The 60,663-nt window shown below is 35.3% G+C and overlaps 4 protein-coding genes across 25 annotated transcripts; 2 read left to right on the top strand and 2 right to left on the bottom strand.

Annotated features, from left to right (window-relative positions):
• Positions 1-4,028: 4,028 nt before the first annotated feature.
• On the bottom strand, positions 4,029-17,985 carry LOC147567396 (uncharacterized). Of its 21 annotated transcripts, none has more exons than XR_015230753.1 (5): positions 16,365-16,381; positions 13,200-13,385; positions 11,937-12,007; positions 6,638-6,713; positions 4,029-4,337 (listed from the first exon to the last, which is right to left on the bottom strand). XR_015230753.1 is itself a non-coding variant. In XM_086654049.1 (5 exons), the coding sequence occupies exons 3-5, from the start codon at positions 13,374-13,376 to the stop codon at positions 8,441-8,443; spliced, it is 273 nt and encodes a 90-aa protein (XP_086510175.1). In that variant the 5' UTR covers positions 13,377-13,429; positions 16,672-16,759; positions 17,826-17,985; the 3' UTR covers positions 8,106-8,440. The 21 variants fall into 21 exon arrangements, 17 of the variants coding, with proteins under 17 accessions (XP_086510181.1, XP_086510175.1, XP_086510167.1 ...); XR_015230754.1 differs by lacking the exons at positions 4,029-4,337; positions 6,638-6,713 and adding exons at positions 8,106-8,465; positions 12,664-12,718; XR_015230755.1 differs by lacking the exons at positions 4,029-4,337; positions 6,638-6,713 and adding exons at positions 8,106-8,452; positions 12,664-12,718.
• A 1,825-nt stretch (positions 17,986-19,810) lies between these two features.
• Positions 19,811-23,453, bottom strand: LOC147567395 (squamosa promoter-binding-like protein 13A). Of its 2 annotated transcripts, XM_086654034.1 has the most exons (4): positions 21,894-23,453; positions 21,420-21,556; positions 20,471-20,571; positions 19,811-20,365 (listed from the first exon to the last, which is right to left on the bottom strand). In XM_086654034.1, the coding sequence occupies exons 1-4, from the start codon at positions 22,304-22,306 to the stop codon at positions 19,928-19,930; spliced, it is 1,089 nt and encodes a 362-aa protein (XP_086510160.1). In that variant the 5' UTR covers positions 22,307-23,453; the 3' UTR covers positions 19,811-19,927. The 2 variants fall into 2 exon arrangements, with proteins under 2 accessions (XP_086510160.1, XP_086510159.1); XM_086654033.1 differs by having other exon boundaries at positions 19,811-20,571.
• A 23,209-nt stretch (positions 23,454-46,662) lies between these two features.
• On the top strand, positions 46,663-50,164 carry LOC147567394 (SUMO-activating enzyme subunit 1B-1-like). Its single transcript, XM_086654032.1, has 11 exons — positions 46,663-46,887; positions 47,064-47,159; positions 47,389-47,440; positions 47,547-47,742; positions 47,843-47,922; positions 48,036-48,152; positions 48,899-48,949; positions 49,061-49,127; positions 49,442-49,545; positions 49,628-49,732; positions 49,857-50,164. Exons 2-11 carry the CDS (start codon positions 47,077-47,079, stop codon positions 49,968-49,970), a joined length of 969 nt encoding a protein of 322 aa, XP_086510158.1. The 5' UTR covers positions 46,663-46,887; positions 47,064-47,076; the 3' UTR covers positions 49,971-50,164.
• A 7,522-nt stretch (positions 50,165-57,686) lies between these two features.
• Positions 57,687-59,324, top strand: LOC147567393 (HVA22-like protein e). Its single transcript, XM_086654031.1, has 4 exons — positions 57,687-58,174; positions 58,303-58,329; positions 58,465-58,587; positions 58,856-59,324. The coding sequence occupies exons 1-4, from the start codon at positions 58,128-58,130 to the stop codon at positions 59,064-59,066; spliced, it is 408 nt and encodes a 135-aa protein (XP_086510157.1). The 5' UTR covers positions 57,687-58,127; the 3' UTR covers positions 59,067-59,324.
• Positions 59,325-60,663: the final 1,339 nt, after the last annotated feature.

Raw genomic sequence — 60,663 nt, 5'->3', positions numbered from 1 at the left:
TTTAGTACATAATTACGTATTAGGATTGAAACTTGTACATGAAATATCAACCATTAAAGAATTATCGGAATATGAATCATTAATCATTATTATTGTATGTGACAAATGATCATTGAAGTATTTTGATGATTTAGAAAGTTTTAATTTGAAGTATTTTGATAAACGAGCTTAAAACAATGCGAGCTCGAGTTCGAGCTCGAGCTCTTTCAAACTTATACGAACCGAGCTTGAACAAATGGACAATTACTCGAACGAGCTCGAGCTCGAGCTCGACAGTCAAATACACGAACCGAGCTTGAACATCTTACTATTCGGCTCGGCTCGACTCGAGTACACCCCTACTCCCACCAGAGTTGTCTACATGCCCTATATTTTTAATTAGGAAATGCAGTCAAGATATGACAAACATACCCAAACTACCTGCAAAAAAAGCCTCACCTTTCTGGCGATGCAAAAGCAGAGGATTTGCAGCACTCCTTGTCAGATATTAGATTGAACTCTTCGATTTTATTAAATTTCCATCTACAAAAGCTAAAACAAAATGATTCTAGTACTGGTATCTTTGCAGCCTTGTCAATTCTTTTGAACTTTTCAAGTGCAAACTAAATTGCTTACTCCTGTTTAAGCCATCAACCGATTAATAACTAAAAATACATGTCAGGTTTCTAGTTACAGTCTATATTATTAGTACTACGGAAAGGCCAATCAAAAACAATAAAATTATGCTCATGTTGTAACGTAAATCGAACAATCTGGTCAAATTAACTATCCGTTTTTCTCCCACGTTGTTTTTCGTCAACATCAAGAGAGAAGTTCTAAAACTATTTCCGGAGCGATGCTTCTCTAGTCACCAAAACAAAAATTTATTTGGTTACCTATTATAGAAATCAATTTACATTTTTAGATCTAAACCTATTTTCGAAGCCATGATCTTACTCTAAAAACAGACAATTATTTGGTAATCCGTTAAACCTTTTATAGTCCAATACATTCTATATACTGGAGGAGAAAACTGATTTGTTTTACACCAATAAGTTGAATTACCAGCCTTTAAGAATGTTGATTTAGCGCCTCCCAAAAGACATAATCAGCTCTTCCTTCGATTTTATTAATATCAGCCAGCGAAACTCATGTCTAAAGAATCAAGTACTACAATGCAGCATACTTTCTTCAAAGGAAGAGCTGACATTATTGACTTCGCTACAAACAAGAAAGTCCATTAGGATGATGAATGACCAACATCCCCAAGAATTATACATTTCTAGAATATCTGATTGGCTAAGAACCCATTGACCAACCTACATGGCATGGTCTCTTTCCATCGGCTATTGATGAAAATGTATGGTACACCACATTAAAATTTCATTTCTTAAGCATCACAACCACAATTATATAATCCTTCCCCCGACTTTGATGGAATAATATACCACGTTAGAGTTATGTTTTTTAGGCATCACTACACAGGTATGTAAAATCTTTCCCTCGATTATTGATGGAAATATATGGTAAACCACATTAAAGTTCAATTTCTTAATCATCACAACTGACAAATGTATATTCTTTCCTAAAACTATTGATGAAACAATGTGGTATATCATATTAAAGTTCCATTCCTTACATCACAACTAACAAATGTATAAGCCTTCCCGAAAAATATTGATGGAGCAATGTGGTATTCCACATTAAAGTTTCATTTGTTAGGCTCACAACCGACAAATATATGACCCTTCCCTCGATTACTGACAGATATATATATATAGTATACCACATTAAAGTTCCTTTTTTCAAGCATCACAACCGACAAATGTATAATCATTTCCTCGAATATTGAAGGAAATATATAGTATACCACATTAAAGTTCCATTTCAAGCATCAAAACCAACAAATGTATAATCCTTCCTGAAAGTATTGATTGAACAATGTGGTAGACTACATTAAAGTTCCATTTCTTAGGCATCACAATCGACAAATGTATAATCCTTTACTAAATTATTTATGAAAACATATGGTATACTACATTGAAGTTCCATTCTTAACCAACATAACTGACAAATGCATAGTCCTTCCCTCGATTATCGATAGAACAAAGTGGTATACAAAATTAGAGTTCAATATCTTAGGCATCACAACCGACAAATGTATAAGCATTCCCGGAAAATATTGATGGAGCAATGTGGTATTCCACATTAAAGTTTCATTTGTTAGGCTCACAACCAACAAATATATGACCCTTCCCTCGATTACCGACTGAATATATATATATAGTATACCACATTAAAGTTCCTTTTCTCAAGCATCACAACCGACAAATGTATAATCATTTCCTCAAATATTGAAGGAAATATATAGTATACCAAATTAAAGTTCCATTTGAAGCATCAAAACCAACAAATGTATAATCCTTCCTGAAAGTATTGATTGAACAATGTGGTAGACTACATTAAAGTTCCATTTCCTAGGCATCACAATCGACAAATGTATAATCCTTCACGAAATTATTTATGAAAACATATGGTATACTACATTGAAGTTCCATTCTTAACCAACATAACTGACACATGGATAGTCCTTCCCTCAAATATCAATAGAACAAAGTGGTATACAAAATTAGAGTTCAATATCTTCGGCATCACACAAAATTTATAAGTCATAACCTTTCTCAAGAATATTGATGGAACAATGGGGTATGCGTATGCCATGTTAAAGTTTTATTTCTTACGTATCACAACCAACAAAAGTATAATTCTTCCCGAAAATATTGATGGAACAATGTGGTATATACCACATTAAATTTCCCTTTCTTAGGCATCACAACAGATAAATGTATATTCCTTTCCACAAAATATTGATGACATAATGTGGTATACCACATAAAAGTTCCATTTCCTACGCATCACAACAGATAAATGTATAAGCCTTCTGTAATTTTAATGGAACAATGCGGTATACCACATTAAAGTTCCATTTCCTAGGCACCACAACTGACATATTAATAATTCTTCTCGAGAATATACCGACAAATGTATAATTCTTCCTGTGAATATTATGGAACAATGTAGTATACCACATTAAAGTTCCATTTCAAACGTATCAAAACAGACAAATGTATAATCCATCCCCGAAATATTGATGGAAAAATGTGGTAAACCCCATTATACTTCCATTTCTTAGGCATCACAACCGACAAATATTTATTTCTTCTCAAAAATACACATCGAACATTGTTGTATACCACATTAAAGTTCGATTTCTTAGGCATCACAACCAACAAACGTGTAATCCTTCTCGAAATTATTCATGGAACAATGTGGTATACCACATTAAAGTTCAATATTTAGGCATCACAACCGACAAATGTGTAATCCTTCTCGGAAATATTGATTGAACAATGTGATATACCGCATTTAAGATCCGTTTCTTAGACATCACAACCGACAAATGCGTAAACCTTCTCGAAAATATTGATCGAACAATGTGGTAAACCACATTAAAATTCCATTTCTTAGGTATCAAAGCGGACAAATGTATATTTCCTCCCGAAAATATTGAAGGAACAATGTGGTTTACCACATTAAAGTTCCATTTCTTAGGCATCACAACCGACAAATATAAAATATTTCCCGAAAATATCGATGGAACAATGTGGTATACCACATTAAAGTTCTATTTCTTAAGCACCACAATTGACAAATGTATAATCCTTCCCGAAAATATCGATGGAACAATGTAGTATACCACATTAAGGTTGCATTTCTCAAACATCACAACAGACAAATGTAGTATACCCAAAAATACCTGCACATGAAGCCTCACCTTTCTGGGAATGCAAAAGTAGAGCATGAACTCTTTGATTTATTAAAATTTTAATTAAAATTTATTAAAATGCGAGATGAACTCTTTGATTTATTAAAATTTATTAAAATTTTAATTTAGGAAAGTTGAAAACAGATTGTTCTAGTGTTGGCATCTCTGCCGCCTTGTAAATTCTCTTTAACTTTTCAAGTGCAGACTAAATTGCTTACTCATATTTAAGCCATCAACCGATTAATAACTAAAAATACACTATCCAGTTTCGAGTCACAGTTTATATTAATAGTATTAAGACAAGTCGATCAAAAACCCTAAAAGTATGCTCAAGTTGTAGGGTAAATCATACAATCTGGCCAAATTAACTAACCTTTTTTTCTCCTGAGATGTCTTTGTCAACATCAAGAGTGAAGATAAGCACAAGGTCAGAATGCCTCATTTTCTCTTGTTAACTAAAATATCAGCCACCGATGCTCCTGTATGAAGAATCAGGTACCACAATGCAGCATACTTTCTTCATAAAGAAGAGCTGCTTTACAAAACAATTACAAATTCAGTTTATTCTTTTTTTGAAAACCGACTTAAGCAACAAAAAATAAAATCCATTAGGATGATGAAGGACCAACATCCCCGGATTATATATTTTCTAAAATGTCTGATGGGCTAAGAACGGGTGACCAACCTCCATGGCATGGTCTCCTTGATACAACATACATAATATGAGCCTTAACGATCTCTTTTGTTCCTACAGAAGTTTTCTATCAATTGTTACCATCCTATGATAACTTCTTTTTCTAATGACTATATCCATAAGTCTGAATATGATCTTTCCTCATCCTCCTAGGCGTTACTGTTAAGTCATTCGTAAGATGACATATTGCAAATGAATATGCAACTGATAACAAACATTACAAGAACCAAGTTATACAGAAAAGACTACCTTTCAACCCCTGACTAGCTGCCACCAAGCTCAATTAATACATTATAATGGAAGATGCAGCATCTCAACCAAATGGGTCAATAGGCGAAAAAATGTTTTGATTTTCTCGCTTGTTTTGGCATTTGGTAACACAAGGAACAAATCCAGATGCTTTTGTACAAATTGCGATTGTACCTAATGTTTATGTTGTTTGTTGTCCAGAAAAAAAAAATAGAGCTTAAATAAATATTTGAAGTGCATAGTCTCTGCCTCTACCACCACTACACACAAACACACACACACACACACACATACATATATATATATATATATATATATATATATATATATATATATATATATATATATATATCGACCTCCTCAGAATAGTAGTTCCGTCTTTGCCTCCACCACCACCACTACATTGCCACCACCACACACGCCCACCATTTTCACCACACACAGTCACACCACCAACCCGGGACATGAGTAGGATTTTTGTTAATGGAGGTCGATAGACTTTGAGTAACAAAAATAAATTTTACTACCGCAAAATATGAAAATAATTGCACCCCCGCCCTACTTCTATAATTTATTCATTAATTTAATGATAGCTTAAAAAATACTTCCAAGGTTGCTAAATCCTAATGAGACAGCGAGTCTGAAGTGCATCCATTATGCATAGGAAAAATGATTGTGTGCCTTACTGTCAGTTCAATTTTGTGCCGACGGTCAACCAGACTATCATGTACGGTTCCTAAATTTTCCTAAAATGCGTTTTCACTTTGACAGGTCGTTTGCATCTTTCATACTAATGTCTCGACACATTAATATGAACAAATGTGTAATCCCAATGGTTGTTCAGTAACGTATCTCTTAATCTCTGTATCCTGTCGTAAACTATCGTTCATGTTCGTGTGCATCAACAAACCAAAAAAGCATAAATCAAGAAACAAAAACTGAAAACTATTATATTATAACTATATTATAATATAGTTGAATTCAGTAGGCAAAATCGTGCACCACTTAAATCACCACTATATTTGTTAGTGTATCAATGATCAAACTCAACAAGTTCTATTTCTTAAGGATCACTACCCAAAGATGTACTATCCTTCCCTCAGTTATTAAAATTCCATTCAGTAAGCATCACAATCGACAAATTTTTAATCCTTCCCTCGGTTAATGTAAGAACAATATTGTATACCACATCGAAGTTTCATTCTTAAGCATACGACCCACAGATGTATAATCTTCACTCGGTTATTAATACTTTATTTCTTAAGCATCACTATCCACATATGTATAATATTTCTCACGCTTATTAAAGTTTTGTTTCTTAAGAATTGAAGATATGGATTGAAAGATATGGAATCTACATTGAAGTTACATTTCTTAAGCATCACTATACGCAGATTTATAATCATTCCCCTGATTATTGAAGAAACAATATGGCATACCACATTAAAACCATTGCTTAACCATCAATGCCGACAAATGTAGAATACTTCCCTCGATTATTGATGGAACAATATGGTGTGCCACATTTGAGTCCATCTCTCAAGCAACACTATGCACATTTGTATAATCCTCTCATCGATTATTGATGAAAGTATATGGTATACCACATTAAAATTCCATTTCTTAAGCATCACAACTGACAATTGTATAATCCTTGCCTCGATTTTTGATGGAATAATATGGTATACCATGTTAAAGTTTTGTTTCTTCAGCATCACTACACACATATGTATAATCCTTCCCTCGATTACTGATGGGAATATATTGTATTGCTATACCACATTAAAGTTCCCTCGATTTTTAGACACTATGTAACTAATAGTGATAAGCGATGAGAGAGAAACTGCAGATACTATACGACTGATATGTTTAACCAGAAAGAGAATTACCTGCACATTTTTAAACGAAGCTCGCCTTTTTGACCATCCAATTTCTTCCCTCCTTCACCTCAATAATCATGTTATCCTGCAATTCAATATCAGAAAAGCATCATATTTTGTCAGATGTTATATGAACTCTTTACTTTTTCTTTAGAAATAACTAATCTATTACGTCATAAGGAGTCCAACTATAAAATTGAAAAAACTAACAAAAAGGAGTAGTCAAAACTCAAGAAGAAAAATCTATAAAGATGCTTTGTCAATTCCACTCAATCTTTCAAGAGCAAACTGAGATCGGATATTCTTGTTCAAGCGGTTAAGATGAACAACTGCAGGCAGGTCTCTAGTCAATATTTCAAGTTATTAGTGTTGACTACAACTTGGATGAACTTTTACACCCGAGCGCCATTGATTTTATTTGCCGACCTGTGCAGGTACAGTCTAGATAAGGCTTCCGGTGACCGCGACTGTGAAGGATTAGGCACAATCTGGTTCAGGCTGAAACCCCCACCCCCTCTAACTATAATTCTATTTGAAACCATAAAGTCGAGTTAACAAATTTCTAGAAAACACAAAAGAGCAAATAACAAAAATGGAATTTTGGATAATTATCAGTAAAAGTAGAATTTCGCAAGAAGAATCCAGCTTCATCAATTATTGTGAATGCATCTACCTGGATAAGCTACGTGACTTGTAACCAAAGAGACATTAGGCGATAAGCTTGTGCTATGGAAGGGTCACAGCAAATGATTGAAGCATGTCGTTCACAGTAAAAAAACAAATATTTGGTTAGGTTAGTCCCAGTATGAGGAGCCAGCTACCATAATGTAACATAGTATTGTTGAGCAGCTTGAGGCTGAGAGTTGATATAATTGGAATATTCACGACCTCAATAGACCACTACCCGTCTCTAGCAATTTATTCTTCTATTTAGAAATCAGAAAGGCTTGGTAACGAAATAAATTTCAGTTCCAACTTCCAAACTAATGAGCAAACCTCGTAGTGGAGTTCCGCAGTGGAAAACTTATGGGCCACACTATTTTACGAGTGATGGATACCATTAATATTAGCTTACTAGGTAATATGATTCAACTAGACAGAGAACTCACCTTTCTAGCCTTCCTCTCTCCCTCTTTCACCTCAATAATCATCTTCAACATCTTGGAAACAAATCAGAAAATTAATCTTTGTAGTTCTAGTTGGCAAATGCGAGATGAACAAACTGATTCCAGTGTACGCATCTTTGCAACCTTCACATTTCTCTACCAATTTTCCAGTGCAAACTATTAATAACTGCAAATAGACTACCAGATTTCTAGTCCCAATTTTCTAATTAATGGTATTGAGTAAAAGTTAATCAAAAATTATAAAAGTACTTCTAAATTGTAATGTAAATCAAGAAATCTGGAGGAATTGACTAGCCTTATTTCTCCTTCACTGTCTTTTTCTTCGAAATCGAAAAAGAAAGCAAACACTTGGCTGGCATGATTTTCTCTAGCCATAAAAAAACAGATTTGATTACCTCTAAGAGAAATCAATTTACATTTCATGGTCGAAATCTGATTCCGATGTCATTATCTTACTGTCAAACATGAGATAACACTACAAATTGAAATAGACAATATAGCAGTTATTCATGAAAACTTTTGTAGTCACAATCTAATTTCAGGCCTGAGATAACTTGATTCAGTGAAACCTTCTCGAAGACGAAATATGGCGCTGGCTCTCCATTATAAAAGTGATATTAGGAGCTAAGCTTTGACTTGTCTGGAATGATCGTCATAAATAATGATCGAAGCATGTCTTGACGAGCTAGTAGAGTTCCTGTATAAGAATCCTGGAATTGTAACGCAAGATAAGAACATTCTTTAACACTAAAAGCTACAATAATAGAATCACAAATTCAATTATTCTATTTACGATTCAGATTGGCTCGGCGACAAACTAATCTCCAGTTCTAATTCCAAACTTAAGATGCACACCCCTTACAGCTGGGTGGTTATAGGATGATTGAAGATACTACTTTGAGATAATGAATAACAAACAAAATATGAGATATGTATATATGGGATATATATATATATATATAGTTTCATTTCTTAAGCATCACTATCGGCAAAGGTATAATCCTTCATCTATTATTGATGGTTAAATATGGTATACCATATTATAGTTCCATTTCTTAAGCATCGCTACCGACACACGTATAATCTTTCCCTCGATTATTCATGGAACACTATGGTATATACCACTCTCGTATCTTAAGCATCACTACCCTCAAGTGTGTAATCCTTCCCACGGTTCTTGATTGAAATATATGGTATAACACATTAAAGTTCCATTTATTAAGCATTATAGCCAACGAATGTATAATCCTTCCCGTAAACATTGATGGGACAATGTGGTATACCACATTAAGTTTCATTTCTTAGGCATCACAACCGACAAACAGATAATTCTGTCCTCCACTGTTGATAGAAATATATGGTATACTACATTAAAATTCCATTTCTCAAGCATCACAACCGACAAATGTTTAAACCTTTCCTCGAATGTTGATGGAAATCTACCACATTAATGTTCCATTTTTCAAGCATTACAACCAACAAATGTATAATCCTTCCCTTGAATATTGATGGAACAATGTGTTATACCACATTGAAGTTCCATTCCTAAGGCATCACAACCGACTAATGTAAAATCTTTCTTGAAAAATTTTGATGCAATAATGTGGTATACCACATTAAAGTTCCATTTCTTGGGCAAATGTATAATCCTTCACAAAAATATTGATGGAACAATGTGGTATACCAAATTAAAGTTCCATTTCTTAGGCATTACAACCGACAAATGTATAATCCTTCTCGCAAATAATGGAAACAATGTGGTATCCCACATTAAAGTTCTATTTCTTAGGCATTACAACCGACAAATGTATAATCCTTCCCAAAAATATTGTGGAACAATGTGGTATACCACATTAAAGTTCCATTTCTTAGGCATCACAGACGACAAATGTATAATCTTTCCCGAAAATATTGATTGGAACAATGTGGTATGCACATTAAAGTCCCAGTTCTTAGGCATCACAACCGACAAAGGTATAATCCTTCCCGAAAATATTGATTGAACAATGTGGTATACCACCTTAAAGTTCCATTTTTTCGGCATCACAACTAACAAATATGTAGTCCTTCCCTCGATTATTGATGGAAATATATGGTATGTCATATTAAAGTTTTATTTCTTATTGCATCACAACCAACAAATGTGTAATCTTTCCCTCGAATATTGATGAAACAATGTGATATACCACATTAAAGTTTCTGTTATTAAGCATCACAACGGACAAATGTATAATTTTTCCTCGAATATTGATGGAACAATATACTATATACCAATTTAAAGTTTCTTTTCTTAAGCATCACTATCGATAAACGTATAATCCTTCCCACTAGCAGGTGTAATAGTTTAAATAAGAAAAAATATCAATTATTGGATCAAACATGACATACACTGCTAATGTCAAACCCCAATAGTTTAAATAAGAAAAAAATTATCAATTAATGGATTAAACGTGACACATACACTGCTGATGTCAAAACATATAATGTGGATGGAGTTGGGAATTCTATGGAGCCTCACCGATTATTAAAGGAGCATACAAGTGATAGAAGACCGCATATAGTTTGAAAAACCCAAATAAGAAATTTCTTGGGTTTTGGAGATTGGCGAAGTATGAAAGTGACGTAACCTACTCAAGTTTGGGCTACTGGAACTTCATTCTAAAGCTTTAGAACACAATTTTAACAGAAGAATTCATTCATGGGCTGTCCACTACTCCACTGTTAATCCGATGGCTTGAACTGGATTTTATTCAGGAACTCTGTGCATTGAACTACGTTCAACTCTGACATTTTTGTTTGATCCTCCTCGTCTTGATATTGCTAATCTTTCTCTTGATGGATTTCAGTTTAGATTAATTTGACTCATTAATTTTGGATTTGAATCTAATGAAACCTTGATTGTTCTTCTAGATTAGAAACTAATAATAATGAGGACTAAGATGCGTATATTGAAGAAGATGATGAATTTAAATTTGTAGGGACATTACTGAGTTGAAGAGTAACTAACTTTCCATCAGAGTAACATCACTTGGAAGCATTTTAACTGGATCTTTTGTCAACCTAAACTCAAATCAACCAAATCCTTTCCAGAAACTTGATCAACTTGATCATTTTCATTCTACCCCTCCTGTTTTTCTGTAATATTTAGGGTTTTTTTGTTAACAACAGATGAAGAAAGAGGAGGATTTGACGAGGAAGAAGATGTTCTTCATCTGCAAAATCACGACTAAATGAAATCTTGTGCTAAACCTACCGTAAAAGGACAAGATGATGTACAAGATAACTAAATAATATATTTTAAATCTTCATATATAGTGGTAGGTTGATATTTGAGATCTTCGGATCTCGATCCTTGTAGTCTAATAATCTTAAAAGCTTATACTTTATAGAGATAGTATGTGATTGCAATTATTGCGATTATATCTAATATTTATGTTGTTGTTTGTATTCCAGAAAAAAATGAGTTTAAATAGAGCTTAAAAAAATACTTATGTAAACAGTCTTGAATGTATATATATATATATATATATATATATATCAGCCTCCTCGGAATCATAGTTCCGTCGCTACCTCCACCACTTCATCGCCAAACCACCAAACACACGCCCACCATTTTCACCACACATACAGTCACACACTACCAAGCAGGGATATAAGTAGGATTTTTGTTTGATGGAGGCCGATAGACTCCGAGTCATAAAAATAAATTTTGCTACCGAAAAATATGAAGATAATTTCACCTCCGCGCTACTTCTATAATTTATTAACTAATATAATGATAGCTTAAAAAATACTTCCACGGTTACTAAATCAGCAAGTCTGTATTGCATCCATTGTGCATAGGAAAAATGATTGTGTGCCTTAGTGTCAGTTCAATTTTGTGCCGACAGTCTGCTAGACTATTATGTACGGTTCCTCAATTTTCCTAAAAGGTGTTTTAGCTTTTGACAGGTCGTTTGCATCTTTCATACTAATGTCTTGGCACATTAATATGTTTATGACGGTCTCAGACAATACCATGAAATAGAAAACAAAATAACCACCAAAGTTTCAATATACTCGGGCAGAGTTTTTTATGTGTCATTGATGACTATAGACATTATGTAACTAATAGTGATAAGTGATGAGAGAGCAACTGCAGATACTATACGACTGACATGTTTAACTAGAAAGAGAACTACCTGCAATTTTTAAACGAAGCTCGCCTTTTTAACCATCCAATTCCCTCCTTCACCTCAATAATCATGTTATCCTGCAATTCAATATTAGAAAAGTATCATATTTTGTCAAATGTTATATGAACTCTTCACTTTTTCTTTAGAAATAACTAATCCATTACGTCATAAGATATCCAACTATAAAACTGAAAAACTAATAACTAAGAGTAGAGTTAATAAATTGGATGCTCTGCCAATTCCACGAAGATGCTCTATCAATTTCACTCAATCTTTCAAAAGCAAACTGAGATCGGGCATTCTTGTTCAAGCGGTTAATTGATGAATAACTGCAAGTAGGCATTAGATGTCTGGTCAATATTTCAAGTTATTTGTGTTGACTACAACTTGGGTGAATTTTTACACCCAAGCCTCACTGAGTTTATTTGCCGATCTATGCAGATACAGTCTCGATAAGGCTTCCCGGTGACCGCGACTGCGAAGGATTCGGACAAACAACCTGGTTAAGGCTGAAACCCTGCCCTCTCACTATAAGTCTAGTTGAAACAATAAAGTAGGGTTAATAAATATTGAGAAACACAAAACAGCAAATAATCAAAATGGATTTTGCAATAATTATCTAAAAGTAGAATTTAAAAAGAAGCAGACTTCATCAACTAATGTGATTGCTTACACCTGGATAAGCTTTGTGACATGTAATTAAAGAGAGCTTGTGCTTGTTTGGAAGGATTACCGCAAGTGATTGAAGCATGTCGGTTACAGAAAAGAACAAAGGGAATCCAAAGCGACTACAGAAAAAATATTTAGTTAGGGTAGTCTCAGTATAAGGGGCCAGCTATCGCAATGTAACATATTATTGTTAAGCAGCTAGAGGCTTAGAGCTAGTATAATTCTTATATTCACGATCTAAATAGATCATTACCCGTCTCGAGCAATTAGTTCTTCTATTTAGAAATCAGAATGGCTTAGTGACGAAATAAATTTCAATTCAAACTTCCAAACTTACAAGCAAACCTCGTAGTGGAGTTTCCTGAGGAGAAACTTATAGGCCAGACCATTTATTTTATGAGTGATGAATTACCAATATCCCAAGGCATGTATCCTAACCTCAAGCAATTGAAAAAAAAAACTGGAAAACATTATTTCTTCGATACAACATGCACTATCGATATTATTTAACTAGTAGTGACGTGAGAAACAAGCTGCAGATACTATACCATTAATATGAGCTTATTTAGGTAATATGATTCAAGTAGAAAGAGAACTCACCTTTCTAGCCTTCCTCTCTCCCTCTTTCACCTCAATAATCATCTTCAACATCTTGGCAATCAAATAAGAAAAATAATCTTCGAAGTTCTCGTTGACAAAATGCAAGCTGAACTCGCTGGTTTTCTTGAAAATTCCAGCTATGAAAACTGAAAAACAAACTGATTCCAGTATTTGCATCTTTGCAGCCTGGACAATTCTCTACAAATTTTCAAGTGCAACTGCCAAATAGACTATTGAGGAAAAGTGAATCAAAAACTAAAAGTACTTCTAAATTGTAATGTAATCAAGCAATCTGGAGGAAATTGACTAGCCTTCTTTCTCCTTCACTGTTTTTTTGTTCGAAATAGAAAAAGAAAGTAAACACTAGGCCGACATGATTTTCGCCATTAGGAAAAACAGATTTTTGCTTGATTACCTTAAGAGAAATCAATTTTACATCTCAAGTCAAAATCTGATTTCGATGTCAAATCTCAATGTTGAAACATGAGACAACAATAAAGTTGAAATCAATAAATCTGGAGTTTATTCATGAAGCCTTTTATACTACAGTCTAATTTATTCTCTAATCTAAGAGAGATTAATTGCTCCGTGAATACCAAAATCTAATTTCCCAGGCCTGAGAGAACTTAATTCAGTGAATCCTTCTTGAAGGCTAATACAAAAAAAAACATGTATAAGCTCACTGACTCTCCATTATAGAAGAGATATTAGAAGCTAAGCTTGTTCTTGTCTGGAATGATGATTGTAAATGATCGAAGCATTAATTGTGTTTACGAATCAGATTGCCTTAGCAACGAACCAATCTCCAGTTCTAATTCCGAACTTAAGATGCAAACCCCTCACAGATGCTCTTGTAAAACTATTGTACAAACTGATTCTTTTCAGATTTCACAAATGTTTTTTAACTGAAGATGACAAATGTGTAATCTTTACGGCTATTAGGCATTCCACAATTATTGATGGTAGGGTATTGTCCATGATCATAATAGTAAGCATCATTCGAACCACCACAGCATTGTTAGTACCAACTAAAAAACTTGTAGATGATCATAATAGTAAGCATCAATACCCACTGGTAGAACTATTTGAATTACAGGATAAAATATAGTATTACACTAGTGTTCTCAGCTGCAAATCTGATTGAGCTATGCAGATATCAAAATAGCATTTGGGTTCTCATAAAAAGTAACTAATCAATCACGATACAAAACATTCCAACTATAAAACTTGAAAACACAGATCCGAATTTTGAAACTTTGCAGCAAAGGTCGAGAAGAAAATCTACAAAGATGTCATGAGATTTCTCCTAAATCTTTCAAGTGCAAACTAAATTGCCAATTCCGATTGAAGCAGTTAACCAATGAATAACTGCGACAGATGCTACAACTTAGGGTTACTTTTACACCTGAGTCCTCGTAAAGCTTTCGGTGTCCGAGACCCACAAATGGACCGGAACAAACGGATCGTGACCCCTTAAATTCAACTCCTAACAAACGGATCGTGACCCCTTAAATTCAGACAAAACCGACAAATGTATAATCCATCCCAAGAATATTGATGGAAAAATATGGTGACCCACATTGTACTTCCATTTCTTAGGCATCACAACCGACAAATATTTATTTCTTCCCAAAAATACACATGGAACAATGTGGTATACCTCATTGAAGTTCCATTTCTTAGGCATCACAACCGACAAATGTATAATCCTTCTCGAAATTATTCATGGAACAATGTGGTATACCACATTAAAGTTCCATTATTTAGGCATCACAACCGGCAAATCTGTAATCCTTCTCGAAAATACTGATAGAACAATGTGATATACCACATTTAAGATCTGTATCTTAGGCATCACGACCGACAAATGTATAATCCTTCTCGAAAATATTGATTGAACAATGTGGTATACCACATTAAAGTTCCATTTCTTAGGCATCACAGCGGACAAATGTATATTCCTTCCCGAAAATATTGATGGAACAATGTGGCTTACCACATTAATTTTCCATTTCTTAAGCATCACAGCCAACAAATGTAAATCCATCCCGAAAATACCGATGGAACAATGTGGTATACCACATTAAAGTTCCATTTCTTAGGCATCACAACCGACAAATATATAATCCTTCGCGAAAATATCGATGGAACAATGTGGTATACCACATTAAGGTTCCATTTCTCAACCATCACAACCAGCAAATGTAAAATCTTTCTCTCGAATATCGACAAAACAAGTGGTATAATATATAATCCTTCGCGAAAATATCGATGGAACAATGTGGTATACCACATTAAGGTTCCATTTCTCAACCATCACAACCAGCAAATGTAAAATCTTTCTCTCGAATATCGACGAAACAATGTGGGATACCACATTGAGGTTCCATTTCTCAAGCATCACAACCGGCAAATGTATAATCTTTCTGTCGAATGTTGATGGAACAATGTGGTATACCACATTAAAGTTTCAATTCTTAAGCATCACAATGGACAAATGTATAATTCTCCCTCGAATATTGATGGAGCAATGTACTACATAGCACATTGAAGGTTCTTACGCATCACTATTATGAAGCAGGTGCAGTAGTGTAAATAAGAAAAAATCAATTATTGGGTACCATGTCTTAAGCATCAATCCCCAGGATTGTGGAATCCTTCCCTTAATTATTGGTGGACAAATAGAATAAGTACTTGCATAAGGTAATATCGAAACTTCTTTAATATAATGATATAACAAGTAAGTGATAGGACAAGAAAGCAACATGTCTTCTAGTAATGATAGCTACGCTTAATTAGTTGCAAGAAAGGAAGACAACAACAGCTTTATATGGAAAAAGTGATAGTCAAAAGCCAAGAGTCAAGACTTTATCGGTACTATCAAGAAAATCAATTAGAAGATCTTGTTCTTCCAAGTAAAAGAAACTATGATGGTCAATGTTTAGGTTTTTATGCAATTTAGTAAAACAAATCAAAGGAAAAACCTGAGATTTAAGAATTGAACAGGTTATTCCAGAAATGATTCGGTTATGATCCTTGAAAAAAAAACAGAAGAGAAACAAAGCGATTGATTCAAGAAAGGCACGTTTCAGTGTTCATATATTCAATAATCTTTGCCCAAATTTCATAAACAGCCCTGTGTAGAAGTTAAAAATCAGAGCATACCATTTTTCAATCAAAACATATCGGAGTTTACTTGAAGATTATGGTGATTGAAGAGAAACAATTTCTCGCTCAACTTCACAAGTTCACATAGTCCATCTACTTTCTGCTGATAAGAGTCCTCTATAATAAATCTCAAATCGAAACTTAACTTTAAACTGATTTTGATCTACTTTGACATAATCATGTCTATCTTGATATTCGAGCAAAGCCTAGGAGAGCACTAGAGCAGTCGGTGCATCGTCTTATAAAGGAGCATGTTAATGGGTATAATAGTGGTAATGAATTCATAAAGAAAAGCTCACTAGACCTTAGAATCAAACGATTTTAGTTGGCCTCCTTCGCTGTAACCTAGCCAATGTTAGATGAAAAGCAGGAGTCAATTAAAACTCCAGAACCTGTAATTTGATAATTGCTTCAGAGCCCAATTTTGAATTTCGTAGAGTAAGTTAAACGATTTAAAATCAAAAGTGCAGAGTATGCTATTTTCCCCATTTCTAAATTCGAATTTAGAAATGGGGAACAATTCAGAAATGGGGCCACTGCAAAGGTAAGGCAGGATACAAAAGATAATACAACTACCGCAATGGAAAAGATAATACAAACAACACAATTCATAAAGGATAATATAGAAAAAAAGTGTAGTTGATATTCGAATTTCGCATATCATTCTCAAGTGATTATAAATCAATAAACTATTATTTACTACTAAAACCCTAAACTCTAGAAAATCCCTAATATGTACAAACAGAATTGTAATCAAGAAAGTAAACTTAGAAGATGTAATATGAAGATCGATTAAGGATTAAACCAGCAAAAAAGGTCGAAGAACACTAACCTCGGGCTTCATCTCGCGTTTTTAAAGGTTTATACGTCGGCAACTTCCTCTCTCTCTCTTCGATCTCTCGTTTTTTTCGAAGTAGGGCGAAAGGTTGAAAGCTCACGGGAAAAAACATAAGGGTCTCTAGTACAGGGTTTCATTTAAGTATCTTATATGACTTTGGTGCCCTAAAACTACATATTAACATTGTAAATGAAGCATCAATTTACTCATTCAATGGAGTTCAATGGAGTTCTAAACAGAGATAATTCAAACAAATCAATACATTTTAGGCAAATCAAGCAAATTTCACCAAAACCAAGCTTCAATTTATTGATTCAATGGAGTTTTAAACAAAATCAAACAAATCATTACATTTTAGGCAAATCAAGAAAATAAAAAAAACTTGTTCAGTGGAGTTCCAATTTCAAGATAAATCAAGTAAATTACCCTAGCTTATCAAGAAATTTCCTATTCACTGATTCAATGAAGTACCCTAGTAATTTCTAAACAAGAAATTACTCCATTAAAACAACCATAGTTCGAGTTCGAATGGAGAGAGAGAGAAAAACGAACCAGCTTATCCTATATATTAAAACCCTAGCTTATCCTAACAATCCCAAAACCGAGAGAGAGAGTAGTACCTGGTAGGGGTTTCACCCAACCCTATTAGAGATAGAGAGATGCTTTCATGGGGTTTCACACAAACCGAATGGAGAGAGAGAGAGAGTACTGGTAGGGTTTCGATTTTGAACTACCTGGTTTCCTATCGATTTCAAAATCCAAGATGCTGGTCGCATACTCGCATGGAGTAGAAAGGGTCGGCGTTATAAGCGCCCCAGCGTATTTGCTCGAAGGCGCCCCAACCATTTGGTCCTAGAAAACGTGGAGTTGTTTAACAAATGGGCCTTTCACTAAATAAACTCTCTCTAACGACGTAATTCTGTTAAATCTGATGAAAAGATGGGGGTTTCAGTAATTCACCCATTTTCCTCTGCTCTTTTGAAATATGTTTTAGATATAATATGTTATTTGTTTCCTTGTAAGTGTATGTAGGTGTGGAGATGATAATGGTTGGACAAGTGTGTTCATACGATAGTTTGTCCTGAGTAACATATGGACCTGAATACTGCAACTACTATCCACCTAAAAAATGTTTCATGATGCGCAGGCGACTACCCAAATATAATCAAAGCATATCTCGAGTACAAACCTATTAAGCGTTGTTTATGGCGTTATGGTCATTAGACAGAGCCTCAATATCAGATGTTGAGATCGGATTTTAATATAAAATAATGTAGATGACTTTCAAATGTAGTTGTTCCGAAAAAATGGTTACAAAATCAACTAAACAATGGTCAATTCCTCACAACCGACAGATTATTATAAAGAAAGTCCTGTGGAACACAAACTAAATTAGAAGGTCTCCCTTGTCTCTTCGCTTTCTCGAATAGAGTTTATTTTACGATAGAACATCACTGCCAAGGAGGGGATATTTGGCGACGGTTTTTACCTATACTTAGGGTTATTATAAAGGTCGTTGGGAAAAATTAGAACCGATTGAGGTGCATGCAAATATGCAATTACATGTTGTGGCATGTTGGAAAGAAATATATAGTAGAATTTATTGACTTGTGACTTACATGAGAAGAGAAGTAGCAGGTAGATTGCATTGGAAATAATCTTGGGAGCCATTTTTAGATGTGATATTACTTTTCTTTGTTGCTTAGGATGTGACACGGTTATGAAGTTTCCAACATTTTCTTTTATATTGAGTATTGATATCTTAATCAAGATCTGTCACCAAAATTAATTCTAATTTGGATACCAAGTAATCTTTATGGTACTACAATTTCACAAGAAATCTTTCAGGACTCCATGGAATATGGAGTAATCTTTATGATACCACAATTTTACCACAAATCTTTTACTGGGATTAACTCTTTAAATACAAAATCTATTGCTTTAATGTTGCATTGACTAGTCAAAAGATCTTGTGAATAAATGAATTTCGTATACAGATAAAAGGTGTTTTTCACTTGATCAACTGTATTATTGATTTTATCTGTGAGGTGTAATTTTAGTTTATACTAAACGCCTAAACTTTCGGTTAACTTCTTAAATATGTTGGTGTTATATGGGCGGTGGAATTTTAGACTTGGGTGTTGTTTGTCTTTTTGTTAATTTATATTTGAAATCTGAATTGGTCGCCAATTCAGATTCCAGCCGATGTTTCAAATTCGGTCACTTGGTTGTCTTTTTCATATTTACAGAAGGTGAATAAGTGTCGAACCGTAAGTTTTTCTTGGTGCTAAATATCGGTTCTATTCTCTGTTACATAATTTTTGCCGACTTGCTTAGGTGCCATGATTAAGGTAACTTCTTGTTGTGCGTACCGCTAGGTATTTCCACACGGAGTGTGAGTTATCTAATATATTACACCAGATTTAAGAAGTATTTTGTGTGTCTTCAATATTTTCAACATATTCATGAATATATGTGTTCAGTATTCTTATCAATTTGTCATATGTTTTCGTTGTGTAATGGGTAAGAACAACCGAAATAATCTAGCAGAAATGGAACCGAAATAGACAAAAATTTCAGACAACAAATCATGTAGAACCCAACATAAAGCTAAACAAAACCTTTTCATTAGATCAAATCTTTCACAGTTGGAGAAAAATAGCTCTTCAAGATCTTAAGAAAAACATTACAAAGACAAAAGATATACTCCTAGTATTCTAAATTACTCCCAAGAGAAGGGAAAAGTTTGAGGCATCTCATTTTGAGATGATTCATATGGCTCCAAATGAAAAATCCCCTGGCAGTAAAGCTTGGCGTCGGTTTCTCCGGGAAACAAAACTGAGTTCATCGTCTCTCCATCCGCGCTCTGTGATAGGTACCTTCCTGCAACATTGTTATACTGGAGTTCTGCTACTAGAGGTTGAGATATGAGGTTTGAGTCGGGCTGTAAGTCCTTGTGGCTTAAACTGAGCCGTGAAAATTGAGTCAGCGATGATGACAGAAGAGAGAGAGCACTATCTGAATCTAGTACTCGAGGTAACTCGTCAGAGAATAACATCTTCCTATCAGTTCCATCATTTTTTGATAAAGTATCGTTATTGATTAGCGGCTTGCTGAGTGAAACTTCAAGGTTCATTCTATTACTACCATCATCGTTGACCTGCAAAAACGGGATCTGGTTTATTTCTTTGTAGCTGAGGGAGATGGGCCAAGGAAATGGGTTTTTCTTCTCGGTATAATGTGAGGATAGTTGGTCGCTATTTACCATAGTATCTTCTTCAGTCTTGATAACACCGGCCCAAGTAGGGCTCATTTTAGAAGTTGAGGAGAACAGTAGCGGATTTTCAAATGGCAGTACCCTGGTACCTGTAAAATTGAGAAACAGATAGAAAACCTTAAGAGTCGGGAAATGCTTGGTTCTGCAAATATAGATGCATTTCTTCGAAACAGATTAATGAGATTATGCAAAATAAATGCTCTCTTTGTTCCATTCTACTTGCAGCAAATTTGCAAGTTTTGCTACAAAATTTTTGTGGTTCATTGAGATTTGAGAGTGACCCCTATGCTGAAATTGACTGACCAGATGATAACTAGTTCTTCGACTTGCTATGGTAGTTGAGAAAAGTAAGGAGGCGACACTTACAAACCCAAGGTATCAAATGGTTACAGTCATGGATATTGATGAAGTAGTAGACGATCTCCGTGACAAAAATTCATCAAGCAACAGGACATGGATCTCTCACGTGCCAAATTGCATTTTGAAAGAACCCAATAACTAGAAAATCTTCCCAGTCATCTCACTAGTCAGTACCAAATCAACCCGAAGTAGACACTACTACCAATTTCTGGACGAATAGTGATAGCCGAAAGAAAAGTGAGTGAAAACTTGGATTAGGATGATCCCCCACATCAGTTGTGGAGGAGGTGGTGATCAATTTCTAAGTGTGATAAAAAGTCGTGCTTCTTGAGCTAGCTTCTAGCTCTTGGCGTGAGAAAGGCCCAAGACCACCCAACCCAAGAGAGATTTATGCCTACTTAGGTAATTAAGGGTGGTGGCAAAAGATGGATGCACTCAAAGCCCTAAATTTGGATTATAAATGTTCATGTCAAGCCAAAGCCTCTTAGGCAAGTTTTAACTCACTCAAGTAGTATTTTGTACTCGAAAACGAACAAATATTATACTAAGGAGGTAGTTTCTGAGAAAGGACTTAAACCTTGAGGGTTAGAGTACAAACTTCCAGAATTCAAGGACAAAGATTTAGGCTGAAGCTTTCGTCTACGCCGGTTATGTCCATCAAGCCGTTTTCTACAGCTTCTCTTTACCTCATCAAACTCCACTAACTTATGGAATCTACAAGATCAAAGGGTATTTTAATAAGTTGATCAACCAATACCAGAAATTAGGCAAGGAATGAAAACTTCAAGTAATATAACAAGAAATCGACATCCACAACAAATATCCCGCGTGATTCGACATATACAAAAACGGACAGCCAAGACGACAAGAAACAAAGGGGAGAGCAAGAACTCGAAAGCAACCAAGCAATGACAGTAACGGTAAGCAGTTCTTGAAGACAATTTTGTTCAAATAACAAATGAAGAAAATTGATGGAGAAATAAGCTCATGATGAGTGATGAAAACTAACTACAAATTCTTGATCTTAACTAAGTATTAAGTAATTCAATACCTGCTACACTGTTGACAGAATCTTTGTTCTTGACCACCAACAATTACTTTGGGAGTCTTGGAGTGAATTTCACAGACTTTATGGCGCCTGTGATAATCTCTACATTTACTAAGATCAGCTTTGCATCCATCAACTAAACAAGATACAATATGGGCTCCATTAACACAAACCCTAGCTCTTTTTCTTGTAACTAAAGGTGATGTTGACACCATTGTTGATACCCTTGAATCTTCCCACATGTTCAAAGAAACTTGCCCCAAATCCCCAAATCTCCCAAGTTTCAAACCCACAAAACAATTCCCTTTTTGTTCATCACTTCCATTACTTGACCCAACTTGAGATGAGATGTTGTGTTCACTTTCTCTCTCTAATTCCTCAAAACCCCAGGAAGTTGTTTTCAATTCCCAGTCCATAAACCTCCCTTTTTTTAGTTTCTCTCTCTACTTAAAAACTTGCACTACTTTTTTAGATTGCAGAAAGGAAAATCAGACTAAATACTAGTCAAAACAAGAAATTAACAAATGGGTCCTTGTAAACTAAGAGAAAATTGAAGATCAAATGACAAAATGTCATCTTAGGAGGAAGAACAAGGAAGTGAAAACTGTAAGAAACTTCCAATTAACTAGGAAAACTCAAGAGAAAACGACCAAATTTGAAGAGTAATAACAACCAATCAGCATATAGGGTACTTACAGATAAAAATATCAGAAAGAGAAACGATTTGGGTTTTCTAGCCATTCATTCCCTGACACTGATTCCATTAAAAAACAAGGGGAGAAAAACCAAGAGATAAGAAAAAAAGAAAGGGTAAAAGAGAAAAGCAAAGAACTGGTAGTGTTGGACTGTTGGTGCAAGTAAAAATAATAAAGAAATGAGTAAGGAGAGAAGCTGAGTGGCCTTTAACTTAACTACTGAGATCAGAGAGATAAGACAATGGAGAACTAACTATATAATGGGAGTATTATTTTGCTTACTATAGGGACAGTTCCAACTTCAGAAGAAAAAGATAGGCTAAAAAGACATTGATAGAAACTTCATGACTTCCTTGGTTAAGTCATTTTCAATCCCCCTCATCTAAATTAATACTAGTTGTATTTGTTTTAGGGTTATTTTGGGTTATGATAGTAGAAATTTTTTTGTTTGGCATTTTGCGAAGGGAGGTTTTATAGACAATGCCCAAAATTTGTTAAAAGCAAGCTTCCTAAAGGCAATTTTTAAAATGGTTAAAAGCTATATATGTAAAGAAGACGATGTCTAAACTAACGTTTGACCTAACATCACAATTAACATCGTTAGGTTGTTGCCAGGACGACCATAACAAAAAAAAAAACTATCTTTTTCTTTTTCTTTCCTTTTTCTTTTTTCATCTCGACGAAGGACAAACAGTCGCCGACCGGTGATCTTTGGCCGACGACTTCAATTTTTTCCCTCTTCCTTCTCCTTCTTCTCCTCCTTCTTTCTCCTTCCTTCGTCTTTCTTTTTTATTTTTCTTCTCTCTCTACTTCTCTCACTACTCTCGCTCTCTCTATAACATCTCTACCATAGATGTTATAGAGAGAGTAGCGAGAGAAGTAGAGAGAGAAGAAAAAGAAAGAAGTGAAAGAAAAGTGAGTGATATACACCCTCAAATTGGGCATTGCCTCTAGCCATACTTGGATCAATTTTTTTTTACAAGTCATAGATGAAACATACATTGCCTTTAACAAGTTTAGACATTCCCTATGAAATTTCCCTTTTGTGAAACGGCTTCACTTTTTAGTATTTTATGAAGCGGTTGTAGACTAACATTGATAGTTAAATGGAAGCCTGACCCAATGATAGTTGAGTTGAATTTCTTTTGTGAAAAAATAATTTTTTTCGTTGAAAGTCAAAAAATACTTAGGTTGAATTAAACATACCTTATGAAATAAAGTTATGTCCATTAGTGGAAACATAATTGTCATCAAATGAAATAAACTGAAAAGTCTAAAAAAAAAATCTCTTCACGCGTAAAGAAGAGATTCAACGTCTTCCTTTTTCTTCAACCTCAACTGGTTTACTCTCTTTTTCAAAGTAGTCCTCTCTAGTTCTCTTCTGGACATTATATTCTTCTCTTTGTGGGTTGTAAAGTAATACCTATTTATTTTGTTTTCAGTTTTATAGAATTCCTATCTCAAATGTTGAACTCTGTTAAATAAGATTCTTTATCATCTTGAATTTCTACTAACAAATTATTTGATGAACTTTTGATTGTTGGAAGTCATTATCTTTCTAAAACCAAATTTCATAATTCTCCTTAAATTAAGTGAAACTTCATTCTCTTTCCAAAATCATATTCTTTCATTTCTCTTTATAATCAGATTTTCAATTTCTTTTGTTCTCTTTAAGTCACATTCTTTTGTTCTCTAGAACTCTTTTTAAGATGTCAGCAAGCCTTCACAATAGTGCCCCAAGTACATTGCCTAATAGTATGAAGGGTGCACTTTTGTCAATTTGGTTATAGTTGTTCACTGGTAATGTGTCATTCAAACTAAGATGTACTTGTTTTAATTTGTAGGTTTGTCCATAAAAATCAAGTTTGATAATCTATTTAAGAAAGTTGGAAAACATGTTCTTTTTTGTGTTATGATCATATATAATTAGTATATATTTGGTTAGGGTCGTATAGAACAACCTTCTAAAGGTACATGTTTTAGAATAACGGTGTTAGAACCTAAAAGTGTTCAAACTTAACTGGTCAAATGTTATCACAAAATAACAAAAAGCACACTCCTTTGGTAGAACCCGAACATATCTACTAGTCCGTCGAAAAATAACCTTTTTTTTTATGGGCAATCTATGTGTACGAGACACCGTACTTAAGTTTGTAATAATTGTTCGTTAAAAAATTTCTTAGCCTATTGATCATCGAGTTTTGGTGATGTAAATGACATGTCATGTCATATGTGTTCATTTGTTTGTACATGTATTAAAGTTTACTTCATAATCATAGACGTATCACGATTTTATATCGAAAGGTTGAAATTGAAATTTAAAGAACTAAATTTCTATCTACAAAGTTAGTGTTGGCATCAAACAATCTTAATTATCTTTTCACAGTAGTACGTACACTTCAGTACTTGAAGTCTTGAATCATCAACTATATCTTGATAAAGATATTAACGCGATCAAAATTTTGTTAACTAACAATTATATTTTGAAAGAAACAAGTTATGCAGTAGTCACATGCAAAGCAAAACACTCAACTACATATGTACTCTATATCACTACATCTACAGTTATATGCAAGAAAAAAAATGATAAAAAGTGTATAAACAATAGGTTTGGATATATTGTGAATAGATTCACGCGTACTGGTAAACTTAGGTGCTGCTTGTTTTTTATATTTTTCAGATCTGAAATCTGAATTGACATTCAATTCAGATTTCAGATGTTTGTTATTTTTATCTCGTAAGATCTGAATTATGGCTGAATGGAGTCTACGTCTGAATTGGCTAAAATATACCTCCACATTTTTCAGACTTCAAAACAAGTCTGAAATCAAGTCTCCAAATCTGAAATATGTAAAAAGACATTTATGCCCCCTTCAATTAGAAATTTTCTCCCACCACCAAAATCAGGTAACTACCATCACCACCACCATTAAAACCAGGCAACCACCACCACCACCAAAATCAGGCAACCACCACCACCACCAAAATCAGGCAACCACCACCACCACCAAAGTCAGGCAACCACAATCACAGAAACAAGGAAACCACCACCACCACCAAAATCAGGCAACCACCACCACCATCAAAGTCAGGCAACCACAATCACAGAAACAAGGAAACCACCACCACCACCACCGAAACCAGGCAACCACCACCCCCATCCAGAAACAAATCAAACTAAACCGACTAGTGATGGATGAAATCTCAGATCGGATTAGTTGAAGATCAAAAAAGAGAAACTAAAATCCGATATAAAACCCTTCATCGATCTGCAGAGAGCGCGACTGAGAGATTTGCATTCCTATTGTTAGAGAGATAGACAGTAGAGAGAGGGAACTTTACTAGGGTTTTCCATTCATGGAGAAACAGGGAGGGAGGAACCTAGGATTTTCCTTTTCAGAGATGGAGAAAGAGGGAGAGATGAGAGGAATTAGGGTTTCTATATTTCTTCCTTTTATTTTCCTTTTATTTGGGCGTGGGATAAGGGGTAAATAAAAAATTGGGTTTTGTTTGTAAAAGATATGAAACAGGGGTATTCACGTCAATTTCTTAATTCAGACATAAGAATTCAGATCTATAAAAACAAACATCCAACTCGGAAAATGATTCAACTAATTCAGATTCAGCCAATTCAGTTCAGCCAATTCAGATTCAGACTTGAAAAAAAAAACAAACAGCACCTTAGTTAAATCGAAAGCCCTATTTGAACTATTTTTTTTTGTTGAAATGCCCTATTTGAACTAAAAAAGTAAAAGAAAAAGACGGCGATGTGTTTTTATCCAACATCATCATGTAGATTTCGTCATGTACTGCTTACTTATACTACCAATTGGATCAATAATTACTTCTTCGACTTAAAACAAAGTTTCTCCCCCGTTAAATCTAATTGACCGAAATCTTTATTTCTCGAAAACTATTTAAAATACCCCAAAACTAAAGTATTTTTTGGATCCACATTAAGTTAATTAAGTTAAACCTTGACTAAACCTTCCATTGTTAATGACAAACACTAAATAAAGTACACACTTTGTTCCTTATCCTACAAAACCCTAGGAAAGAACTCCTCCAGGACTTGTTGAATTATATGGGTCCAAGAGACCTTGTTCCACCTTCTATTAACATTTGTCGGTGCCTCTTGTCTTTTTAATTCAAATAATTGAGGAAGTATTGAAAGAGACAACCAGGGAAGAGTGGTCGCACAAGTGGTTCTTAAACAGAAATAAGTTGGAAACTCCCCTAGGACTCCATTTTTCGAATAAATACTACAATTAGGCCAGCGTTTTGGGGAAAGCTAAATAGTTTCCGGGGTGTGAAATTTTAAAGGGAATATGCAAAATTTTGAAAAATTTCTGGGGAAACATATTTTATGGGGAATATGGTTCAAAATAAAAAACTCTCCACCTCACCTCTCTCTCTCTCCACCTCATCTTCTCTCTCTCTACCATTATCTCCCTCTCTTCTCCGATTAAATTTTCCGGCCGGCGACCATGAAAAAAAAAAAAAATTCACTCATACTCTCTCTCTCTCTCTCTAGAAACTCGCCGGAGTTTCTAGAGAGAGAGAGTGTGAGTGAATTTTTTTTTTCATGGTCGCCGGCCGGCGACCTAATCGGAGAAGAGAGAGAGAGAATGGTAGGGAGAGAGAAGATGAGGTGGAGAGAGAGAGAGAGGTGAGGTGGGGTTTTTTTATTTTTCCCTCTAACAACTTACAAAATAAAATTGTCAAACAAAATTGACCAAATTTTGACCAAGTCTTCACACCCCGGAAACTATTTTGCTTTCCCCAAAGCGCTGACCCTACAATTACTCTGAATCCTATTTTGACTTTTTTCCCGAGTTTGATTGTTTCTTTCATTGTTTTCGACCTCTCTGAACCCAATATTCCAACAAAATTTTGATACTACACATCCAAACAAACCAAACAAACGAAGATGGTTTAGTGAAATATCATTTAATATTTGCTACATATCCATTCCCCATGTGGGTTTATTCTCACACGTCCCCTCACGCGTGACATTCTTTTGAATCTAACACGTGACTTTTTTCTCTTTCGGGTGACGTAAAACACGGCTTTTAAACTTGTCACGTGTGAGCCTAACTCTGATACCACGTTAAATTTGTGGTCATCAAACTCAAAATCAATTTAATAAGTGGAGAGGAATTAGATATTATATTCTTCGTTGCTAAATACTCATTCTCCCATGTGAGACTATTCTCACAAGTGGACTATGCTGCAATCTGAAATCGACCCGTAAACCATCATTATATGTGAGAGAGTGTTGTTGCCGAGTGGGGGACCTCACTTACAAAGTTAGAAAACCTATTAAATAAGTGAAGTTGTCATTGATCAAGATCGGATGTACTTTCTCTACCCAGTACTTAATTTAATTATGGCAAACCTCGTATTTTTCTCCTCAACAAGAAAAAAAAACCTCGCATTTTTCTTAACTTTGTAACACTGCAAAGTTTTACAAGTAATACAAAGCATTTCTAATATAGCAGTTGTTTTTTCAAAAAAAAAAAAAACTTTTGATATGACCAAACATGGAGAGATTGTAAGCTACCATCTAAACTACATTTAGATATGCTTAAATGTGATCTAGTTGCTCTGATACAACCCTAACTTCACAATCTAACCTAACCAGAACCAAGAAGTTACCCCAAAATTCTCTAGTTTTTTATACAAACATTGAAGAGTGTTGAGATCAAACGGCTAAGTGAGATCTACTTTATTTATAGCAAGTAGGTATGTGTGAATGTAATAAAATGTGAAGAAGAACAAGGGCACGTGAATGCATTGAAAATAAAGCTGTTTATGGCCCCAACTCCATAATAACTATTGAGGCCAACCACAATAAAAGTAGCCAGAAAGTGAAAGGGGTAAAAAGGGTTATGGGGTTCATCAAAGTTCTTAGTAGATCTCTCAACACTGGTCTCCCCCTACCCCATCTAAAACCTTAACTTACATTACCTTCTCTCTTTCTCTATCTTTCATTTTATGGGTGATTCCTCGTGTACAAACAGACACCACTTCGTCTGTACATGTACGTCCCTGGCAGCAGGCTGGTATGAGCTAAGAGTTAGTGAGGTTTGTGATTTTACAACCTTCAAACCCTAATAACTCATGAGAGGGGTGTTATGGTGACACGATGTCATCTGAAATTTTCGAATCAATAGTTATTTTCTTTATTTACAAATAGGAAATATATTAACATTACATTTTGATTTTTATCATTATTGATTGATGTGAATTGTTGATCTGAAAAAAAGATGTATAATTAGTTCCTTAATTATAGACTAATCAAATCTAAGATACAAATACCTCCAAAATTCATGGATGGCTAAAAGAAACTAGCTAGGGCTACACTAGTAGATCCTACCCACTTGCATAAAATCCAATAAGTTCGACATGTGCAATGTTGTCAGTTTACGTCAAGCCAATGGAAATTAAATTCTGTTTTGATTACTATTTTACAAGAGGTAAAGATTACCCACTATCATCCAATCATTGATTGTTGAGGGCTTAAAGTAAAAAAAGAGGCTTCTCTTATTTGACTTAACGGTAAAGTTAACGCCATTCGGTCAAAAATTTTCAAATAAAAAAAAAGTCCCTTGATCGATCAAAACCCCCTCCTCTCTTTCATCTTTCCTATAACTTCTGTTTCATCATCTTCTTCTTCTTCTTCTTCTTCTTCAGTTTATCTTCTCTTTCTCTGTAATCTATCACCTCTATCACTACCGTCATTTTCATCTTCATCTCTCCCTCATTCTTTATCGGTTTCTCTCTCTTGTTCTCTCTTTCTTTCTCCCTCTTTTCATCTTCATCTCTTCCTCTATCGTCTTCATGATAATCCTAGGTTTAGTTTTTTTCGATTTTTTGAAACTACATTGTTTGAATACTTGAATCTACTAGTTAGCAACACAAGGAAGAAGATTTGCGAACCTTATTTGAAAGCATTTCGTCTGGAAGCGGGTGAAAATCAAGAGAGAAAGAAACCTTCAAGTGAGCTTTCCAGTCGTGAAAAGCTATTGGTGGTAAATACGGTGGGCTCAAGCCGTAAATGTCGCATAATTTGGTCTGAGCCCAACGAAAATTGGGCCAGTAGCACCATTAGCTGCTGGACCACTTTTCGGTGGGCTCGGACCAAATTATGTAAAATTTTACGGTGGGCTCTGGCCGAATTATGCAACATTTTACGGTGGGCTCGATTCGTAAATATTGCATAATTCGGCCCGAGCCCTCCGAAAATTGGGCCAGTAGCACCAGTAGCTCTGTTTCAGCTTCTTCTTCAGTTTATCTTCTCTCTCTTTTTGTAAAATCTATCACCTTTATCACTACCACCATTTTCATCTTCATCCCTCCCTCATTCTCTCTCTCGTTCTCTTTTTCTCTCTCCCTCTTTTCATCTTCATCTCTTCTCCATTCATCTTCCTCAAACCTAGGTTTAGTTTTTTGAGAGTTTGGTTATCACCAAAGTGGAAGAAGAGGAATATTCAGGAATTTGAATTTTGGAAAGATTTAGGGTTGAGATATGTAGATTGCTAATGTGGGTGACACACACCCTTAAAGTGAGTTTTCTTAAACCATTGCCATGGGGGTTCTTTAACCAAACAAGGTCAATGACTATTTACCAAGTAATGAATTCACGAGGATGCCTTTTATAAAAAATGGGAGGTCCCTATAAAACTTCTCAAAAAAATATGCAACACCCAACCGCCATTAAGGCATGAATAATAAAAAGAAAGAGAATAAACATTGAGATAATGGGATGCTTTAAAAGAATTAAATAAAGTGGCAAACCACAATAGAGATGGGGATTCTAATGCAGTTACTTGGATAATTCACATAGTATATTCCTGTTTAAGACATTGGACTTTAGTGGACTAAGGAAATTTCTCTTAACATTAATGTTTGATACAAGAAAAAACAATTATATGGAAATTAAAGAGTTTTTATGGAATATATTCTACAGAAACAAAAGATTTTTTTGTTTGGTTGTCATTTGTTATTTCGTGAAAGTGTATAATATAGTACAATTTATTTCGACGAAAAAGATTATAATATACTTCATATTCTTCAAGGAAAAGAACAAAAACGTCATTTAAAAATAAAATAAAATATAATGTGTATAAGTTCACAAAATCAAAAACATTATTTAAACATGTTCCACCAAAAAAAAAATTTTAACATAAAAAGAAATATAATGTATATATGTCCACATAATCAAACATATTAATTACTAAAGATATAAAACCTAACTTATTTTATAGTAAATAATCACAACTTTAGCAAAGTAAAATAAAATGTTAATATTCTTCGACAATAATAAACATAAAAGAAATTTAAAATTAGTTTCGTAATATCATCCTTTACTAACCCAACCTTCTTCCTTTCGGCATGAATAAGAAGTACTTGGTCATCCATAGGTCTATTAAACAACTCTTCTACTTTATGTGCATCTTTCTCATCCAACTCCGATATAATAACTAAATTATATTAACCTTTTACCAATTTGGCCCTTCAAACGTTGCCACTATTCTGCTCGCAACTTCTATCATCCTGGTCATTCCTTCATTGATACAATATTCAAAGGCTCGAGCTCGTTTATGTTTTTGTGATGATCGAAGGCTACTGTAGACATTGATGTACAAGAAGTCCATTGTTTGTTGTCATTAGTTTGTCAAAATACGACATCTAGACTTATAGTGGAACAAACAAAAACATGGAAAAATTGCGAATGAGAAAATATCGAACCTGGTAGAGAATGTACTAGTGATGAAAAGTTGCATGTTTCTACTATCCTATCACCAGTTGCTTGCTCGTTCCCTTCATAATTTTTTACAAATCATAAAATTTTAATGGTTTTCCCGCAGTCATGTAGTTGTTAGATGAGCCTGCAATATTAAGCATAAAAAATTAAAAATAACAATAAATACATGCTAGTTATGAAGTTAATTGCGTTCTAAAAAATGCATGCTAGTTATGAAGTTATTTGTATGTATTCGCCCAACCATACACTGATTGTTTGAGTCTCCGGATTAAAGTTGAATCCACTTCAGTTAAGGACTTCTCTTCCTACCATGCAATCTTTCCTCATTGTTCTCAACCTTGTCTTGATCTTTTCATGTGTAACAACCGTCTTTGTTTTTATCAAATTTCAGGTACAACACGGTTCAAAGATTTAGTTTTCCAACCATTATTGTGGTTTCTTTCCTCTTTTACAATCTCCTTCAAAAGTGTTTCAACAAAAACCTCGTCTAATCATTCGCTCCATCTTACACATTTTATTTTTGATGACTCAGATTCTGATGTCACACTAGTAACATAGTCTGATGTATATTGCATTTTTTAAAAATATCATGACAAACATTAAATATGTAATCATTCAATACAATGAAAAAGGCAAAAGAACATGAATAAAATGAAAGCTAGATTTCTCACTATGAATAAATAACGCAATCGACTAAGAAAATTAGAAAGTAATAGTTCAATTGTTTTGGAGATAATATCTAAATTATTTTTGTATCATCAATATTCTACTCAGGCAAACATCCTTCCCATATTTGTTCTGTCATGGCGTCTCTAAAAGTGTCCACACTTGAGATGAAGTTATTATTATGTTTGCGTCGTCTCCTCTGTCACTAGTTTTGCTTCGTCATCAATAGGGCGTTCATAGTGACATAAGTCACTAGGAACACAATCTGTACAAAGTTATGAAGAACATGGCATGCAATGACTACCTTTGCTTGTGTTCTAATGTCGCTAAAATTAGCATCTATTAGATATATACATATATATATATATATATATGTATGTATATATATATATATATACATATATATATATATATATATATATATATATATATATATATATACAATACATAATTTTTTTCTTCAATACTCCAATAGACCTTTAAAAGATTTAGGTTTTGGGTTGAGAATAATCATATACCTCCATGTTTATTTACAATAGAAGAGTATTTATAGGTTATGGTGTCCCTTAATGTTCTAAGTGGAATCTTAGAATTATATACGTCTAACATTAGCTTGTCCACATCTCATGCAAAAACTAAAAATGAACTAGAAGAAATAGATATATACCTTAAATCGTTTTCTCTCAGACTAATTTGATTGCTTTCTTCCGAAGATCTTGAGCTTCAATTGTGCAGTTTCTACTTGAGACACCCGAGCAATCGGTTCAATCTTCGACTCTTTAAGTTAGCTAAAACTTAGTTGAGTAGTGAAAATGAGAATTTTTTTCTCAAATTTGACTTTATAGATAGCTGGGAATTGATTTTCTATTTATATCTTCTGTTTGATGTCGTCAAAGACAGAAATCTTCTTGAAAGTTTTGCCCACTTATTTCTGTTAATTCAATGTCCTTTTCTAGAGACTGCCATAATCACGATTCTATTCAAAATATGATTCCTAAAAAAGGACAAAAAAACAGAAACCATAAACTGAGAGAGATTCCTAGATGAAAGTCTGTCCCTTTTGGGACTCCCATATCCATGGTCGTGGTCTGCCGATGGTTTTATCGGGCCCAACTCTAGCATGGCCCGGGCAATGTGCCCGACCTTTGTTTTCTTTATCCGACTCTTAGCCTGACCCTTTTGGATACTTTTGGGAAGATCTAATCTACTCCATCTTATCCCATTCCTTCAAGTCAGATCTTCTGATGTACCGAGTCGATCCTCTTTTGCGTAACCCATTGTAGGATTCGGACGTCGTTAGCTGCGAGCGATCCAAATGTCCCATAGATCGGAATTGGTTTCTAGCTAATGTAACGATCCATAACATGTTTGGACTAAAGGATCTTCATCATTTGTCATGTCTGACAAATTGTGCGCGTTGCCAGCTTGATCGAAAGACATCTCTTCAACTATTACAATAAATGGAAATAAATAAAGAGAGATAACATAAATATATCAACAACCCTAATTTTAGTGTATCCAATCCATTTATATCTTGGATATATGTATGAGAATATTTCCCCTGATTTATATGTTACCTTTATTAGCCTCTTGCAAATTGAACGGAGGATCAAAGTGAAAGTTCAAATTGAATAAATTTATGAGACTGAAACTTGATGAAACGATTCTTCGAAAAAAAATCACAAACTTTTGTTTGGTGTAGATCGATAAAAATATTAAGACAGTAATAACGAGCAAACATGACATAATCACACTTGATTCAGAAGCCATTTAAAAATATACGCTTAACCAGATTAAATTTAAAAACCCTTTGCACTTAATGACTTTAATCACAATGGATCCAGAGTCCCATGGAAAAAACACGACTAGTTTGTTATGACTAACCAAGCAAAATCACAAGCAGGGAGGCATCTGAAAGATTTAGGTTTTGGATGAGGAAAACCATATACCTCCATATTTATTTATACTAAAAGAGAATTACAATGGATGGAAATAAATAACGTAAATGTAGAAATAATCTTAATTCTAATGCATACATATCTTGGAGATATATATGAGAATATTTCCTTTGAATTTCTTGGGTAGGTATATTTGACTTGAATACCTCTTTTACCCTTATTACCCTCCCGCAAATTGAACGGAGGATCAAACCAAAAGTTCAATTTGGGAAATAACTTCATGGGGAGAAACTTCAGGATACGATTCTTCGACATATACTTCATTATATTGGATTGGTTGTTAAGAAGCTTTTGTTTGGTGTAGATAACACAAATAACCAAGTAATTTAGGACAGTGATAACGAACAAACATGACATAATCACAACGGATTTAGAGGTCATTTAATAAAAAGGTTGCACTTAGTGAGCATAACCACTTTAGGTTCAGAGGCCCATGGCAACAAGATTGCACTTAGTGAACATAATCACAACGGATTCAGAGGTTCATGGAAAAAAATAATCAACGTCAAAACTGAGGTAATAATCAACGACCGAGAAGATTTCCCAACTGGGAAGAAACAAAATAACAACTCCTGCCAAAATTGCCCCTTTTACGATTCTTTTATGATACCGATTTTCCATCAACACATAACTAACTTGAATAAGACCATTAACATGAACCGAGTAACACTATGAAGATCATCCTGAATATCTTTCCTTAGATTGATTATGATCTATTTACTAGCAACTACTCCCATATAATTATCATCCAAAATACGATTTGTTGAATCAAATATAATGAGAATATCTCATTACTAAAAAAAAAATTAGGATATTAACCTAATTTAATTGAAACTGGTAAAAAAAAATTTAATGATTCTGGTGGACGATAGTCATTGAAGCGGCTACTGCCGCCGGTTAAGCGGAAGCAAAATATGATCGAAACTATACTCGTTTGAGTTTTCTAGGCTCAGATACCATGAAAGATTTGGGTTTTGGATGAGGAAAAACCATATACCTCCATATTTATTTATACTAAAAGAGAATTACAATGGATGTAAATAAATAACGTAAATGTAGAAATAATCTTAATTCCAATGCAGACATATCTTGGAGATATATATGAGAATTTTTCCTTTGAATTTCTTGGGTAGGAATATTTGACTTGAATACCTCTTTTACCCCGATTAGCATCAACCTTACACTCCAAATTAAACGACGTTAAAAATGACGATCGTTATAAAATTTTAAGAGTTTTAAACTCAACCTCAGTCCGTAGCAGCCAACACCTATCATCCTAGATAGGGTTAGATATAAAATTTTAAGTGTTGAAACTAGTCACTTATCAATGACTTGTTGCCCATTGAACCTAAAACTAGTCATTTCCTAGTGTTAGGTTGGGTTGCCGTCAATGGTGACTTTTGTGTAAAGAGTTTCAACCCCATCTCTCTAGATGTAAAAGTTTAAACATATCTCTCGTTAGAGATTTGATAAACGATGTTTGCATTTTGCAAACGTAACACTATGTAACTTTATTGCTCATACCAAACAATAATTAAGGAAATACTATCTGCATCCATCTATGCAACTTTATTAAAAAGAAAAATATAACTTGCAAAAATCTTACCAACTATTACATCATACACAAAACTACACTAACCATGACGTATTCAAATGCCTAACTTCTGTATATACTTTATTGTTTTAGAAAGGAACATTAAAATTACTTATTGCTTACCCATTCGATCAACCCACAGGTAATTCGAACATATATCAGACGAGGCATCTATGCAAATTGAAGTAAATGATGGCCTATTTTTTGTTCTATCTTAAGCAACACAAGGGAGAAAGTTTTCTAAGTATTTTTACAATTATAAACATCACGATCTTGTTAGGATACAATATATTCCAATAAATTGACATCCCAAATAGACTCCAATTAGACCTTCATGCATATCGTAGTTATAGTTATATATCTCACCCACAATTTTGGATATCCTCGTTATATGATGAAATTTTTTGTAAAATTTATCAAAGTTTCCCTCAAAATAAAGAAACAAAAGGAAAAAGAACTTGCCTGTATATAGTTTCTGTAGAAACCAGATCTGTTTTTGTCAATTTGGGCAACCAAACGTTGTCCGAATCAAGATCAGGATGGAACATTGTATTCGTCTCGTCGAGCTCTTGAATTTAGACATAAAGTTTATCAAAATCCGATTTCATATGAATGAGTTATCATTGATTTACTTGGGAAAAATATAGGGATAACTACAGCGTGTAGTTTTATTATTAGTACCATATTGGAAAAATAAGGAAAGTTGTACTTCCTTATATAGACTTTTCCTTGTGTTACTAATAATAGATTGGTTGGGATGATGGGATGCTTGGCGTGGTGCTTTAGAGGCGCCCGCACGTACGCCTCTAAAGCACATTGGGCGCTTTAGAGGTGCCCGAATGCACCTTGCACTTTGCACGTACGCATCCTCGCGAGGAGTGATTGGATTTTACGATTATAGATATGATCTGACGGTCAGGATATTTGGCGCTCTTAAGATAGATCTGTTGATGATCTAACGGTGGGCGTTCAATGCGCGAGATCTTAATAGATCCGTTAAGATCTGACGGTCAACATATGGCACCCGAAAACCAACAGCCATATTCATCTATAGGCACCCATACGAAGTGGTGTCAATACCCCTATAAATACCATAAGAATTCAGCAAACAAATCATTAGTTTTTAGCATTTCTGAGATATGATCTGACGGTCAGGATATTTGGCGCTCTTAAGATAGATCCGTTGATGATCTAACGGTGGGCGTTCAATGCGCTAGATCTTAATAGATCCGTTAAGATCTGACGGTCAACATGGCACCCGAAAACCAACAGTCATATTCATCTATAGACACCCATACGAAGTGGTGTCAATACCCCTATAAATACCATGAGAATTCAACAAACAAATCATTAGTTTTTAGCATTTCTGAGCATTCATTTTTAAGCATTAGAGTTTAAGGATCGTTGTTCAGAAGTTCATATTACTTACAAAGTTCGTCAGACTATCATAACTAAGAGGTACCCTCTTTACTCTGATAGGTAATCCGTTTTATCCTGGGAGACATACACCATTACTTTTGGTACTGATATACAGGGCGTAAATTGTCTTACGGACAGAGGTATCCTCGACTCGGATATTTTACATTTTTTTTTTCTTTTTATAATTACTGTTGTTATCTTAATTGTTAGAAGATAATTCTTTCTCCGATTTATCAGATAGAAAGATAATTAAAACTGGGTGTACTCTGTTTTGTTAAACATAAAGATTAAGAACTATTGATGTAGACGCAGTGAAATTAAAGAAGAACAATAAAATAAACGAAGAACGGTAAAGAAAACGATAAATAAACTAAAACTTAATTAACTTCAATGGTTTTTCTCTCCAATGTAAAAAATAAAATAGACTAGACCTCCTTTTATAGGATAACAGACTTTCCTAGATAGACTCAAACTAGGATTCCTAAATAATAAAATACTTAAAACAAAGAAACTTCTACATAAAGAAATACCAATTTAAAGTAACTTCCTAATCCTATACTAATTAGGACCACTATTGTGGCAGACCGGGACGTGGGCACGCGTGGACGTGGGCCCACGTGTTATGCGCCTGTATCAGCACCCCGTTCCCCAGAAGGTTCGTCCCGAACCGAATTTTGGATGGAGGTAAGTTCAGTAGATCCTTCTGCAATCGGCAACAAGGTGATAATCTTCTTCTTCCATGGAAACTCATAAACATTCAAACGTCCTTTGTAAGTAGCATCCACATCTGATTGCCAAGGGCGTCCCAAAATAATATGGCATAGATCCATGTCGGTAGCATCACAAGTAATGTCAGATAAATAAAAAGAGTCAATAGAGAGTGAAAAGGTACACATGCGATCAACACGTGTAGCAGTACCGGATGGAATCCAAGCAGTACGATAAGGATGTGGTTTTGGAATAGTAGGAATACCCAAGTAAGCAACTAGTCTAGATGAAATCAAATTCTCCACACAACCATTATCAATAACGATAGTACAAACTTTGTCCAAAACCGTACCTAGTGTAACAAATAAATTTTTCCGTTGAGAATGATCGGGTTCAAGTGGAGTAAAAAGTACCCTACGAGTTACTAGCATAACACGGTCACCTGAATCAGGGTCAATATTGACATGATCGACCTCCTCACGGTCTGAATCCAATTGAGTATGTTTCTCCACTAAGTTTGCTTTACCACGTAACGGGCAATTATTAGAATAATGACCTGTTTCAAAACAACGAAAACACTTACCCGGAGGTGGTTTTTTATAAGGATTCTCAGTAATATTCTTAGATCCGTCATCCGTTGGTTTTGATAGGTCGGCATCATCTGGATGTGGTCGAACATAATTGGGACGATTGTAGTTCCCCCGATAGATTGAACGAGAATCGGACTCAAAAGAACGAGCCACACTAATACATTCAAAGACGGAAGAGAATGGACGGAGGTTGACAAGATCCTTAATGTCACCCCGAAGGCCATCTTTGAATTTTTCCAATTTCATGGATTCTGTATCGGGAGATTAAGCCGAGTACTCAAACGCTGAAACTCGGAAGCATATTCTTCAACTGAACGTCGACCCTAACGACAACGAAGATATTCCAAACATAATTGATTTTCGTAATCAGGAGGGAGGAAACGTGCCATCATAAGCGGTTTAAGTTCAGACCACGAGGATAAGGGAGGAAGATTTGATAATCGCCGTTGTTCAGATTCCTTTTTCCACCAAGTTAGAACTGTTTTTGAAAGATATCCGGTAACACATCGTACCTGTTCTTGTCCGTGTACCTGCATAACATCAAAGAAAATTTCCAATCGGGCAATATAATCCAAGAAGTTTTCGATGTTGATGGAACCGTCATATGCCGGGACGTCCATTCGTATACGGTACGAAGAATAAGCTGGTTGAGGATCATGATCTTCATCGGGATGGTGGTCGTCGGGTTCGGTATGAATGGGACGTGTTGGAGGAGCTGTACGATTTCGTTGCATGGATCTATTAAGGTTCGGTTCTCGGTAGTTGAAACGGGTATTAGATCGATCGGGTTCATAAGATTGGGTTCGGTGGTGAAGACGAGGTTCATTACGGTACAGTGGATAGTCGGGTTCATCGAGGTGGGTTCGGTGTTGGACACGAGTTTCCTCTCGGTTATGGTGTTGGGTTAATGGGAATTCAGGTTCTCGATTATGAGGAAGAGATGGGAAATCGCTGGGTCGTTTGATGAAAGATTCAGCTAGCCAGGTTCGGGAAGGTGGATAGTTGTCGGAAAAACGTTGAACTTGGTGGGTGAGGGGTTCCGGTTCTCGGTTTTGAAAGGGTTGGTGGGTTTCAGTTCGGTGGTTTGAAGAAGAGGCACCTCGGTTTGGTGTGAGGTGGGGAGATATGGCTTGAGAGTGTTGGCGAGTGGGTGTTTCATTGTTGTTTCTCGAGTATTCAAGGTCACGATTTGGTTGGTGAGTTTCGATTGGGAGGGTGGTTGGTGAGTAGTATTGCCGAGGAGTATGGAGGGGGTATGGTTGGGTTGTACTCGGGTTGGTAATGGATTGGTGAGAGAACGACTCGGGTATGGTTAATGTGTGTTGACGGTGAAGGAGAAAGGTGGTGTGGTTGGAATGGTTGTAGGGTTTGTGTATGTTAATGGGAAAATCGGTGAGAGTGGTGGTGTAGGGTTGGTGTGTGAACAAATCGGTGGTAGGATTGTAGTCGGGCATGGGTTGGTGATAGTGTGACCGAATAGGGGTATTGGGATTGGTGTGGTGATGTCAACGGTTGTGTTGGTGGTGGTTGGAGGTGGTTGTTGTGATGAGGTTTGAATCGTAGTAGAAGAGGAAGGAGTGGTGGTGGAAGAGGGAGACTTACATATGCCTTCGAGTTGTTTAGATAACTTCATGATGGACTCATTGACTTGATCGAATCGATGACTGATATGGTCGAATTTTTCCACGTTTTCCTTCTTGTAATTCTCAAAAGCTTCTTCCAATTTTGTAACCGAGGATAACTTCTTGTTGATGTTGTCCCATTCGGAGGCAAAAGTTGGTGTCTTCTCTTTAGTTGTTGTAGCAGGAACGGTAGTATTAACCATTGTGATTGGTTAAAAAAAATATGGCTCTGAATACCACTTGATGTAGACGCAGCGGAATTAAAGAAGAACAATAAAATAAACGAAGAACGGTAAAGAAAACGATAAATAAACTAAAACTTAATTAACTTCAATGGTTTTTCTCTTCACTGTAAATAATAAAATAGACTAGACCTCCTTTTATAGGATAACAGACTTTCCTAGATAGACTCAAACTAGGATTCCTAAATAATAAAATACTTAAAATAAAGAAACTTCTAAATAAAGAAATACCAATTTAAAGTAACTTCCTAATCCTATACTAATTAGGACCACTATTGTGGCCGACCGGGACGTGGGCACGCGTGGACGTAGGCCCACGTGTTATGCGCCTGCATCAACTATTCTCTTAAAAGAGAACCAGGGAAACAACAGTTTCCAATGCAATACACCATTATTATCGTAAATAGAAAATTGATAATTGACCTCCTCAATTATCATCAATTTCTTTCACAAATTTAATTACCAGAAAACAAATTATCCAATAGTTAATAAAAATGGGTAACTTCAAGTTTAAAACCAACTTATACACTGAGCCAACAACCCATGAATTAATCTCTCTTCCTTCCACCGAATTTGAATAGTTGAATAATTCTTTGCGCCAAATAATCTTCAATTTGCTTTTTGTCATAAAACAGTAAAAGTCTCTATCCCTATGAAAACTAATGCTTTAAGATTGTTATTAAATTTTTCTTTGATCAACAAATAAGAGGGATAGAGAATAGAGGTTTGAAACGTGTACTAGGTACACTTTCCTTAAAGCATTATTTGCTTCCTCTAACTCGAGATTATTTGAAGGTTACAAGGCAAATTGCTTCCCAAGATATGCCAAGCCTTTGTGAAACTACACCAAGTAACTTGTGGAGATTTCACTTAAGGAGCATTAGAACATATTGAAGATGACAAAGGTTTTCCGACACAGTTTCTACACTTTGTTTTATTCATATCCTAGTTTGTTTAGAGAAAATTTTATTTATAGAAAACAAAGAGACATTTTCCAAGTAGAAAATCCTTTCACAAAAAGAGATATCTCTCTATATAATTTATCAAACGATATAACTATTAGACATAAATTTCAAATTCAAATATTATAAAAATTAATTTCTGATTTTATAAAATAGATTACTTAATAACTTGTCCGAAATTCCAACAATTAATAGACGATGAATGTTTTAAAACAAGTTTCAACCTTGGAAGCCTTTTGAAAAATGAGATTGAGATGAGAAGAAATGATCCGAAAAAGAGAAACAGAAGACACTTCCTAACAAGATTTAGGATTTCGGGATTGTGTAGAGTGAGGTGAGAGAATAGAGAATTGGGTGCTTCTAAAGGCACCAGGCCAAAAGGCTGTTAGCATCCGGAAATTTTATTGACTCGGGTCAATAGCCATTGACCCGAGTTCTCTATAAGCACCGGTTTTTAATGTGGGTGACATTCACCTTCATTTGCTTCTTCCATCTTCTTCTTCCAAAATAAAAAGAATACCAATTCATTTTTTTCCAAAACAAAAATCATGTGTGCTCATCTAGATAGTGTAAGTAAAAAAAATTTCATTTTTTCTTATTTACTTTCTATTCCTGTTAGTAAATACACAAAATTGAAAAGAATGAGTCCACTCTTCTTCCTTCTTCACCAAATTTCATCCACAAAATAAACTCATTTCTCTCCTCTTCCTTCTCATGTTCATCTTCATCCCTTCCATATCCCCTTTGTAAATGTAGAAGAAAGATTGCAAGATTCAGAAAGGTAAAGAGAGAGAGAGATGAGAATAAGGGTTTTTAGAGAGAGGAAGATGAAGAAAACCTTGCGAGAAGTAACAGAGGAGCTGGACATGGTCGACTTCACGAGAAAGAGAGTGAAGATTGGGATGTTTTTCAAACCCCGGATCAGCTTATCCGTTTGGCCCTCTTAGGTCCCGGATCAGCTGATCCGTTTGGTCCTCCTAGGTCCCGGATCAGCTGATCCCTTTGGTCCTCCTAGGTCCCGGATCATTTGATCCGTTTGGTCCTCCTAGGTCCCGGATCAGCTGATCCGTTTGACCCTCCTTGGTCCCGGATCAGCTAATCCGTTTGGTCCTCTTAAGGCTCGGACTGGTTCAGTCCGTCCGAATAGATTTTGTTTGATTTTGTGATAAACGGTTGGAGGTGTTAGGGTTGGCTTTGACTAGTGACTACATAGTTGAATGGTGCTAACAGAGAAATGAGCATTTGAGCCTGGTGTTAATAGAGATGGATGCTAACAGCCTTTTGGCTTGGTGCCTTTAGAAGCACCCTAGAGAGTTTTTTGATAATCCAAAACCCTTTTTTTGGATTATAAAGAATGAGGATTTCTTTCAACTAAAAAAAATAGAAATAAATAAAGAATGAGGATTTAGGAATAAAGAATGAGGTTATGATGGGCGAAAAAGCAAAATCATTTAATTTTGGTTCCAATTTAAGATTGCGCCTTTAATCTTTCTTGTGTTTTATTTTGGACCTAGAACATATTACATACTTCTAAATACTATTTGAGTGCACTTTTCACCAATCATATAGATAGAAATAAGTCATAAATGAAATAAGGGTGATTCAAATCAAAATTCATTAGTATTTCGCGTAAAGAGTTATAGATGAATCCACAATACCGATTCAAATTTCTTTTGCCGACTAAAAGAAGTACTTGTATTTGTGCATAAATACAAACAACAAATCAATGCCGTAGCTAAGAATTTAGGGGCCAGATGGTAAAATTTATTTTGGGTCTTTTCTCCAATATGTACAACAAATTTTTTTCACACAATGTAGTTAGACAAAAGTCCAAATGTTATCCACTACTAATTAATGTAGTGGTTGGACACTCACTCCATGACCAGAGGTTTGAAGTTCGATTCTCACTGGAACTGAAATCCATGAATCACAAATCTTGGGATAAATTTAATAGGGTCTGCGCCCCCTTCCTATTGTCCGTTCCAAAAAAAAAATCCAAAATTTTAGTGTTTGTGATCTGTATGACCATCTTAAATGTGTATTATTTTCTCTCACATTACCTTCCCATCAAAGTACATACTTTTCATCTCCTAACTTCATTCTTTTCATGATATGAATTATTTAATAAAATTAAAAAGAATAGAGAATTAACATTCAATTCCATAACCAACAGTTTTGGAGCATACAAACTTGAACAATTTTAATTGCTTTTTCTATAACTAACTAGTTATTGTCTGATAGTTTTAGATAATAATGTGTTGCAAAAATAAACAAAAAAGTTGATGAGCAAGAATATTGATCTTACAACCTTACATGGTGTACAAGATGTTTACCAACTAAGATACATCTCATTGCAAAACAATTTAGTACAACATTTAAGGGTCTTTTACTATTTGAGGAAGCTTTGCAGTTTGAGGGTTCTCGGTGCGACCACACATATCACACCCTCTCCAATACGCCCCTGCTACTTCACCATTGTACAACTGACATAAAATAGTCAAATATATTGCAAAGTAGAACTATAAATGTGACAGATGATGACTTATTTTGTATTTTAAGCAACTTTTGTCGAACTGTCATGACCCGATTATAAAAATTTTCTCCGACAAAAAACGGGACTGATGTAGTTATATGAGCCATGGACTACATACAGTGTATGTAGTCCACATTTAAAATAGAGTACTTAAGAAGCATCCATCATCTGTAAGTATTAAAGTTCCTTCTTCAATGCACGTCTCTTTACCTTCCCAAATTTTGCAGGCTATATCACTTCCATTGCTAAGTCATGAGATGTGAACAAGGGAAAGCCATCAAGGTACTCAGCAATTGTACCAACCCCAAGGGAGTTTCCAACCCAAAATGAGGAATAAATACAATCAAGAAAGTTTAGGTGAGCATTCTTCCTTGGAAATTTTTAAAAAGATTTTCGTTTTCTCTTAATATTTTTATTTTTATTTTTACCTTTATATATATGGCATTTGAACCTTTTTAGAGCAGCCATTTGATATAAGTTCACTATTTCCATGTCAGGATTAAAAGCATTGTCATTCGAAAATAAAACTGCAAGTCGACAATATAGTGGTCAAATTGTTTTGAGGTGTTACCAACCTATAGTTAGCATGTTCAAAAGGCAAGCTACTATACTTCACTCCCATCTAATTTTATGGTATTTTTGGAATGAACAATCAATTCATGTTTGCCAATAGTACTTTTGGTTTCAATATTACGTGTTTATTTAGAATTCAAAGTACTTTTGGTTTCAATATTACATGTTTATTTAGAATTCAAAATCCATTTAGTATATTTGGGGTAGTGTAGATAGATATAAGGAGAGAGGGAGAGAGAGAGTTGCCAATTTGTGGTGATCGCCGTCGAGCGACTGACTGTAAAAGATCAAGGGAGGAAGACGAAGAAGATGAAGAAGTGATAAAGAATGAAAAAAGTATAAAGAAAACAAATAAAAAAGGAGAGTAAAATGACACGTTGATATTCTAGTCAATAAATTAAAGATACAAAAAGGATGTCATCTGGATATCTATCGTAAACTAGATTGCTACGCTGGAAATTGGTCACAAAGTAGAGGCCAAACGGGAATAACCCTTTCAAAAACACATGACCAAAGGCGAAGGGTAAATCACCGAGTTAAACTTATTCTAATCGTCAAGCCGGTTCGAGTAGGGTGGTGGATGGAATACGGGTTAACTGTGACCATTTGGCTTAAGGGGTCCGGTTTCGCCCCTTAGAAACTAAGGCCATGTTTGGCGCGCGGGAATGGCGTGGGAATGGAATGTGATTCCCGGGAATCACATTCCGGACTATTGCTTGGCTTGTGGGAATGGTGTGGGCCCGAGAATGCGATTCCCACAAAAAGGGGTAATAGTAAACCCGGGGGGGAGGTGGGTTTGTGATTCCCATTCCCCCGGAATCACATGTACCAAAATTTGTGGACAAATATATCCTTAAAAAATATTGAAATTACCTATCCTAAAGTTGGATGTCATATAAATTAGTAAATTAGGGTTTTTTATTGTATTACCCGAAGTCCCCCTCTCTCTCTCGTCATAGCAAAAAAATCCCATTGTTCACAGGTAAGCTCGTGCTTTTTGTTTTTATTCTTGATGAAATCTATCATGTTAGGAACCCCATTGCTCTAGGATACAAATTGAAATTGTTGAAATAACACCAAACCCAAGGAATTATAATCATAAATTTATGTTGAATGGTAGCCTCTAGGTTTCTTTTTGTTGAAAAAGTAGGTAGCTAAATCAATATTTATCAATATAATAATCAATAACATGAACTAGGCATATAGGTTTTTTTTGTTGAAAAGTAGGCACTGCCGTTTTTTTTTTGAGATTTGACCTAGGTACTGTAATCATTAATTTTATAACTACTAACCTCCATACAATTTTAACAAAAATAAATATCTTCATACCAACATCTACATGTAATTAATTTTTTTGTTGAAAATATGTAATTAAATTAGATGTAACAATTGTTACTTTTGGTATTTAGTCAAATCTATATAGCATTCATTCTTTTCTGGTTTATAGTTTTTTTTTTGTAATTATTGGTGCATGTAATTAAATTAGATGCAACGAAACAAATTGTCAGTGATCTAATTCTTACGAACAGAAGATGTCTTTATATGCAGTTATGGCTCGTCTAACCACCTTGCGAAAACGAAAAATCTTGATTATTTTAGATAATTTGAGGTTATTATTAAATATGTTGACGTTATTGTCAGCAATGGTCGTCACACAAGTCGAACACTATTATAGGTCTTACATACTAAAGTCATCATCGACTTTTACGAATAAATTACGTAGAGAGAATATGAAGAGAATGGTTTGGGATAGTGATTTAGTATGCAGAGAACAATTTCGGATGGACAAGAAAACTTTTACGATTTTGTGTAAAATGTTGCGCACTATTGGTAAAGTGTATGACACAAATGAGGTTTGTGTGGAGGAGATGGTCGCGATATTTTTGCATATACTTGCCCACCATGTGAAGAATAGAACTATAAAAATAAGGTTTTATCGTTCCAGAGAAACAATTAGTAGATGTTTCAATAATGTGTTAAATGGCGTAATTCGGTTGGAAAAAATATTTTTTTAGAATTTGATATTAATAAGTACTATTTAGGTTCATGAACAAAATTTAATTTTAGATAAATTTCTATGTAGGTTTACGAACATAATCTTATTTAGATAAATTTATTAGTTTTAAATTCTAATCCTTTGATGTGTCTTATTATTATTTTATATTTACGAATTTGAAAAAATAATACTGATTTTAATATACAACAAAATTGATGTGTATTTTATGTAGTTTAAGTAAGGATAAAAATGAACTTTTACAAATATTTACATTCCTATTCCTGTATGAACCAAACACCTAATTAGGAATATGGCAGGAATCAAATTCCCATTCCTGGTCTAACCAAACATTAAACTACAGTAATCTGATTCCCAGGAATCAGATTACGGGAATGTGGTTCCCAGGAATCACATTCCATTCCCGCGCGCCAAACATGGCCTAAGGAACACTCCTCCCTTATGCGAAGTGTTATTGGCGCCCCGTCAAGACAAAATTTGAAAAGAAGAAAATGAATAATAGAGGCGCTAATAACTCTTCTGGGGACGCCTTTAGAATAACCCCCAAGAAACCAGGCATAAAGGCGGTAAAGGGGCTTAACCTTGACCCGTTTTCTTCGTCTTCTTCTTCTTTTACTTTTCGCTCTGAACTTCAAGCAATAACTTCTGAAGGTAAGTTACACACTGACTATTTCACTTCTAGGGTTTTCAAATTTATCCTCATTCTCCCCAACTTATTTTTCATTTCCCTATTAGGGTTTTTGTTTGAGATCTCCTAAAGTTGCTTAACACTAACTTGAGTTGACTACTTTAAGAATTCTCACCACAATTATTTCTGTTTGAATCAGTTTAAGTTTGCAAATGGACGGGGAGGAGTTAACAGAGCAGGAAACTGCACTATACGATCGTCAAATTCGAGTCTGGGGTGTCGATGCTCAAAGGAGGTAAATTCATCTACTTATTTGGTTAAATCATATATCTAGCTCTTCATTCTCCATAGAATTTTTTCAAATCAATCACCTTTCCATGCTTATGTATTTGAAATCAGTAGTTGGGAATGGATTAAGATTTTTTTCATCTGTTTTTGTTCTAGGGTTTTCATCAAGTATAATTTACATGACCTAGTATATTGTTTTCTTAAGTTTTAACTGCAATGTTTCTTAAAAATTGAAGGTTGAGTAAGTCTCATATATTGGTTAGCGGCATAACCGGCACAATTATTGAGGTAAAACAACTATCGATATCCCTTGTTGTTTGTAACGTACTTCCGTTAATGTTTCAGTTGTAATGGCTTGTGTAGGAACTTATTTTTGATGTATTGTTGTGTGTAGTTTTGCAAGAACATTGTTCTAGCTGGAATTGGTAGTGTGACCTTGATGGATGATCGATTGGTGTCAGAAGAAGCCATTTGGGCAAACTTCTTAATTCCGTCAGATGAGAACTTACCCATCAGTAAATCCCTTGCTGAAGTTTGTTGCGATGCCCTGAGGGAGTTCAATCCAATGGTTCGTGTTTCAGTAGAAAAAGGCATGTATACACTCTACCTAATTATGAGTTAATGTACTAATGGTGGTATATATTTTAGCTAATAATACGCAATACTGAGTCGAACATCTTATTCTAACAGGTGACTTGTCGAGTGTCTCTGGAGATTTCTACGACAAGTTTGGTGCCGTCGTTCTCGGCCGTTGCTCTCTAGCAACAAAAGTACGGTTTCCATTTTATTTATGTCAACAGATAGAGACGAATGCTTCAATTGGCTTGGAACTTGACTGTTTACGCATTCACATGTCCTTATCAACTGTTTGCTTCTATTTCAGAAAAAGGTTAATGAAACATGTCGGAAGAGACCAAACCGTATTGCATTTTACTCAGTTGACTGTAGGGACTCATGTGGTGAAATATTCGTCGATTTGCAAGACTATGCTTATGCTCAGGTAGTCAGGTTTTCGTCATTGTTTTCCCTTTAAGCTTCAATTTTGCTATATATTATTTTTTTTTTTTGTATTTCAACTTTCGAACCTGGATTCGTTATTGAACTACCCAACCAACATAGCAAATTTTGTTTGTAATTAACAATAGAAGGTGTCATGCAGTTGATTCTGATCTTATTTTCTCGACTATTACTTCCAACTTTCAGATTCCATCTTATAACCAACCAATCAATTTGATATAAACCAGACCATTTCGTGTATGTATTCCGACTTCCAGCTTGTTCTTATTGAGATTGATAACAACTTCGGCATTGTTTTCTTCTCAATATAGCGCATCAGATGGTGTAGGACTGATGATCTTCCTCCCTTGTTTAATTGGTTCATTAGTGTCATTAATTTGCGTCACCAAAGCTTTTAGGATTCATAAATTGGAGCACATTGATGGAACGGAAACTTGCATAAACCTGATCAAGTGCATGTGGTGCTAGTCGTTGTTGTAGATTTTCGAATAGCAGAAAGTTTTTTCGTATCTGCATTATGCTTCTGTTTAGGTTCCTAGTTAGTGGTGATTTCTCAGATTTTGTTTCTAAATCTAGTATCGTCTGTCAGTTATAATTTATAAAAGCCTCCTCGATATATAGGAGGTCAAATATTTTGCATTTCTTCTTTGTATAATCTGTCAAGAGACATTGCCCAATGCGCGTACAGATACACGAAATAATTTCATGGATTTATTACCCATTTTGCAGAAAAAGCTTGATGAAACTGTTGAGTGCCGATTGCAGTATTCAAGCTTTGAGGTATGCATCTATGAATTAGTTTCAAATTTCATTCGGGAAGATGTTTCATGCAAGCAAAGGATGACTTAAATACTTAATCATGCCATCAACTCTTGGTATTTCTCATTTCAGGAAGCAGCTGCTGTACCTTGGAAAACACTTCCTAGGAAAGCGTCAAAGCTTTACTTCGCCATGAGAGGTATATCTTTATGTATGATATTTTGGACGACTTTGCACAACTATGACCTGTCCAAAAAACCTATGGACTACAAAAGAACTAGAATGCGTCCCTTACAAAGAACTATAAGTATGCACGATTCCATCACTTTCTAAGGTAGCTTTTAGGCCTTGGTTAGAATCCCCAGAGAGAAATTACAAATGTTATATTAGAGATATAGAGTCCCCCTCTTCAGTCTTTCTGCTAGGGAGGTTATATTGTATTCTGTGGACATGGGCTACTACGTATAGTTTATTTTTCCTAGGAAAGTGATGCAATGATCACTTCCTGTGCAGTGATAGAGAAGTTTGAACAGGACGAGGGGCGGACCCCTGGAGAAACCTCAATCACCGATCTCCCGAGTGTTCTGAAATTGAAGAAGGAACTCTGTGAGGCACAGGTGATTGTCTTTCGCACAGGCTTTGTTTGGAATATTAAATTTTTACGCTTCCCTAATATGAATGATTTGTATAACATGGCAGTCTGTGAATGAATCGCTTATCCCCGACCGTCTGTTGGAAAGATTACTACTGGGTACTAAAGAACATCCACCAGTGTGTGCTATCATTGGTGGCATTCTTGGACAGGTAGTAAGAATGTGTACTTGGTTGTCGTTTAGTCATTCTTCTCTTTTTTCCTTGGGCCTATAAAGTTCAGTTTATTACACAATAACTGAAGTCGATGTGAATCGATCTATATTTGTTTTATCAGGAAGTTATCAAAATGGTGTCCGGAAAAGGGGATCCTGTCAAAAACTTCTTTTTCTTTGATGCAATGGACGGTAAAGGCATAATAGAAGACATAGTGAAGCCCGTCATGGAATAAAATCAGCTTTAATCTGAGAAACACTTATTAGGAGTAAGTAATTATTAGGTTATTTGATCATTATGGGAAAATCTTCTCTGGTTTAGCACTAGGAATTTTGGGAGGATACTGCTGCTGCTTGTATTTAACTTGAGAAAACTCGTTCTCAGATTACTCTTTCCATGAATGAATCATCTAGGCTCTAACTTATGCCATTAGGTATTCTCCTATAAAGGTTATGTTCCCAATTCAGTCTTGCACGTGCAGGCCCGAATAACCTCGGTACTCTGCTTTAGTTTCTACTTGCGCACTGCAGGCTCCTAGTCCTGACGGCCCGAATGACAGCCCGATTCTGTTTTAGTTCTACTTGCCAGTGAGAAGGCCTGGCCATCTGGCTCGAATGACCTTGGGTTTTCGTTGTAGTTTCCACTTTGTCACTGCAAGCCTTGACCTGCTGACTGTAACGGTCCTTAAATGGCAGTATTAATAGGTTCAGACAAATTGGCAGTCAACAAGATTGCGAAGTGAGAAAAAATAAAGCGGGAAGCGGGTAGTTCGTGATCCCTGTATTTACTAATGAAATATTCTTTTTCGGATCAGAACTTGAAACCTTTAAGTTTCCTATTGGTCTTAGAGCATCTCCAATGCAAAACTCAAAAAAATCTCTATTCATCCTAGGTGTCAAGTTTCAATTGAGATTCGCACTCCTAGGTGGCGTTAATAGAGATCCTCAATTTTTTTGTGTCTCCAATGCAAAAATCTAAACTTATCTTATTTACTTATGTGACATAGTTATTTTTGTAAATAAATCATTAGTTATTTAAGAGAATATAGAAGACTCGATTTCTATTGGTTGAAAATCAAATATTGATGAGTTGGACAATTAGAGATATTTCTAGAGGAGAGTGTCCTCTTGAGATATCTCTATTCAATCCTCGACACGTCATTTTAGAGATCCAAATAGAGTGTTGCATTGGAGATGATTTTTAAATATAAACTCTAAAAATCCTAAGTGCCACTCGGAGTTTCTACGATTGAGTGTTGCATTGGAGATGCTCTTGCATCCAGAAAAAGGAGGAAGTAGTAGGCGCCAACTAGGCACATAAACCACTGAGAGAATCTAAACCAGGACGCGAAGGCCTGGACGGAAAGCAACTAAACCCTGGTGCACACCTTGTTACTGAGATAGTGATGACGATAGTTTTAGACCACCACAGGTTCAAACCCTTCAGCTCTTTGACTACACTACACGAAAATCGGTAGCACCTCTCAAAGCTGACGAAAAAGAGGAATAGAAAGTGAGCACTAATGCTTTTGCAGTTCTGGAAGTTTTAGAGAAAGAAATCAGGAAACTTCAAGAGATATAATGAAGGGAAGAAGCTCATTAGACGCATTGGAGAGAAACAAACACTCAAGATGATAATCATGAGGAAAATACTGGCAGTAGTGTTTTGATTCAGGCGAAGAAACTAATATCTTCAGAGTTCTTCACGTCAAAATAGCATAAAAACTGTTTCAGATCATTGAACTTAGTCCCAGCTGAAAGATAAGAGGAAGAAGGAATGGTACACTATATAACTGGGATCAAAATCTTTAACGTAATCTGATACCCGGGAATACCGAGAAACTAATCTTCCTTGTAGGGTCGTTGAGAGCTAACTCAATAGGGGCTGAGCCGGACTCCTAAATTTCAAAGTTTGGAAACCAAACCTCCCCAACGCCGTTTGTTTCACAAGTAGCAATTGATTAATTTCCATGTGATGACCAGTTTACTTGTAGAGTATGTCGAGTTTACGTGTAGAGTATGCTGGGATAAATCTTCTTGGAGCCAAAATGATGGTTGGAGTTCAAACAGTAAAATGATTAGGGTTTGCTCCAAAGTAATCTGTTTAGCACTTTAGCTTGACCATATCAAGTAAAAGTGGTTCGTTCTGCCAATCCGACACCAACAAAACCAATTTAGTGGCATTCGTTTATGAGCAGGTGCAGGGTGAAAAGCCGAAAATTGAATTAGAACAAACCCCAAATTTTATCATCAAAACAGAAGAAACCATCCATTTGATTCTCCTTGTAAACAAGGAAAAACAGTCCAAAGTTCAATTAAAAGAGATCTAGAGGCAAATCAATCAGCTTTCTTGGTTTCTGATGTTTTTAATGTTGATGCTGGTATATGTGATAACTTGTCCTCAATTGCTTTGAAGTGGATCTCGTTCTTCTGCCTAAAATACATCTCAAATGACCTCCGAAGAAACCAAGGGATCAAAAACCCAAATGGATTTACTGAGAGATGTATCAGATTAGCTATGCCCAAACTTTTCCCAAACCGATACCATGCAACATACTGTAAAATAAATGTTAGCAAACTAATATTAAAAACCAACTAATAAAATCAGATATTACTCTTTTTTTTGTTGAACTAACCTTGCATTAATGAATCAAAATGTTATTACAGTAAGTATCAATTAAAATACAAGGAATATTCTTCCAAACTTTGCTTCTATTGCGCTTCCTTGCCCATCTTGCTAGCTTGTCTGCATTTGAGTTTAATTCTCTTTTAGTGTAGTGGAATTGAACCGCATCAAATTCTTTTCTGCTTTCTCGGATCTTCCTGACGTGGATCAAGGATTGCCAGTGAATAGTATGGCGATTGTTGCCAAGATGTTTGATGAGATTGAAATGATCACTTTCTATGATTATAGCTTTGTGATTCTTAGATTTCGCCCATTCCATTCCGAAAAGGATAGCCATGGCTTCACATTCTTCGCTATTCCTGCCTTTTGTAGATTTTGCTTGTGCATGTATAAATTTTGCATTACCATCATGAGATATCATACTAATACCCACATTGGATGTAATATTTAAAAATGAAGCATCAACATTTATCTTGATAAAATCATTAGTCAGAGGTTGCCATTTATCTAAAGGTTTTTGTTTGTTTCTGACCGGTTTTTTGTTTATTTTCGGAAAGTTTTCTATCATTTTGATAATTTTCGAAAGATCATTAAATTCATGTTGAAAGCAATGGTCGCAACGTATTTTCCATAAAATCCAAAGGATGGTAGTAAAGTGTATATTCTCCGCGGTATGACAAAGATCAGGATGTTCTTCCGAAGAGAAGATCCATTCCACAATGGAAGAGATGTTGTTCTCAGCGATTATGTTATAGTGGAACCAAATATTTTTCGCTATGGCACAATGTAAGAGAGCATGCTCAATAGGTTCAATGGTTGCACAATTAGGACAATTCGTATTGTTGTCAATATATTTGCCTATTCTTAAAATCAGAGATTACTTGAGCAGTAAAATAGTAAGTTAAAGAAGACAACTTATCTTTTTGGAGAGCTTTATTAAAACAGTAATCGAACCATTCGAAGATAATGAACCTACAAGTAAATAGTAAAACAGTAAAGGTGGAACAAAGGCACGAGTTAGACTCACTTTCCTGAAGACTTTAAATGCCCCTGCTACCGTTGATTCTGGTATTGCTTTTGCAGTATCTGAACGTAGTCTCCTAAGATTCAACTATTCCTTATCATAAATTGAAGAAGCAAACTTCAATTATGATCTCCTGATCTTGACAGAACTATAACAGAGAGAAGAGTAAGAGCTGAGAGAGAGATAGAAGACGATTTTGTTTTCTGTGTATTTCGTTTTGATCCAACGGTGGATAGAAACTAGCCAGTACACACGTGCTTGGACTATTTCCACTAGCCAGTGATGTGTGCAAGTGAGAAATGGAAGAAATTGTGGTGTGCCTAAGGTAAGGTGTGCCTCTAAAAAGTGATGGGTCTCTCCTCCGGAGAGCACTATTGTAACGCTAAGAGGCCACATCCCTTACACCTAAATTTCTCCATATAAACACAAGCTTGTTTTTCTCTTTGAAAGATGTGGGACAAAACACTTTTAGTTTGAAGTTTCCATTTTTATATTAGTAAGGAGAAAGAAAATGCTTTACACTTTGTTCCATAAGTGTTGTAAGTACAAAAGGTATTTTGTTTGTTTATAGATAAAGTTAGTTTCCTCTAAAATTTCTCCTCCAAAAAATTAAGCTCACTTTTGCTTATTTTATTTCAAAATAAAAGCTAGTTATTATATTTTATTCAAATTTGGGCCCTATCATTCCGAGCAACCCAAGCCGAAGCCAAGCTAGTACGAGGCATTGTTTTTTCCTTTTTGCCCCCTTACTTTGTGAGCAGCTTCCTTTTTTACCCGTATTTTTCGGAGATTCAAATTTGGGCCCCTTTTGTTAAACCGTCACTCAACTTTAATAGTTAATTTTTTTTTTTTGTTTCGATAAGTGTCCTTCTTATAAAATAGATTTTGTAAATTCAAATGGTCGATGTTTTTAGAGAAATAAGAAAAAATTTCGGGGTACAAAATTGTAGAGGGTGGAAAAACTAAAAATTTCTTCCAAACACGTTCTTCTTCTTGTGGAGTAACAGATAGTCTTCTTTGTTCAATATTTTTTCCATTCATTGCAAGGTCATCTAGATCCCTAGACGTTATGGCTAATAATTCCATTCATTAACCTTCAATATGAACTCTCTCTATCTAGAAACTGCTATATGTTATGATTTTTTTAAAGAAGTTTAAGAAATACAAAAGTTAGGAGTTGGGGGAATAAGCAAACCCATTAACTAAATGAATGGCTAATACTGGTTGTTTCTCTATACTGGTTGGGAAGAAAAAGATATCCCAGGTGATAATCACATCGAAGGTGATAATCACTTTCGTTTTCTACTAAGGTGTCGTTTGACAACACACAAAATAAGTTATTTTTTTGCTTATTTAAGTAGAAAAGTAAAAAAGTTAGTTTGGTAACGTGAAAACTTCTGTATGAAAATAATGATCCGGGAAAAAACAATTTTTCAAAAAAAAGAAAACGATCTTAGAGAAAAACTAAAAGGTTTTTTGAAAAGAACGAGTTAAAAAAAGAACAGTTTTCGTGAAAAAAATGACTTTCAGTAAAAAAATAAAAACATTTTTGAGGAAAATAACAGTTTTCGAAAAAAAACCTGATTTTTGGAAAAAAGGGTTTTCGGAAAAGAAAAAACTATTTTCGGCAAAATAAAAAAAAATGTATTTTGAAGAAGTATTTCTTGTGTTTGATTTTTAGTTTGAAATTGGAGCTTAATGGTGCAAGATCCTAACAAATCTTAGGGGGTAAGGTGAAATTTTGGACTCAGAGTTCTTTAGGATTTCAGAGTACCAGGATTCTTGGTAGCCAAACAGGCAAAGAAATATTGATTTCCACCCATTCCCATTTTTGGTATGAATTCTACTTACGAATCATGCATCTAAACTTACCATTAAAGTCTTTTCCGTTTCTCATTACTCCCTCTCCCCTTCGAACCAAACAAAGTCGAACCGGCCCGACCGATTTTTCGGCTGAAACGATCACTATTTGACTCGGTTCGGCCGGAAAACCGAGCAACTTAAACTGGTTTGGCTTGGCTTCGGCTTGGGTTTTTTGAAACCACCCAAGCCGAACCGACCGAACCCTATCATACTAAAATATTATATATAGAAGTAGAGTTTGAGAAATACTAACATTTAGTAATAAGTTCTGAATTATCTTTATTATCTTAAGTTAATAATAATTTAATAAAGTTTAAAAGAGTTAAACCGACCGAACCCTATCATACTAAAATATTATATATAGAAGTAGAGTTTGAGAAATACTAACATTTAGTAATAAGTTCCGAATTATCTTAAGTCAATAATAATTTAATAAAGTTTAAAAGTGTTAAACTGAAAAGAAAAAGAACCATAATTAAGAATAAGAAATTTATTTTTTATATTGTATTGACGAAAAATAGCATTGGGCCTTCCTTATACGCCCACCCTCGTGTAACACGAGAGGAGTGCCTTCAGTAGCCTCTACGGTCTAGCAAGGAAGCCCACCGAAAACCCAACACGCTTCACAAGCCCAGAAAGTCTAAGCAGGCTTGCCCAAGCCCACACTCCTGGCATGCCAAGATAAGGTCTGCCATGACGATCCACCCACACTCCAGCTAGTTGTGCGTACACGTGGCCAAGTTGTTAGAGATTGAGTCAGTCCAATCCTAGCATTCTGCTACACGTTGGAGTCATGTTAGAAGATCGAGTCTTGCGCTACTTTAAAGGAGTAGTGGACCATTTCTACTGGCAACGAACGGGCTAGGGCAACGGGTATCGTAAAGGCTACCCTTCCCTCTCAAGAGATCAACGACTACGGAAGCAGTCTAGTGCGATCCTACTATTGCGGATCTAACAACCCTACGCCCCCAAGAGCGGTTCCTATCCTCTACACTCTATAAATAGGGGAAGCCTCACTCATGAAAGGGGTTCAAACTCTCACTCCAAAACTACTTACTTATTCTCTACTTAGCACTCTAGAAGCTCTACTCCGATCACTTCACCCGTTCTATACTAAGCTCCGGCTACAAATCACCTACCCCGACGACCTCTGGTGTAAGCTAGCCTAAGGCAGAGATTCCGGCTAGAAGCTTCCACGAAACCACATCGAAACTTGCTAGAGGCTTCTCGTTTATCTCGTTCCCCGTTAGTCTATCCTTCTGTAAGCAAAAGACTACCCTTCCGCAAGCACAGGTCTACCCTTCCGCAAGCAGAATCCTATTTTCCATAACCAGAAGTCTACTCTGCTGATCAAGTAGTCAAGAAGCTACCACAACTCACCATTCCGTAGAATCGAGCTCCGACCACTATACGAGTCGTGCCACCCCGACGCTACAACGACTCTACCATCATTAGTAACTCTATCTTCGGTTTATTCACTTTATTACATCGAACTAAGCTACTGACTTGACCATCGGAGGGTCCTTGGCCGACACCATCTCCAGTGCCCCCTTGGACTTCACGGATGTGTTTCCCTTGTGCAGGTTTACAGGCTACTGGTACCCGTTTTTTACCCTGACGTTAGCCCGACAGTAGCTGTTTCCTTCTCTGATGTTTGCCTACCCATCTACCCGACTACCAGAACCGACCTTCTGCCCGTCTACCCGTCTATTTGAAGGCCCGAAGCCTAGTTGCTGGTGCCCACCCGACGATCCTTCTAACCGTGTGACTTTCTACCCGTCCACATATATAATGAAATGAAATGAAATTGTGTTCGGCCAAACCGATTAACCGAACTCAACTGAGCCGAACCAAACCGGCCGAACCATGTCGGACGGTCGAATAATCGATTCGGCTTCGACCGACTATTTAGTCAAATGACCACTTATTGGTTCGACTTCGGTTCAAATTAAAATCGAAAAAAACCGACCATTTATCACCCTAGGAAAAAATTTCATCTTTAAATCATTCAGACGGAAGCTCAAGAACAAATATCATATCATACTAAAGAAGAGCGGCCAGCTTAGCAAGCTATAGAATGAAGACAGTTCGTCAAATCGAAGATATTTTGTGCACTCCTTTAATTATGTTATTTTGTTTTACTACTTTATATACTGTAATTTTAATTTTCTTTGTGGTTTGTTTAAAAACTCTCTTTATATTAATGTATTACCCTTCAACAAAAAAAAAAAAAAAAATTTGGTGTGCCTCTTTTTATAACAACTCCAATACCTATGATGGTTATCGAGTACGACAAAGTAAAACAGTCTGCAACTTACCGTGAATGTGGTTCACTTATAACCACTCCAAGACCGACTTATTATGTCAGACATCAAAGTTGCTATCTCTTAACACGTGTGACCGACTTCAAGTTTGAATTCTCGAAAAGTGTAGCTTCCCCTCAAAGAAATGAATAAACTGCAGATTTATCGATGTTTAAGATTACTTTAAAATTTTTCTTTACACTTAGTGTACTTCGAATGAACCAATTGGTACTTAATTAAGCCCGTTCCCGATGAGTAAATTCAATCCGACTGTCTTAATTTTGTCGTTTTAAAATATAAACCGTTAGATCTAAAACTACGGTCTCGGGTACGGGATTTGTTTAGGTGTCAAAAGGACTTTTCAAGTGTTCGAATCTTAGGTTGAATTGGTAATGAAGTCGGTGATAAATCTAGGTCGACACGCTTAAGGAGAGAATCATATACTCTTTAGTTCCAATTTTGCCCTAAAATCAAAACCCACTTTTAAATACTTCCTTCCTTCCATAACTTGTCATAACCACCTCTCTTCTCTCTCTCTCTCTCTCTCTCTGGATTTTCAAACAACAATTGAAGAAAAATGGATCGTTTTTGGACTTTGCTTACCCATCTCCATTCTCTGGCTGGGTACTAATTCTTCTCATCTTCCCAAAATTTCATTTCAAAGTTTGATTATTTTTTTTATTTTTTTTTGAGAGATTATTTTTTCTTTCTATCTCTAAATCTTTCTTTTGATTTTGTGGTGTAAAATGCAGGCCAGTAGTGATGCTATTATACCCTTTGTAAGAGAAAACTTCCCTCTCCATAATTATCAAAAAAAATTCTTTTTCTAATTTTAGTACATTTTGGCTAATCATGTATTAGTATGTGTTAGTTAGGGTTTAATGAAGTTTTTTTTTTAATGATGAAATGATCAGATATGCATCAGTGATGGCACTTGAGAGTACATCAAAAGTTGATGATGAACAGTGGTTAGCATATTGGATTTTATACTCATTTCTCACTCTAATGGAGATGCTTTTTGAACCACTCTTAGCTTGGTAAGTAAGCAAAACTAAATGGGGTTGATTTCAACCCATGGATAGATCCAACTACAACCCATGGATCTAGATCATAGTCCTTGTGTGTTAAGTGTGCCCTTTTTCCCCTTTTTATGGGAGAGGATTCATTACATTTAATATTAGCCAAATATTCATATAAAATGTTATTAAATGTTGATAACTACCTTTTAGAATAGTTAAGACGAAATTCTAATATTTTATTTATTTTACTAACTATTTTTTTTTTTGTTCAATTTGGATTGTAAAGGATACCAATATGGTATGACATAAAACTAGCATTGGTGGCTTGGTTGGTGTTACCACAATTCAGAGGGGCAGCTTTCATATATGAGAGATTTGTGAGAGAGAAATTGAGGCAATATGGTGGTAACTTTATGAAGGTTGGTGGTGGTCATTCTTCTCCAAGTAAGGGCAAGAACAAGTTCTTGGATGCCATTAACCTTAAGAAGGATCACTAAACCTAGCATCATCTTCATCACTAGTCACAACTATGTCACATATTTGTGAACTTTTGGTGGTTGAATATGAACTGAAAAATTAGACATTGAAGAAACACAAGCTTTGGTTAACTTTAGTTTTAGTTTTTCTCTTTTCTTTTTCTTCCCTTCTTTTTATTTTGGAAGCTTTTGTGTGTAATGGAATGGACTTTCCACTGTGTTAGGTATAATTGATATTTTGAACCTGTTGTTTAATGAAGTGGAATTCTGTTCAACAAATCTGTATGCGCATGGTCCCACTCTTGAGTCTTGACGTGACAAGTCCAGGGTAGAAAATGTGTGTACTGGCTCAGCAGTCTGACTATTTTTTGATATTTATGAACAATAGATTTTCTTGGAAAATTGGGTGAAACCCGATGTGGGCTGCCAGGTTAGTTCCTCTTGATCAAGTGGTTGATGGTGTTGACATAAACTTTAAGACCTTGGAGGTTCAAAGTACGATTACCAGAAGAAGTGAATCAATAGTTATTGAATCTGAGTTATTAAACTTAAGCGGTAATCGTTGGGATCTTTGGGTCTTGTTGGACTTTAGACTCCTTTAATAGTTGGTTTAATTTAGGCGGTAATCGTGCTTATCACAACTTGATGATGTATCAATGCTTTGTATGACAAACGTAGATCACAATCAATTTCTCAGAAAACAAAATGTGAAAAACAAAATAATGAAACAAAAAACAGACTTGGAAATAGAAAACAAAACAAAAAAGAACTTTTTATTTTGTTGATACCCATATGTTAGAGTATTAGGGCCGAGATGGATCTAGATCTGAAGATATGAAATATCATGTAACGCCCTATATCCAAATTTCCACGTCGGCCGCCATGAAACCTAAGCTTAAAGCATTTTTCCGCAGAAAAGTGAACATATAAGATATACTCATCAAAGATACAAATAACATCGAACATGAAGCTCAAAAGTAACAATAAATCAACTAATGAAACTTTACCAAGTCTCTCAAAACTCGAATGATGTCTCTAAATTGTCGACACATATGTCGGACAAGAACAAATAAAGTAAAAACAAGTATTTAGGAGATGCAACTCCAAATAACTACCTAAAGAAAGAAATGAGACTACTAAATAAACTCCTCCAAGGCTAACTAAGACTCAAGCAGGTGACACTTCCCGATTTCCTTGTCCTGAAAAAAAAAGGTTGGGTCAGACTCAAACAAGTAGAATTCCAAACCTCAAAAGCCTTGATAGACAGTTTCAAGAACTACCAAAACAAATAGACTACTCAAAAACAATATAAAGGTGTCCGAGAATAGTATCCGAGTTGTGATCGTTACAATAAAGTAAACCACATTTGTAACAAACAACCAAAAGCGATATGACAAGTTGGTGTCCACGTTGTATACGAGTGTTGTCCACAAAGTTACCCTTGTGTTAGCGCCAACCCCATACGCTTCATACCTAGGCCACATCCGGTAGAGAGGGTCGAACCAACCACAAAACTCCTACAACCCTCCACTAACTCCATCACGTCACACATACATAATAACATCACACCATATTTAGTAAACAACCAAAAACGATATGACAAGTTGGTGTCCACTGA

This window comes from Eschscholzia californica, unplaced genomic scaffold (genome assembly GCF_041429995.1).
Source record: "Eschscholzia californica isolate CP2 unplaced genomic scaffold, dmEscCali1.0.p SCAF_1, whole genome shotgun sequence".
In the NCBI taxonomy this organism is placed as follows: Eukaryota; Viridiplantae; Streptophyta; class Magnoliopsida; order Ranunculales; family Papaveraceae; genus Eschscholzia; species Eschscholzia californica.
This window is presented reverse-complemented; position numbering and strand designations above follow the sequence as displayed.

Excerpts from the sequence above, each read along its gene's own strand:
- LOC147567396 (XM_086654038.1), bottom strand. Across the intron at positions 12,008-13,199 it reads GAGAGAGGAAGGCTAGAAAG|GATAACATGATTATTGAGGT; the intron begins GTGAGTTCTCTT and ends ATTGAATTGCAG. Across the intron at positions 8,453-11,936 it reads GCTTCGTTTAAAAATTGCAG|GAACTCTACTAGCTCGTCAA; the intron begins GTAGTTCTCTTT and ends ATTCTTATACAG.
- LOC147567395 (XM_086654033.1), bottom strand. The coding sequence starts at position 22,306 with ATGGACTGGGAATTGAAAACAACTTCCTGGGGTTTTGAGGAATTAGAG. Across the intron at positions 21,557-21,893 it reads TTCTGTCAACAGTGTAGCAG|ATTCCATAAGTTAGTGGAGT; the intron begins GTATTGAATTAC and ends TTGATCTTGTAG. Across the intron at positions 20,572-21,419 it reads TTTGTACTCTAACCCTCAAG|GTACCAGGGTACTGCCATTT; the intron begins GTTTAAGTCCTT and ends TCAATTTTACAG.
- LOC147567394 (XM_086654032.1), top strand. The coding sequence starts at position 47,077 with ATGGACGGGGAGGAGTTAACAGAGCAGGAAACTGCACTATACGATCGT. Across the intron at positions 47,441-47,546 it reads TAACCGGCACAATTATTGAG|TTTTGCAAGAACATTGTTCT; the intron begins GTAAAACAACTA and ends TGTTGTGTGTAG. Across the intron at positions 47,743-47,842 it reads TCGTGTTTCAGTAGAAAAAG|GTGACTTGTCGAGTGTCTCT; the intron begins GCATGTATACAC and ends TTATTCTAACAG.
- LOC147567393 (XM_086654031.1), top strand. The coding sequence starts at position 58,128 with ATGGATCGTTTTTGGACTTTGCTTACCCATCTCCATTCTCTGGCTGG. Across the intron at positions 58,175-58,302 it reads CATCTCCATTCTCTGGCTGG|GCCAGTAGTGATGCTATTAT; the intron begins GTACTAATTCTT and ends TGTAAAATGCAG. Across the intron at positions 58,588-58,855 it reads TTTGAACCACTCTTAGCTTG|GATACCAATATGGTATGACA; the intron begins GTAAGTAAGCAA and ends TGGATTGTAAAG.